Below are 72,089 nucleotides of genomic sequence, written 5' to 3' on the forward strand. Positions count from 1 at the left end.
TGTAGCAATGCTTCATTAAGTATCCTTAAATGGTTTGCAAAGGTGGTTCTCCTTTTTAAGCTTCGATACCAATGGTTCACAACCCCCTCCAAAAATCAAGACTTGTCATTATGAATTTTTCTACCCTACTTACATCCCTTTATGGGTGTACTACCAAGCCAAAAGATAACCAACATACTCTTTTGAATTAGTTCAAATATTCCTTCCTAGTTCAGCCATTCCCTTGACTGTATTTAGTGTCAATTTTGAGTTACATAGGTTGTCAAAATGATCCTTTTGGCTCGTAACTCTCTCTTGCATTCTTTGTTTATCCAACTTCTTGTAGTTCACACTCAAGTGTTCCTTTTGGCTCTTTAAGGTTTCCCAAGTTATTTTAGCTTTTGTTAGTCTTGCTTTAATTCTACAATTCTTTATCTTTGCCACAAGTTGGCTCAACTACTATGTCCCATGGTTTGTTGCAAAAGATGGCTCTCTTCACAAGAATTTGCTAACCTTGTTAACTCCTCCACTCTAGGTTCTGCACCAGACTTCAAGAGTTGGCAACTAAGGAAGGCATGCACTCACAAGTATTAAAGTTTAACCATGCGCCAAGAGATGTTCTTCTAGTTGTGGGGTTTCCTTGCTTCAAACTAGCACTATTTGATCAATGATGGACTTGTTCACAATGCCCAACAAGTTTCCCTATATAATTGTGCTAGGGTGCTAATCCCAAGAGACTAAGTAATTGTTTCTTATGGCATTGCTACATGTCAACTCTTGTGGTAGCACATGAAGTATTCTCTTGGTTGGAGCCCCACTAATCCCTATCCATAAGTAGTTGAGGTCTTCTCCTCTTCAAGTAGTTCAAGCACGTAGTACTTCCCCAATTCAATGCGATGCTTCACCATGACACAAATTTTTAGTATTATTTGATCATGATGCTCAGGTAAGACTTGGATTTCTTGAGGCACCTAGGGTGGAAACTCCTCGAGTCATATGGGGTATTGACATAGCTACATAAATAAAATTCATAGAATGAAAACTAGTCCATATAGCTTTGGGTGTCTGTGTGTGTGTGTGGTATTTGCATGGCAAGGTGATGCATTCGTCATAGTGCTCATCAAGATGTTCTTGCTCTTCCCAGGATAAGGGAAATAGCAAGTACTCTTCAAGCTACTCTTTAGGGAATGCGCCCATGTCTGCCAGGACATAGACACGTGCGAACACTTTGAGCTTAGCATCCAACTAGGTTAAGCATTCTGCGACACTTCTATGTTCAACGAGGGCTTGCTCGATTGCTATCTTATGCAAGGTTCTAGGAGTTTGCCTAGGCTTTAGCATAGCTGGGGGTTCAAGCTTAGATGAGCAAGATTGGTCAACACTAGGATTTCTTATGCTCTTGGGGTTTCCATGTTTCTCCTGAGGCTTTGTTATTGCGTCATGTTTCTCCTTGGATGTGACTGGTATAAATTTGTCACCCTGTTGTTGTGACAGCGTTGTATCACGACTGCTTTGATTTTTCAGAGAACACGGATGTGTCTGAGGTTTCATCGCTATTACGAGAGACATCAATGGGTTCATTGGTGGATGGACTCGATGCTTTATTCCTCAACTCTCCAACGCTCTTGGTCTCAATGTTCTTGGGGTTCACAACCACATGTAACTGCTATTTTTTTTGCTATTTTCTCCTCTTTTTCTTGGTCAGTGAAGGTGCATCTCTCAACGACTCAGGACCCTAGACTAGGTCAACCATTGATGTGCTTGGTTGGGCCTCAACATTCTCTTTCTCTAGTGTGTCCTTATGGGACATAGCCTCACTAGGTTGTGAGGGTACAACTGCCTCCCTTTTTGTAGACTCTAGCTCTTCCCTTCTGTTTAACACCTCTAGCCTATGCTTTAGGTGCTTTGGAAGTGCTGGAGTTGTCAATGAAGTTGGTTACGACACCTCCTCCACAGGTAAACTACTAAGGACACGTTCTGCAAGGGGCATTGTCACGGCCAAGGGTTGTGACTGTTATGATCCCTGATTGGAAGTAGTAGCAGCTAGTTCAATGGACTTGCTAATATTGGTGGAATGCGGTGTCAATTCCTTAGGTCAATTGGAAGTGTTCGCGTCTTTTGTTGCCCTTAGAGCATTCACTTGTGTAGATCGAGTATCAGTTGAGCTAGCCATGGTGGATTGCACAGGCATATCCTTAGGTTGAGAGCTAAGGGTGGTGTCATGGAACAAAAACTCTTAAGAGTTAAAAGAACTAAGAAACTAGCACTCTCAATGCAATAGAAACTTACTAGCATGTAAGAAAAAATGGATAGATGCTTAAACAAGTGTTACTAAGCATGGGAATTGTAGGGTCATCTCAAGATTTGAAATTAGATCTAGAACAAAGACAAGTCTTTGACCACATAGATATGCTCTAAGTTGGAACACATATAGCCTAGAGCATGTTTGTAGGAATGGGGAACATATCAAGAAAATAAGAGATCAAGAAAAGGTTCCCTTTGTATCCAAGAAACCATATGAATATAGAGCTATGGCAACCCCTATAGTTTTGTCAAAAATTCAAACAATTCTATGAAGCTAGCATCCTCATAGGTGACATAAAGCAAGCATAGGCATTTGGGTTATGCTTGCGAGAAGGGAAGTTCTAATTTTTTATGCCACCAAAAAATTATCATTCCTTGTACTTAAAGACCTCTTCAAAAATTGATTTGTAGAAGCCAGAGATATAGAGACAATCTTATCATTTCTCTCATGAACATAGAGCAATAACAAAAGGAAAGCATGAGAGGTTGCATCTCCAAGGTTAGAAGCATATTCAAAAGAACCCCAACTACAAAGAGACCTACTAGCAAAGATAATCACCAAAGATTTCATAAGGGAATTTGTGATGAAAGGATTTACAAAATGATAGCAAGAATTTTGGGTCCAAATCAATCCAACATTAATGGCATGCTAGACTAGGCCATCAAGATTTATGACATTCATAGAGAAAGGAGTAGGGATAAGAAAAAGTGTGGGATCCCAATGAGATTTTTAATTGAACCAAAGTTGGAGAGAGACCAATGCAATATAAGACCTCATGACTAGTATCTTGAGGCAACAACAAGAGCTCTTAAAAATATGGTGGAAGCCTTGAAGCAATCTTGGCTATACACAGAGAATATGCAATGCATACATTGTGCTAGAGATTGCCTATCTCAAAATAATAGCTCAATCAAGGTCTCCCTTATTCAAGACAACTATGACTACCATTATTTATCCCACTGGACTCATAATAACAATTCCTTCATGAGTTTGTTAGGTTTATGGACACAAAAACACACATATATACACATCACACAATACTTATATAGAACTTGATGTGTCCAAGTCCCTATCTTGTCTTCACACTAAGGAACACTATTCTTAGTGTGGTCATATCATATACTTATATTGGGGGGTGTGTGATAAACCTGCACTCTTTACGCACTCAACACGACACAGAAAGGTAACACAATATGAGCTCAAGGTATACTCTTGTATTATTCAATCCAAAAACCGGGACAACATAGACACATCCCAGGACTACACCCTCGTGACACCGCACATAAGAGGGTTCACCACTGGGCATAGGGAATCACACATAGAGTGGAAACAAGGCAGGGCTTTGAGTCACTACTACTCCCTATATAGGTGCAATCGATAGCCACGGCATGGTATAGCTACAAAGCCCTTACACTCACCCCGCCTACTGGATTGCTGACCTCAGCAATCTAAGGGTAGCGTTTGTTATTTGACTCATCGGGGTCTTAACGCAGCTTTTCCTATCAAGCTAGTCAGTGTCTACCGGTCTAAGGGACCGCGGAGTCTTAACACAATCTATGCTATCAGACTGGCCAGTGTCTGCCGCACTAGGACGTTGGGGGCTTTTTATTTGATGGAGTTATTTTTTTTATGATTGCTACCATGCGGGTCCACCCTCGACTCGATTACATTTGAGGAGTGGAGGCACGTGTGGGGTCTATGCTTGAGAACTGCAATATTTGTTGAAGTACTGGAAAGGCTCAAGGGTCATTGGAAGGAACCGGGGGGTTCTCCTCGAGCCAAAGGGTGAAGGCATCCTTTCCGCGTTCGCAGGCCTCCGCTTCTAAGATCCAAGTGGCCTCCTTGAGTGGACGCCCGTGCCTTGGTGAGGTATTCAAGGAAGCCTCTTTGTTCTCGGCGTCGGAGGAATGCTTCTACTTCGAAGGGACTGTTGGAATGGAGCATTGGTACACGCTATCCCCATTGGTTGTCGGGATAGAACCTGCGCAAAAGACGAGCATGAAATGCATTATGAACACAAACACTATCTGGCAGGTCCAACTTGTAGGTGACTTCGTTCAGCACTTGAGTGATTCGGTAGGGTCCATAGTAACGGTGATTGAACTTGGGGGTCATGTTTTTGGGAAGTGACATATTCTTAGAGCTCACTAGGACCATGTCTCCTTTGGCGAATAGTACGTCCTTTCTCTTTTTGTTTGCTTGTTCTGTCATGGTGATCTTGCTCTGCTCTAGGCTTTGCTTAGCTGCTGCATTGCAGTCTCTCCATTTCTTCAAGAATTCTTCTGCATCTTGATCTTCCGCTTTGGCTGCTCCAGATGCTAAGGCCAATGGTGTAATGACTTCTTTTCCTGTTGCATCTAGGGCCTCTTTGACGAGTTCTATGAAGTTGCTGCTGACCACACTGACAGCTTTTAGGTCAGCTTTCCGGCTCAATGCATCTGCTATCTTGTTAGTGGAGCCGGGCTTGTGTTTAATCTCCAGGTCGAATTCGGCTAGGCAGTCTAGCCAGCGGGCCTGCTTTGCCGATAACTTGGGCTGAGATTGGAAGTATTTGAGGGAGATATTGTTGGTGAAGACGACTGTATGCTTGTCTTGAACATAATGTTTCCATTTTCTAAGGCAATGTATGACTGCCAACATTTCCTTCTCATGCGTGCTCCACCTTGTTTCAGCACCAGTGAACTTCTTTGACTCATAAGCAATGGGGTGACCCTCCTATACCAGGACACCTCCTATGCCGTAGTCGGATGCATCTGTGGAAATTTCAAAGGGTTTGGTAAAGTTCGGCACCTTTAGGACGGGAGTTTGGCTCATGCACTTCTTCATTTGCTCAAAGGCTTCCTGTTGCGCATTCCCCCATGTGAAAGGGTGATCTTCCTTGGTGAAGTGGGAGAGGGAGGCAGTGATGAGGCTGTAATCTTTTATAAATCTTCGGCAAAACACTGTGAAGCCGAGGAACTTCCGCACTTCTCTTACATTCTTGAGTACAGGCCATCTTTGGACGGCTTCCACCTTCTTAGGATCCACTTTGATTCCATCTGCTCCTACAATAAAGCCTAAGAACTCCAACTCCTTCACTGCAAACTCACATTTTTCTGGCTTGGCATATAACTGATGCTGCCACAGTTTCTCAAAAACTCGGCGTAGGTGCTGCTTATGTTCTTCTAATGTTTTGTTGTAGACTAAGAGGTCATCTATGTAGATAATGACAAAAATGTCTATCTCCGGTCTAAAGACTCCATCCATGAGGCCACAAAATGTGCCTGGCCCATTGCTTAGGCCGAATCCTAGTACTAACCACTCAAAACTACCATATCGGGTGCGGAATGCTGTTTTGGGGATATCTTCTTCGGCTATGCGGATTTGGTGGTATCCTGATCTAAGATCAATACGGCTAAAGTACTTGGCCCCGTGTAACCTATCTAAGAGGTCTTCCACTAGGGGCATGGGGTATTTGTTTTTTATGGTGATTTTGTTAAGGGCCCTATAATCTACACAGAGTCTGAGCCCCCCATCCTTCTTCTTTACAAATAACACTGGGGCACCAAAGGGGGATTTGCTAGGGCGAATGAATCCTTAATCTTCTAGTTCATGCAGTTGCTTCTTCAGTTCCATCAGTTCAGTGTGATTCATGCGGTAGGGAGCTCGGGCTGGTGGGGCAGACCCTGGGATTAGCTCAATTTTGTGGTCTACATCTCGCCTGGGTGGTAGACCTTTGGGTAGCTCGACTGGCATCACATCTTTGAACTCTTCTAGTATTTCTGCTACCTCTGTTTTCTTGTTCTGTTGTCTGGGTTTCTTGCCACTTTCTTCTTCTTCAATCGGTCGGATCATACATAGATAGACCATATCTCCTTGTTTGACTGATTTTTCGACCTGCTTGGCACTGCAAGTCATGATACGTGGCCTGAAAACGGTCCCCTGGACTGGTGCACTTTGGGTTTGGCCCTTTGGTTGGGTTGTAGTCTGTTTCATTGTTTGGCATGATACTCCTGGCTTATTCTCCTTCATTTGCACTTTGATTGGGGTCCTGCCAGGCAGTTGCATTCTTTCACATGGTACTCTGACACCTTCTCCTTGCATATCTAGCATCATTTCATTTACACCTTTACCAAACATTGCAATGACATACTTGTCATAGAATTCCAATCCCAGTCTCACTTCAAAATCATCCATGGGGATTACTAAGAAGTTGAGTTTTGCCTTCCACTTGTCGGCTGCTACTTGGACTGCAAAGACTTGTTTCACCTCCTTGGCTTCTCCTTGTGCGAATGTCACTGTTAATCCTTCTGGGGCCTTCGACAGTTTTAATCCATGTTTTGCTGCGCACCCTGGTGTCATGAAGTTGTGTGTTGCTCCTGTGTCCACCATGATAGGTTGGTTGCCCTCGCCCACTCGGCCTTTGATGTATAGATGGTGGACTGCTGCTACTCTGGCTACCATGCATTAGGGTCGGGCGCTAACTGACCCTACCCTTGGGTGGTCCATGCTTTCTTCACTCCCATTAGGGATTTCCTGGATTCGCAGTGGTTGTAGTTCTTCTCCTCCATATGCACTAGTTGCATGCACCCTTGATCCACTTGACGAAGCTGTATCTTCTATTGGGCATCTGTTTTGGTAGTGTGGACCCCCGCATTTGAAGCATCTGATTCCGACGGATGGGCCTGGGGGTCTCCACCATGACGTGTTTGATCCTGCCGGCCCATATGATGTACTAGGGGTTGGCCTGTAGTGATTGTTTCCCCATCTTCCTGCTACTCCTCTTGGTACTAAGGCGGTTTGTGATACGGCCGTGGTGATAGTGGTGTTTTGGCTCCTTGTATCTGTGAATGCCCCTCTAGGAGCATTGGTCCTCTCGTTCCATGAGTTGTTGTTATTGAAGGTGTTGTTGAAGTTGTTGTTGAACCTGTTTTGATTCCCTTGTGCTGTTCTTCTACCTTCCAGGTCCACCAGTCGTTCGGCCATTCTCATGGCTTCTGCTAAGCTTGTTGGCTCCTGTCTCTCCACATCTCTTCTAGCCCATTCTTGCATCCCAAACAAAAATCCATGTAGCTTAGTATGTGTATCCATGTTTGGTAGCTGCAGCATGATCTGCCTATATTTGCTGACATATTCTTTCATCTTTTCCTATGTTTGCTTGAGGTTCCTCCATTCATCTCTCACTTTGAATTTCTCCAGCTTTGGAATAAAGTAGTCCTTCAGTTCTTCCTGGAGTTCTTCCCATGAACAGATTGTGTGGCCCTGCTCTTGTTCTAGCAGTACCAACTGGCAGCGTCCTCCTCCAAGTAAATGGCTGCCACCTCTGCCTTCCTGTCTTCGGTAATTCGTGAATACTTTAAGTACCTGTCCACCTCTACGATCCAATTCTTCAGAACCAAACTATCTCTCTCTCCCTTGTACTTGGCAGGTTGGGGCATCTTAAATTTTCCATAATCATCTTCTGAACTACTGCTATCTTCCTCTTCTTTGCGATGGTGCTTATTCTCCTTCTTCTTGTCTTTCTTTTTGCTTCCTAATTCTACTACTTTCTCCTTCTCCTTTCTTGTATCTTGCGCCCTCCTAGATGTCTGCTCTCTACCCGTTCTATCCATCTCCTCTTGCATTCGGTGTCTTTTCTCCTCTTCTTGTTGTTGAATCACCCATTCTCTATAGCCCTACTCTACTTCTAGTTTTTTCCTCCTTTCTTCCTCCTCTTCTTTCATCTGCATGTTCCTCCATATTGATTCTAGCATGCCTAAATACCATCTAATTGTCTTTCTAGTCCAGCCACCTTCTCCTCTTGGGCCACTCTCCATTCTTGCCCCCTACTTTTCTTCCTCTCCTCCAGTGTTGGGAGGGTGACGTTCTCCCTTTCGTCCTCCATGTGGTATGTGGTGGTGTCGATGCGGGGAAGCCGCGTTTCGCCTGTGGTGGTGTGGGTCGTGCCGCGGGGAAGCCACGTCACGTCTTCAGACGGTGGGATGTCGAGGTTGGGGTGACGCGTTGGGGGCGTCGCGACGTGGGGCGTCGCGATGTGGGGCGACACGACGCAGGGCGTCGCGCTGTGGGTCGTTACGACTTTGATCTCTTCGGGGCACTGGATCTTTCCTCCTGCTTCCGTGAGCACTCCTTCACTCCGAGCAAGAGTTGCTCTGATACCAAGTGTGATAAACCTGCACTCTTTACGCAGTCAACACGGCACATAAAGGTAACACGATATGAGCTCAAGGTATACTCTTGTATTATTCAATCCAAAAAGCGGGACAACATAGACACATCCTAGGATTACACCCTCGTGACGCCGCACATAAGAGGGTTCACCACTGGGCATAGGGAATCACACGTAGAGTGGAAACAAGGCAGGGCTTTGAGTCACTACTACTCCCTATATAGGTGCAATCGATAGCCACGGCATGGTATAGCTACAAAGCCCTTACGGGGGGGAGCAGAAAGAGGGAGGGAGGAATGGACAAACTTCATACATGTATCCACTCAACTCACCAAGTATTGAGTGCTATGACAACAATAGGAAGAGGAGGAGATCATAGATGCTTTGTTAGAACCTTTGAATGAGGGATATGTTAACATGCAAAGCAATCTTAGAGACTAGAAAACATGTAGAAAATGAGGTTTCAGACACTTACTTAAACATATAGACTTGAATATCGTTGTTACTAGGTGCATATCTACAATCATTGGGAATCTTTTGGAAAGTTAGAATGCTAGCAAAATTAACTTTCAGTAAGTATTTGATGGCAATAAAAGACAAAAATGGAGTGTTCTATATGTTAAAGTATGAGTTATTGAATGCAAATTTAACAAAATTATTAAGAAAACAATACCTTACAACAAAAAAATACACTCTGCATATGTGCAAAGTATAGCAATTATTTAAATTATAGGATCAAAAGCACAATATCTCCATATTCTTTGTGCACACATGCCCCATGTGTACACCATGCCACCACTTACTTGAGTGAGAATAAGATAGTCCAGAGAGAATAATTAGGAAAAGGTACATATGATATAGTCCTTAAAATGAAAAATTCAAGGAGTAGTAGGGTTTGATCCTAGCATTATTTTATGATAAACTATTATAGAGGAAAAATTTATACAAGACACATAGAGCAATGCATGCAAATTGTAATGAAAATTAGATACCAAGTATTGGTGGATGTCATTGCAACCACCATTAAAGAGCCTTTGTGGACTATTGCATTGTACTTTAATAGTGGAAGTCTTTTACACTTTATGTCTCAACTCCCTTCATCATGGGGATAGTTCATAAGATTTTTCCATCCTTCTAGTGGCAAAAGAAGGAATCATGAAGAAAGTCAATTAACATGTGATCAATTTTTTCATATTACAACAATTTGTAAATATGTCTTGTCTAGTATGCATACACTTGAGAATGTGCTAGTTACATAAAACAAAATGGATGCACACCAACTTGCATCCTAGTGATATTTTTTTGGATTTTATTGGTGATGTGTGTTGTTTGGGGATAGTAGACTGGGGTAGAGCTCTAGATTTTTCAAAGAAAATAAGGGCACTTACAAGCTATCCAAAAAGTGTCGTGATGATGATGATACATATGCAAGAAGATTTTATCAATGCAAAGAGAAACATGCATAAAGGAAATGGTTTATCTTAGAGTTGCAAGATATCACCTTAAAGGGTTATTAAACAGTGCAATAGATGTTTATGCACTTGGATGGATCTTAAGGGACATAGAGAGGCTAGTAAATGATATATTTGCTAGTGTAGAAGTAAAGAGAAAATTGAGCAAGGACCTCTTGATACATGCAACTAGATCCACTAGAAAGCAATGACTAAAAAATTGTAAAAAAGAGATAGAAGTAGAATAAGTCAACAAACGAATCCTAGACTTGGTTGGAGGACCCAAACCAAGGAAGATGCTAAGGAGGCAAACCATCAAATGTTGACCTCACTATCTCTAAACTTCTGATCAAGCAACTCTATTAGACATGATGGTTATAGAAAAGAGTAATGTTGCCCTAACTACCTCAATCTTCACATGATTAGGAGTAACCCCTCGATCAAGAGCCCAATCAAAAAACCCAACCACACAAAGCAAGTCAAGAAGTATAGGGTAAGGGATGATCCCTACACCTTCATTGAGTAGTTTGAGAAAGTTTGTGAGGCTAATAGTCTTCAAGATGCAAACAAGAGAGTGCAAGCCTTTAGGTTATGTCTCGATGAAAAAGGTAGAACTTGATTAACTAGCCTAGATGACGTTGAGAAGGACAACTTCAATGTGCTCAAAAACTTGTTCATATAAAGGTTCTCAAAAGTAGGGCACACAAATAACCTCATTATTAAACTCACAAACATGAGTCAAAAATACAAAAAGAAAATTCGTGATAATATCATGCATGCATGGCAAGAGGATCATGATAGCCAAAAAACTTATGCAAAAAGTTATGCCAATAGTCTTCATAAATGAGATCAAGGACAAATAATTATGTAAGGCTCTAGCAAGTAACTCTAGTCTACAAAGGGATGTTATTGGTGGCTGATGTGTTTGATGGAGCCATAAGGGTTTGAAAGAAAGGGAAGATAAAGCTATTCAACTAGTAGGCATTATCACAATCTAGAGCAAAAGAGTGACTATCCATAGTGAATGAACTATTCTTACACTAATGTAACAGAGAAGAAAAAATTTGCTAAAGAGAGTATGGCGTTGTGAGAGAAAGAAGATTGCAAGGTTGGGAAAATCTCTCTCTCTCTCTCTCTCTCTCTCTCTCTCTCTCTCTCTCTCTCTCTCTCTCTCTCTCTCTCTCTCTCTCTCTCTCTCTCTCTCTCTCTCTCTCTCTCTCTCTCTCTCTCTCTCTCTCTCTCTCTCTCTCTCTCTCTCTCTCTCTCTCTCTCTCTCTCTCTCTCTCTCTCTCTCTCTCTCTCTCTCTCTCTCTCTCTCTCTCTCTCTCTCTCTCTCTCTCTCTCTCTCCCCATTATGTAGAGAACCCATTTTGTTGTTGATAGGCCCATTCTGCTACATGCTAGCTTTGGTTGTTCATGTTTTCATGAAGTGGTTGGGTAGCTCTCTACTCAAGTTGCTAGTGGAAGGCAAGGAGATGCCAACCACCACCAACTGTTCACATGTGCTAATGATGCCCTTTCCCTTTCAAGGCCAATGGTACCACCTTATATATCTCTCTATTGAGATCACTACACATGATCATGGGATTTTCATCTCCTTCATAACTACTCCCTACTATCGTGACTACATGTTGACATCTTCCATTCTATCCAATCTCTACTTGTTTTCCATACCTAGCAACTCTTGTATCATGCCTATAAATCGAAGCCTTGGGAACATCATGCCCTTTATCAACAAAATCATTTCTCTTTATACTTCCAAGAACATCCATCAACATATCAACAATCTTTCTAGCCATGAATCTATATGAAAAGTCACCCCAAATGCAATTGTGTCATGATCTGGGTAATGGTATTGATTTAGAGGCTATTTAATGGTCATTGTGGAGGCCTACATGTACATAGAAATTATACTTATTTTCTATTTTCTTATGTGATCTTCATGGTCATGATGATTATTTGAGTAGCTTTGGTATTTATTGTGTTTCTAATAGATCCTAATGGATGAATAGCATTTGTAGCCTTGCATTTTGAAACCAGACAAGAGAGGAGAGGTGTGAAGAAACCAAGAGCGCACACACAAAACAATGGAGATTTGAGCACACAGAGAGATAAGGTTGAAATCTTCTTCTTCTTCTTCTTCCACACACGCAAGAACTAAGTCCACGACATGATAAAAGACTAGTATGAAAGTACCACAACATATATGCATGTGATCACTAAGTGTGAACCCGCTAAGGAAAGAAGAGGTGGCACGATGAATGTGCCATAACCAAAGGTGAACTATATGGGTGCAGTCCGGTTATAGAATCACTTGCCTATCCTCATGTCCTACACCTAAAATGCTAGTGAGTAGTATCCTACCACATCACTCAGGCACATAATGGATACCACCTCATGTAGAGTACGACATCTCAACACTCCCCTCGAGCTCAACATGAGCTTCTAAACTCCAAACATAGTCCTAAAGTGTTGAAGCTTCTTAGCTCCCAAGGACTTGATGAAAATGTTAGTAGCTTGATCCTTTGTGCTGACATAAACCAAGTTGATATCACCTGCCAAAACCCACTCCCAAAGGAAATGGTAAGTGACCTCTATGTCTTTGGTCCACACATGATACACTAGGTCCTTGGCTGATTGAATGTTACTATGGTTATCATAGTAGATAATAACAGTATTATTCACTTGCATCCCCAAATCACCGAGTAGCTTACGTAGCCAAGCTACCTCACATGCTGCAATTGCAACACCTCTGTACTCTGCCTCTATACTAGATGAGGCAACTGTCAATTGTTTCCTATTGCTCCAAATAAAAGTAGACTGCCCAAGGAAACAATGAAACCACTGGTAGACCTCTTGTTTGAAATATTGCTAGCCCAATCTGCATTTGTATAATCATGTAGGTATAAGGGTGCACCTGTACTATAGAATAAAGCATAATTCAATGTAGACTTGACCTAGTAGAATGTGCACTAGACTGTATCCAAATGTAGCTTTTGTGGAAGCTATATAAACTGAATCTTCAAACCATGTAGTTTAGGTCTGGCCTAGTGATCATCAAATAGACAGGCTATCCACAATCTTCCAATGCATAGTGATGTCCTCAATTAAGTAATCCTCATGTGCACTAAGCTTAGCATTAACATCCAAAGACATAATGATAAGCTTGCAATCATCCATGCCATACTTCTTTAATATATCAAATGCATACTATCTCTATGACAACCATATATCCTCTCGAGTCTTGATTATCTCTATGTTGAGAAAATAGGGCAACTCTACCAAATCCTTCACCTCAAATTTTGTCTTGAGGAGACCCTTCACATGGTCAATATGTGTCTCATTATCACCCACAAGGCTCATATCATCCATATATATAGTAATGACCACAATACCTGCATTACTCTCACATACATAGAGTGAGTAATCAGCATGTGCTCTACAAAATTGTAATATTTCTGCTGAAAAATATTATTGAACTTGACTCCCCGCACACCGCGTAAAACCTGTGCAAGGTTATCTCCCACATCGTAATTATTGGCAACTTAATCCATACCCCACACGCACAAAAATGAGGCCTCCGCATCGTAATTATTGGCAGCTTAATCCATACCCCGCATGCACAAAAATGAGGCCTCCGCATTGTGAAATCGAGGGCGGGGTTGAAGACCGTAAAATCTGTGGGGGAACAACCTTTTTGAAGGGGAAATTGGATAAATTTTAGGCAAATTTTTTTAAATTATCCCTTCCCCCAGCCGATGCATGGCTGGAGGAGAGGGAGTGTGGGGAGGAATGGCCTAAGGTAGAGTGGTGTAGTGAATGCATGAGGAGGGAATGGCATGAAGCCTCCACATGGTGGAGCTTCCCTTCCCCCCCCCCCCCCAAGGTTATATGAACCCCCCTATAGCACGATGAAAAGGAGAGAAGGGACGAATCAGTAGAGGCTACGGTGCTGCACGATCAGAGGAAGAGGACGAAACCTGACGCTGCCACCGTCATCCCGCCACCACACGTGACCCTCCCTGTGGCACGAGTTGGGGGAGAGGAGGATCAAAGGCACAAAAAAGAGCCAGAGCCTGCTATGTGAGGGAACGGATGATTGAAGGGAAAAACGAAGGGAGAGGAAGGAGAGTGACTGCCACTACAGTAGAGGAGATCACCGCCTCAGTGCGCCAGGCTACCGCCAACCTTCCGCCATCATATCGCCAGCAATCCCCCCCTTTCGTCATCGATTTCACACCAATCATTGGCCCTCCACATCTTCTAGATAGAACAGAAGCTTTTTAGAAGCTTCTTGAGAAGCTTCTAAGGGTGGCTTGCATAAGCCCCATTCCCACAAGCCTTTCCGGGTTGCTTTCAAAATCGTGTTTCAGTGAAGGAATTTCCTACGTACAAGGGAGAAGGCAGATCTTGAGGCTGTTCGGAGAACACGTAGAAGCGAGAGCAATTCACGGAGTTCAATTCATCAACGATGGCTCCCAAGAAGACGCAAGGCACACCCGCGGGAGGTTCTTCCCCAAACATACACGTGGACATCCCCACAAGCCCACAAGCCCAGGTTCTACGATTTTAATTCCACATAAATGAAATGCGTTAAGCACGATAACTTTCATGGAAAGGAAGCACTTATGCATGTTCTAATTCACCTAGCCTAGTTAAAAATGCATTTGGGGGAAAATTGCCTACTCGAACAATTTACCAAAATTAATGCATGTCATGCAATTGGTTTATTTGCATTTTCAATGTTATGAATGTAAATTACCTATCCATTTTACGAGTTTGGTAGCATGTTGCCTTGTCATGCATTTCAAAGTGACAAGCCTAAAATGCATATTGCCTAGCATTAAAAGGTTGAAATTGTTAAGTGCATCCTTGATTGGCCATCAAAGAACAAGAGTATTTTGCGTTTAGTTAATAACTTCCTTGTTATGTCTCACATGGAAAGAGTTGTTAACGTCTATTGCACGGCATGAAAATGAAACCCTGGACAATTGCATAGTATGGGAATGGAACCACGGACTTGTAAGTTGCATGAAAAAGATGCTTGGAAATGGATTAAGTCAACACTAGCCTTAGTCTTGCATGAACTTCATTTACGATGTTGTATCTAAGGGTCGCATGTTACATATTCGCCGTGCGTAAATTTCATTTCATTGAGTTGCATTTAGAAAAGATTGCATGGCTTATCAAAGCATGAAATCCCATTGCATTAAGCGAGAGGGTGTTGGCATAGTTCCTTGATGTGAATCTTGTAGGTTCTATGCAAGATAATCTCCAAATTGACATTCGTCATGACTTTAGCAAGGAAAGAAGTAGTTATTGCAAAACCGTTTAGCTGCCTAAAAGTAATGATTCGCATGTTGCAACTATTTACACCATTAGAACAAGTTTACCGTCTCTAGGAAGGGATTGTCCTTGTCGCAAGACAAGTAGATCAATTTATCTAAATCACCTAACCCGCAAAGGAATCATATAGGCATAACCGGTCGATATGATAAACACCTCAAGTACTAGCTAGGGCTTGGCACGTTAGAAATGCAGCCAAATATTGTACTTGGATGCCAAGTCGAAACCCTCAAACCCAAAGGTCCTACCCACATTCACGGAATGTTTGGGTCAATTGGACGCTCATGCAAACAACGATCTAGGGTTTCTAACCTAAGGATCATTCGACCTAATGCTAAAACTCGGATTGAGTTTGGAAACCCTAGGACCAAACGTTGTCGGCCTAGTACAATTAGGGTTGGGTTGGTAAAAAGACACCCCAAACCCTGCGTCTTGTCTAAACATAATTCCTTGACTAGGAAACACTGTTCAATGGGTGAAATGATCCCATGAGTTAGGTGCAAACTTGTGCAACAAGTTGCAATGTCGCACAGCTTTGTGGATTAATCACAAGATAGATTTGCCATTCCTTGGAATGAGGTTGGCATGTTCTAGCACAAGTCTAACTTGCAAGAGGATGAGTAGACATCCTATTGCATCACCTGTCTTGGGCTGAATTGCCAAGTTAAAGGAAGTTATGTTTTGCTTGGTAAGCAAAGGATCAATCAAGTTGGAGCGACATGGTCGCCAGGATTCACTGACTTAACTTAAGAAACCTAAGGTAATGGTTAATTTGGGTTGACAAGGTATGACCCTAACCCAAGGACAAAAGGGTAAAACAAATAAACCCTTGGGGATTTTTCCAAGTCGCAATTGATCCCAGATCGAATGCTGGATGAATTCAGAGATAAGGATTCACTCCCTAGAAGTTGGCCAATTAAACAACCACTGGATTGATTGTGTTTGTAACAGTTTAGGAGCACTGTTTGCATTGTTTGCTCAAGGAACTAAAGATGGAAAGATAATTAATGCTTCAGGTTCAAGGCTTGAAGGGAGAGGCAGCATCAATTACCCCCGACTGTTTGCCTGACCCTAACCGAGGGGGTTGTTAGCCGCGCCAGGAACGTGGACCGAACCCGCCGTGAGAGGTCTCTCCGTTGGACCCTACTTGGAGCAGGAGGACGCTTGGGTGCCAGGGGGGGCTCTTGCCGTAAATCCCTTGCCTTCCGGGCCCTACACAAGAGGCCAACACGACTCGGAATTGGATCTCAAGGCCCACATACTAGACTACGGGCAGAATCTTGGATTAGTAATCCCTGTGGATTGCTGGATAGCCTTTGGGTGGATTATGGATTGCCTTCGAGCGGATTATGGATTAGCCTACAGGCTGGATTATATGATGTTTTCCAAAGATAAATAGGATCAATTATTGTAAAGGAATTTGTTTGACATTGCTTTTCTATGTCAGTGCTAAGATTACATGAAGGAACCGGTGTCTAATTGGCTAATTAAGGAAGCTGTTTTAGGCGTGTCCAAATAAATGTGGTAGGTAATTAGACAACTAAAACAACCCTGAGGAAAGTGCGGTGGATGTGGCCAGGGGTCCGTCCTACGGATGGGTGATCCTGGTTGGCCAGGAACTTTTCTCAAGCGAAGTGGATAGCAAGGAACTTTTCTTGAAGGGAATGAATAGCAGGCAACGCTGACCTAGAGTTCAGGTTACTAGAATCCCGATTTATGCTGTTTTAGGGGAACAGAATGGGACTATGCCTTATGGGTAGAGAGGTCGAGCTTTGCATCCCTCTCGTTTTCCATTCTCCTTGAACCAAGTACAGCATGAATCCGCTTCAACCCTGGCATTTCTGCGTAAAGTAGTTCGCTTGGGGTTGGACGCTAGCTGCCGTTCTAGGAGTTTGACCACTAGGAAAACCCTGATTCAGGTCGGTCCTAAGTGGGAACCACCGGAATACTTCTGCTACATGGAAGACTCGGAAAGACCTAGATCGCAAACCCCGTAACATTCCATGGGAGTGCCAGGCGGAGCTTTCTAGACCCTCTTTCCGATGGGCTGCTAAGACATGTCCTGCAAGGAGACAGGCGGACATGTTTGGGTTCGACGCTAGCTGCCGTTCTAGGAGTTTGACAACTAGGGAAACCCTGATTCAGGTCGGTCCTAAGTGGGAACGGCCTGAATACTTTCACTACGTGGAAGACTCGGAAAGACCTAGATCGCAAACCCCGTAACATTCCATGGGAGTGTCGGGTGAAGCTTTCTAGACCCTCTTTTCGATGGGCTGCTAAGACATGTCCTACAAGGAGACAGGTGGACATGTTACAGTTGGTATCAGAGCGAACCAACAAAGGATCTGTCTTTACAAGGAAACTTAATAAGGTGAAGTAAAGAAAATGTTGCTGTAAAGAACATTTCCTTACTTATCGATGCTGTCTTGCAGAGTCATGAAGCATGGAACAGATTCATGGTGTTCCAGGTCATGTTTATGACCGCGATGAATGCTTCAGATTATCGATGAAGGATCGATATGATGAATATCCTAGACCGCATTTACAATCCATCGCCCCTGTATATGGAACAGAGATGCACGGGTGGCTGATTCAGGAATCTATTACATAGCTGCCCACTGATTTGTGTACCTTCGAACCAACCTAAAGAGAATCAAGTGGTTGGAGGACCTGAAGATCATGAAGCTGTTCATCTTTGTTGAGGCTCACGTAAACGCAACTTTACATGTCGGAGGTCGGAAGGTCAAGCTGAACATGTATGTATACGAGGAAGTGGCCCACATAATCCCCGTCGACAGGATCAAGGTGTTGGGACGCTACGAGAAGAATGGGTACCAAAGGAAAGGATACCCTAATCTTTCGATGACTTATCGATTCCTGAAGATCCATGACCCAAATCCATACTATTACCCAGTTTCCGTAGCTGAATGTAACACAACCTTATTCTCCCCGAATTAATGTATTAGCTTACTCTACCATCCCAAGAAATATTGTACTCTGAAATGACTATGCCCATATGAATGAAGTAAGACTTCTTCTTATCAATGATTGTCTTGACTGTGAATATTGATAAAGAAGTAAAGTGATTTGGTCATGTGGCTAAAAGCTGAATTGGGCATGAAATGTAATGTAAGAAACGTTTAGCAAGTTGTTAACATTAAGAATCTCAATGCCTAGGCACAACCCCAGATACAAATTCCTAGTCCGACCCCTACACCAAGTACGGCCGTGATTCAGGAGAAGAAGTTTCTTCTCAAGCAGATCAAGCCGCCAGAATTTGACGGGAAAGGAAGGACTATCCAAGCTGATACTGAGATTTGGATTGAGTCCATGGAAGATTACTTTGAAGCGGCCGGTATTGCACCCACCAACCAGGCAATGCTCACCAAGCTGAAGCTCAACGGCGAAGCCAGACTTTGGTGGAAGCAATGATACAGAGACCAAGGGATCTCGAAAGGGTCCGTTACCTGAAAAGCTGAAAAAAGCTGTGCAAGGAAGAGACTTACCACCTATGTACTGCACGCAAAAGATGAATGAGTTCTATGAGCTGAAACAATTTGGTCTCTGACCCTTGATGCATACTACTCAAGGTTCGTCTCTCTTCTGAAGTATGCGCCACAAATGGATATGACACAATAGGTGTCGAAGTTTTGTGCTGGATTAAACCCACCTGTAAATACCTGCCTTGAATCAATGCGCCCAACAGACCTTCGGGACGTACTCATTCGAGCTGCGCCCATAATTCAGGAGGTGCAAACTAGACCAAGAAATAACAAGACTTGGTCTTATAATTATCAGAACAAATGAGTATATAGGTCCCAAGCAAAGAGAGTTCAAGGTCAAAACCGGGGACAAAGGAAGAAAGCAAGGACCAACAATGTCAATAATTTTGTTCCTACCCAAGGTAATGGCCGCAACCTCCGTTGCTTCCACTACAATGAGCCCGGTCATTTCAAAAGGCAATGTCCCAAACTTGGCGAAGAACAAGATCAAGGACCATTCCAAGGAACCACCCGTGGCCAAGGAGCCGCCACCTAGGGCAGAGGAAGAACCGCCTGTATTGCCAACAGGAAAATGTGCGAAGAAGAAGACCCAACCATGGAAGCAGACTTTGAGAGGGCCACAGTCCATGTAATGCCGCCCTTCACAAGAAAGGCCCGAATCGCCAGTTTTCGATGATTCAGACACCATCGGATTATCAAGGTAAAGGCTTCAAAACCTTGATTGATTGCGGCAGTATGCATTCCTTCATCTCACCAGCTTGTGCAAGAAGATTAGGAATAGCCACAATAGAAGCACCTACCTGGCTTGTGGAATTAGCAAATGGCCGTGAGGTCACTTGTACTAGGAAAACTGCTAAGGTGGAATTCTTTCTGGGAGGAAAGTTGACTTTGGTCAAATTCAGAGTCATGAACCTAGGTATCCATGAGTGTTTGCTCGGAATGGATTGGTTTAAACCTAATGATGCCCACATTCATTGTGGAAAGGGCCAAGTTTCCTTTCGAAACTCTGAAGGGAAATTGGTCACAACTCAAGGAGAGGCTAGAAAGCCGAAAATTCAATTGGCCAAAGCATCTCGGATTATAAAGGGAGTTAGAAAGGGACTCCCTGTCTACTTGATTAAGCATAATAAGCTAGATCAGAATCAGGAGTCTAGTGAAGAACCTTCATGGCTAAAGGAGTACGCAGACGTATTTCCTGAAGAGCTGACAGAACTTCCGCCTCAAAGGGAAGTTGATCATGAGATCAAGCTAGTGCCAAGAGCTGCACCAATTGCAAAGAGGCCGTATAGGATGTCCATCCCAGAAGCAATTGAGCTGAAAGAGAAACTCAAGCAACTGTTAGATCAGGGCTACATCCGTCCTAGCAGTTCACTATGGGGAGCTCTAGTGCTGTTCCAGAAGAAGAAAGATGGAACGCTTCGGCTGTGTATTGATTACAGAGGGTTGAACCAATCAACCATTAAGAACAAGTACCCTATTCCAAGAATAGATGAACTTCTTGACCGTCTTCAAGGTGCGAAGATCTTCTCCAAGATTGATCTCAGGTCTGGATACTATCAGATAAGGATCAAGGAGAAAGATATTCCAAAGACAGCATTCAACACAAGATATGGACACTTTGAGTTCCTAGTCATGTCATTCGGGTTGATAAATGCACCTGCCACCTTCAACAGGCTAATGCAGGATATCTTTAGGCCATATCTTGATGACTTCGTACTCGTTTTCTTCGACGATACCTTAGTCTACTCCAAACAGGAAGAAGATCATGAACCCCAGCTTCGGATTGTCCTTGAGACAATGAGGGCACACAATCTTTATGCCAAGATGAAGAAGTGTGCATTCTTCAAACGTCAGATTGAATATCTGGGATTCATCGTGTCAGCGGAAGGAATCTCAGTGGATCCGGCCAAAGTCAGAGATGTTCTGGAATGGCCAATACCAACAACTGTCAAAGAAATACGCAATTTTCTTGGATTGAGAGGATGGTACATGATCTGTATCAAAAAATATGCTTTGATTGCAGCACCTCTGACGGATCTACTGAAGAAGCAAACATCGATTGTATGGTCAACTGCCGAACAATCTAGCTTTGATAAATTAAAGCAAAGTTTGGTATCAGCACCTATCCTGAAACTTCCGGACCTTGGTAAGGAGTTCGAAGTAGTAACGGATGCTAGCACGCTTGCCTTAGTATGTGTGCTTATACAAGGAGGACATCCTGTAGCATACTCTTCAAGGAAGTTGAAGAGCCATGAGAAGAATTATGCTACCGCTCTCAAGCTTTGGAGACACTACTTGCTGGGTAACAAGTTTACCCTAGTGAGGGATCATAAAAGTCTCAAGTGGATCTTTACTCAGAACGAGCTAAACATGAGGCAACATCGATGGATTGAAGTGCTGGAGGAGTATGACTTTGAAATCAAATACTGGCCTGGAAAGGAGAATGTAGTTGCCGATGCACTCAGTCGCAAGGCATTCCTTAATTCTCTAATCTTGCAAGATCCACCATGAGCTAGATCTCTAGCCACAAAGGTATCCATGCCAACCAACCCAATACTTGAGCTAGCTAGAGAAGAAGCATGCCATGATCCAACCTATCAAAAGATGCTAAGGGAGATCCCTATCAAGGATCAAGACCCGAAGCTATAGGCTAAGTATCAGGAATTCTCTATCAATAGTGGACTTGTCTACTATAGAACGAGATTATGTATACCTGCAGGCCAGTCACTCAAGCAAAAGATACTTTGGAAAGCTCATGATTCCCCTTTCTCACGACATCTTGGCTATGCCAAGTCCCTCAATGCAGTCAGGAAGAGCTACTATTGGGAGAGGCTTAAAGTTGGCGTTCTCAAATATGTCACTGAGTGTTTGTCTTATCAACGTATTAAGGCCGAACATGTCAAAATGCCAGGAAAGTTGCAACCACTTGACATTCCCCAAATGAAATGGAAATTCATCAGTATGGACTTTGTTGTTGGCCTACCCCAAGTTCAGGGAGGATACAACTCCATTATGGTTGTGGCTGATATGCTCACCAAGGTTGCACATCTTATTCCTGTTAAGACAAACTATAAAGCCTCTGACATTGCAAGATTATTTATCAAGGAGATATTCAAACTACATGGGTTGCCCAGAAGAATCATAAGTGATCGTGATTCTCTCTTCACATCACACTTCTGGAGAGCTATCTTCGAAGCCATTGGGACTCAACTCTGTTTTAGTACAGCTTACCATCCCCAAACCGATGGTCAAACAAAGCGAGTCAACCAAGTCATTCAGGATATCCTAAGGGCACACTACTGCCGTGAACCAAAAAGGTGGATTCAATACTTGCCACTGGTTGAGTTTGCCTACAATGCTTCTTACCAATAAAGCATTCAGATGACCCCTTTTCAAGCATTGTATGGGCACAACTGTCGAAGTCCTTTAAACTTCTCGGATCCAACCTTGAGGGTTGAAGCTTCAAGGCAAATGCTGGAAGATATGGATAACCAAATGAAGTCAATAAGACAGAACATCCAAGCCGCCAAGGATAGACAGAAGGCATACGCGGATTTGAAACATCAAGATAGAACCTTCGCTGAAGGAGACATGGTCTTCATTCACGTAAAGAAGAGTTCCCTATCCTTAGGTGAATGCAAAAAGATAAGTCTGAGGTATTGTGGACCCTACAAGATCCTCAAGTGCCTAGGACCCAATGCTTATAGACTGCAACTCCCTGAGAACATAAAGGTTCATAATGTATTTCATATCAGCCTACTGAAGAAGTATGTACCTAATCCTAGCCATATACTTGATGATCAACAAGTTGTAATGCCTAGCCAAGGAGTCCTTGAGCTACGGCCTGACAGGATCGAGAACCTTGAGAGAATGTCTCGTCCAGTGGAAAGATTATCCCGAGGAGGATGCCACTTGGATGGATGAAAGTACTCTCAACCAACAATACCCCCAGTTCTTCTCAAGATGAGGACATCTCGATTCTCCCAAGGGGGAGAGAATGTAATATTTTCGCTCAAAAATATTATTGAACTTGACTCCCTGCACGCCGCATAAAACCTATGCAAGGTTATCTCCCACATCGTAATTATTGGTAGCTTAATCCGTACCCCGCACGCGCAAAAATGAGGCCTCCGCATTGTGAAATCGAGGCCGGGGTTGAAGACCGTAAAAGCTGCGGGGGAACACCCTTTTTGAAGGGGAAATTTGATAAATTTTAGGTAAATTTTTTTTAATTATCCCTTCCCCCAGCCGATGCATGGCTGGAGGAGAGGGAGTGTGAGGGGGAATGGCCTAAGGTAGAGTGGTGTAGGGAATGCATGAGGAGGGAATGGCATGAAGCCTCCACGTGGTGGAGCTTCCCTTCCCCCCCCCCCCAAGGCTATATGAACCCCCCCCTGTGGCACAATGAAAAGGAGAGAAGGGACGAATCAGTAGAGGCTGTGGTGCTACACGATCAAAGGAAGAGGACGAAATTTGTCGCTGCTTTCCACCTTCATCCCCCCACCACACGTGACCGTCCCTGTGGCACGAATTGGGGGAGAGGAGGATCAAAGGCACAAAAAGGAGCCAGAGCCTGATGGGTGTGAGGGAACGGATGATAGAAGGGAAAAACGAAGGGAGAGAAAGGAGAGTGACTGCCGCTGCAGCTGAGGAGATCGCCACCACAGTCCGCCAGGCCACCGCCAACCTTCCGCCATCATATCGCTAGCAATCCCCCCTTTCGTCGTCGATTTCACACCAATCATTGGCCCTCCATGTCTTCTGGATAGAACAGAAGCTTTTTCGAAGCTTCTTGAGAAGCTTCTAAGGGTGGCTTCCATAAGCCCCATTCCCACAAGCCTTTTAGGGTTGCTTTCAAAACCGCATTTCGGTGAAGGAATTTCCTGCTTACGAGGGAGAAGGCAGATCTTGAGGCTGTTCGGAGAACGTGTAGAAGCGAGAGCAATTCACGGAGTTCAATTCATCAACGATGGCTCCCAAGAAGATCCAAGGCGCACCCGCGGGAGGTTCTTCCCCAAACACACACGTGGGCATCCCCACGAGCCCACAAGCCCAGGTTCTACGATTTTAATTCCACGTAAATGAAATGCGTTAAGCACGATAACTTTCATGGAAAGGAAGCATTATGCATGTTCTAATTCATCTAACCTAGTTAAAAATGCATTTGGGGGGAAATTGCCTACTCGAACAATTTACCAAAATTAATGCATGTCATGCAATTGGTTTATTTGCATTTCCAATGTTATGAATGTAAATTACCTATCCATTTTACGAGTTTAGTAGCATGTTGCCTTGTCATGCATTTCAAAGTGACAAGCCTAAAACGCATATTGCCTAGCATTAAAAGGTTGAAATTGTTAAGTGCATCCTTGATTGGCCGTGAAAGAACAAGAGTATTTTACGTTTAGTTAATAACTTCCTTGTTATGTCTCGCATGGAAAGAGTTGTTAACGCCCGTTGCACGGCATGAAAATGAAACCCTAGACAATTGCATAGTATGGGAATGGAACCACGGACTTGTAAGTTGCATGAAAAAGATGCTTGGAAATGGATTAAGTCAACACTAGCCTTAGTCTTGCATGAACTTCATTTACGATGTTGTATCTAAGGGTCGCATGTTACATATTCGTCGTGCATAAATTTCATTTCATTGAGTTGCATTTAGAAAAGATTGCATGGCTTATCAAAGCATGAAATCCCATTGCATTAAGCGAGAGGTTGTTGGCATAGTTCCTTGATGTGAATCTTGTAGGTTCTATGCAAGATAATCTCCAAATTGACATTCGTCATGACTTTAGCAAGAAAAGAAGTAGTTATTGCAAAACCTTTTAGCTGCCTAAAAGTAATGAATTGCATGTTGCAACTATTTACACCATTAGAACAAGTTTACCGTCTCTAGGAAGGGATTGTCCTTATCGCAAGACAAGTAGATCAATTTATCTAAATCACCTAACCCGCAAAGGAATCGTATAGGCATAACCAGTCGATACGATAAACACCTCAAGTACTAGCTAGGGCTTGGCACGTTAGAAATGCAGCCAAGTATCGTACTTGGATGCCAAGTCGAAACCCTCAAACCCAAAGGTCCTACCCACATTCACGAAATGTTTGGGTCAATTGGACGCTCATGCAAACAACGATCTAGGGTTTCTACCCTAAAGATCGTTCGACCTAATGCTAAAAATCGGATTGAGTTTGGAAACCCTAGGACCGAACGTTGTCGGCCTAGTACAATTAGGGTTGGGTTGGTAAGAAGACACCCCAAACCCTGCGTCTTGTCTAAACATAATTCCTTGACCAGGAAACGCCGTTCAATGGGTGAAATGATCCCATGAGATAGGTGCGAACTTGTGCAACAAGTTGCAACGTTGCACAGCTTTGTGGTTTAATCATAAGATAGATTTGCCATTCCTTGGAATGAGGTTGACATGTTCTAGCGCAAGTCTAACTTGCAAGAGGATGAGTAGACATCCTATTACATCACCTGTCTTGAAATGAATTGCCAAGTTAAGGGAAGTTATGTTTTGCTTGGTAAGCAAAGGATCAATCAAGTTGGAGCGACATGGTCGCCAGGATTCACTGACTTAACTTAAGAAACCTAAGATAATGGTTAATTTGGGTTGACAGGGTATGACCCTAACCCAAGGACAAAAGGGTAAAACAAATAAACCCTTGGGGATCTTGCCAAGTCGCAATGGATCCCGGATCGAATGTTGGATGCATTCGGAGATAAGGATTCACTCCCTAGCAGTTGGCCAATTAAACGACCACTGGATTGATTGTGTTTGTAACAGTTTAGGAGCACTGTTTGCATTGTTTGCTCAAGGAACTAAATATGGAAAGATAATTAATGCTTCAGGTTGAAGGCCTGAAGGGAGAGGCAGCATCAGTTACCCCTGACTGTCTGCCTGACCCTAACCAAGGGGGTTGTTAGCCGTACCGGGAACGTGGACCAAACCCGCAATGAAAGGTCTCTCCATTGGACCCTACTTGGAGCAAGAGGACGCTTGGGTGCCAGGGGGGCTCTGGCCGTAAATCCCTTACCTTCCGGGCCCTGCACAAGAGGCCAACGCGACTCCGGATTGGATCTCAAGGCCCGCATACTAGTCTACGGGTAGAATCTTGGATTAGTAATCCCTGTGGATTGCTGGATAGCCTTCAGGCGGATTATGGATTGCCTTCGGGCGGATTATGGATTAGCCTACGGGCTAGATTATATGATGTTTTCCAAAGATAAATAAGATCAATTATTGTAAAGGAACTTGTTTGACACTGCTTTTCTATGTTAGTGCTAAGATTACATGAAGGAACCGGTGTCTAATTGGCTAATTAAGGAAGCTATTTTAGGCGTGTCCAACTAAATGTGGTAGGTAATTAGACAACTAAAACAATCCTGAGGAAAGTGCGGTGGATGTGGCCATGGGTCCATCCTACGGATGGGTGGTCCCGGTTGGCCGGGAACTTTTCTCAAGTTAAGTGGATAGCAAGGAACTTTCCTCGAAGGGAATGAACAGCAGGCAACGCTAACCTAGAGTTCAGGTTACTAGAATCCCAATTTATGCGTTTTTAGGGAAACGGAATGGGACTATGCCTTATGGGCAGAGAGGTCAAGCTTTGCATCCCTCTCGTTTCCCATTCTCCTTGAACCAAGTGTAGCATGAATCCGCTTCGGCCTTGGCGTTTCTGCGTAAAGTAGTTTGCCTGGGGTTCGACGCTAGCTGCCGTTCTAGGAGTTTGACCACTAGGAAAACCCTGATTCAAGTCGGTCCTAAGTGGGAACGGCCGGAATACTTCCGCTACGTGGCAGACTCGGAAAGACCTAGATCGCAAACCCCGTAACATTCCATGGGAGTGCCGGGCGAAGCTTTCTAGACCCTCTTTCTGATGGGTTGCTAAGACGTTGCTACAAGGAGACAGGTTGACACGTTACAAAAATCTAATGTTGATAAGGTTTTCTGCAATCCTATCCTACCATGCCATGGGTACTTGCTTCAACCCATATAAATCCTTACAAAGAGTGCATACATAATCTAGAAAAACTATTCTTTTTCTCACCAAGTTTCATTGCAATTAGAGACTACAACCCCATCAGCCTTAGGAGCCTCTTATGGTTGTAATCCAAGGAAAATCAAGCAAGGTGGATGAGCTTCTTACCCATTGCTTACATGTTTGCTTTCATGCTTCAACGTCTTCACCTTAGCCTTCAATTGAGCTCTGTGCATACCATGAAAATAGACAAGAGGAGAGAGGTGAAGAAACCAAGAGCACACATACAAAACAATGGAGACTTGAGCACACAGAGAGATAGGGCTAAAACCTTCTTCTTATTCTTTTTTCTTCTTCTTCCACACACAAGAACTAAGTCTAAAACATGATAAAATACTAATATAAAAGTACCACAAAGATTTTACACATGGTCACTAAGTGTGAACCTGCTAAGGAAAGAAGAGTTGGTAGAATGAATGTGCCATAACCAAGGGTGGTGGACTATGTGGGTGTGGTCCAGTTGTAGAATCACTGGTATATCCTCATGTTAGTCACCTAAAATGTCAACAAGTAATATCATGCCATATCACCAAGGCACACAATAGATGTCAACTCATGTAAAGCTTGATATCCCAACATATTTAAGACAACATCAAGTCATAAAAGAGGGGATTGTGCGGCCCTTTAAGGAGCCAACAACAATGTCATTGTGAGAAATCATGTCGATTCACTCTCTCCATTGATGGCATGTATGGGCATGCCCATGCACTAAGCTGATAATTATAACATGGATTATGACCATAGCTATCATTATTTTGAAGATGCCCATGCCAATAGATCATTAAAACCTATACATAAAGAAGAGAATTAGAAGATTTCGGTCTTGCTTCTCTAGTTGATGCCTGCCATCCCAAATTGAAAGTACTCAAGAAACTATCATGGTAGGACATGTAGAATAGGTTTGTCCATATACCGAGGTCCTTATATAAGGCTATGCCTATGGACGTAACAATTTATAACAAAAAATTATTGTATATAAACATATATTTGTATAAGGTTGGCATGTGTATCTTACTTCATCTACATCTAGTGACAATCACTTAGTGTGCATGGATGGGTGTGTATGTACAATATATAGGATATAATGTTCATGTTGTGATTTATAAATGAAAAAGTGTAAGCTAAGGCTATTATACTTTGTAGTACATTAGTTGGAAACAATTAAAGGGGTTGAATCTCTTTTTTTCTCTAACATAGAGTTTGAGCCATTAAGATACCACTATCCATTCTCAACAAAAACACACAAGTATATACCATGTATGGATCCAAGTTTTTTGTATATGCACACATACTTATTGTGCAATTTTGCATACATGTGCAAATGTGTATGTGTGACAAGTAGATTTATGTGCAAAACTTGATCTTAATAATGTTGTATGTGCATACACACATATACCTACTCATTAGCACACACACGTACATGTATATACACAACAAGGTGAGATCTTCATGGATTGGTGGATCCTCAAACCAATGTCAAACACAACTTCATGCATGAAATATGCATGACAAGATTCTAAGATTGAAACTTCATGCATGAGCCATTGATGCACCTTTGTACTACATAGAAAGAGGGAGTACATACAAGATCTAGATGATGGCGTGGCACTCAACGACCACTCTTGGACTATCATCTTTGTTAGAGAGAGAAAGAGAGGGGGAAGAAGAATGGGGCTTATGGTATAGTAGTTAGGATTTCATTGGTGGTCAATCATTTATTAGAGATTCTTATTGATTTGAGAACTCCATTCAATAAACTATCTTGAGGATAACATTCCATGAGACATATCTTATAAGAGATTAAAAAGGTATGTGTAGGTTTGGAATGATAAGAGAGTCTCTTCTAAAGCTCTTAAGCAAGTATATACCTATGATGTCCTCACAAAAAAAAGAGTGCACCAAGAACTCAAACTATGCTTTAGATGCCAAAAAATTTGATAAGTATGTTTATACTTTTCATATAGTATAGATGAATGCATACATACACACACACATGCATATATGCACATGCACGTGCACATATGGACACACATAAATATAAATAATAAAATTCTAAGATATATAACTTAATTTTCTCTATATTTATTCAAATTACAATTTAAACCTAAACTATACAATCCAAGTTTCACTAACAAAAAGTTAACTTTTAACTTCAAATTTTCAAGTTACTCTAAGTTAATGCTTAAGAATGAAACATAGAACATTGCACTACTTATTATCAGATAATGATAGGGTTATTCGGATGCATGCATGATAGCAAAACCTAACAATAACATTAAGGACCTTGATAGTTTGAAGTATGTAGAGGAAGAGGAAAGGAACTCTTTTAGCCTCTATGGCAATGCTATTCTGTAATTTTTCACTCATAGTAAATTTTAGACATTGTTACAACTTGAGCTTCAAAGGCTTAGGTCATTTGAAGCATGGCCAAGAGCACTCTTGCCACACAAAGAGTGGCTTAGGTCACAGTGCAACCTTAAATAGCCAAATAGATAAAAGGAAGTTGTGTGCATTGTTTTTAGCCACCATCTCTAAAGTTGTAAACATGTCACTATTGGAAAACACTTCCACATATCTACATCAAGTCCAATTTTAGCATATCATAGAATCATCACATCCCTTCCAACTACATTCCTATTATTCAATATATATTGCAACCAATGCATCCCCTAAAAATGTCCCATTCCATATCTTGGTGTTCGGTATATCCTACAATCAATGCATTCCACACTTGGTGTTCAACATATCCACACTTGTACCATAATATCCCTAATCTACTAAATGACCTAATCCTACACTGAAAGAATATCATAATTCATGTAGTTTAAATTAAAATCGTTGATGTGTGGGAAAAGTGGCTTAAAATAGCCTTAAAAATCATAACAAGGATTTTAGTAAAAACTTTAAAAAGCTTTTTACATAATTTACTTCTTCTTATCACTGTCATCAATGGCAAATAGGCAATTTCAATTAACTTGAGTGCCACCATCATTACATTGATCAAAATGAGGAAGAGCCGAAGGACAAATAGTCCATCATGGATCAAGAAGAAAATTGTTAGTCATTAGCAAAAAAAATTTAGGGAGGGGATAGGCTATATAATAGCTTTCCCCTATAACTCCAACAGGTTGGTCAATCAACCACATTTGATAGAATGCAACATTGAGAGAGAGAGAGAGAGAGAGAGAGAGAGAGAGAGTAAGTTTGGGAGATAGAAAGAGAGAGAGGAAGGGATCAAGAGAGATAGAAGGAAAGATTCTCACTCCTACCTATGGATTCAAAGGGATAAATCCACCACCCTTGTCGATCTTCCTTTCTTCCCGCTTTCCTCCACTTGATATACTATCTCCATGTTCCAATTCTACCATCTACTCTTCATTACTACAACTATTGTATTCATTCTACTCTCTATCCTTTCCCACCCAAATACATCAAGTTTTTCATCTTCCAATATGTAGAAGTATCATACTACTCCCTTTCCTATCATTCCATCAAGTTCTCTAAGAATTATTCCCCCCCCCCCCCCCAAACCAATATATTCTCTAACCGTACCCAAACTCTTCATGACCATTTTTCCTAGCCAATTTCTACACCCTTGCCTTGTCTTGTTTGCCTTAATCAACCTCAAATTCAAGGATGCATAAGTTTTACAAAAACAATGATGGCCCAAGGTGGAGCAAGGCAAGGGACACACTAGGAGAGTTTGCCTGCTCATGATGGCCCCAAAGTGAAGGAGCGTAGGAGTTGAACAAGAAGCAGCTCATGCAAACAAAGTCCCCATTACACAACTCAAGTCGAGGTGTCTATCTTATACATGGAAAGTACATCTTAAACGTAATAATAGTACAAGAATTGGTTGAAAATTTAAGATAATGTGTAGCACAACTACTTCAGTTTCAAGCATCCTTATGATGTATCAATACTTTAGTAGACAAACAATAAGTTACTTTCCAAGAAGGGAATTTCTTAAAGGAGCATCCCCTCCTTTGATGGGACTAGTACTTGCATAGTGTGCTATCTTGTGATAGTTAAAGTGATTTCCTTTAATTGTGATGATAAAAAAATTAGAGTAGAGAAAGGAACCTATAGTCAAAGTTGCACTAGATGAGTGATACATTAAATACTAAATTTTTCTCTCTAAGTTATGCTCAATGAAATGTTAGGATAATTTAAATACCTGGCCCTTCTATTACGCTCAAAGTATCAATAGTTCAAATACTTTATCTTTCTTAACTAAGAAAATAAATAGGTGAAGTTCTCATTCTTCAAAAACCATTCTCGATGAAAATTAAAGTTTTATCAAAATAACAATAGTCAACGACTACCCCACCTACATCGACCACACAAGCATTGAAAAATACTAAGTATCCAATATTAGATCCAAACCACCTCCATGATTGCACCCATCATACATAGCAATCTCCATCCTAATGTTCGTTGGGTTAAAGCATCGTTACTAGCATTAAATGACTCGATAATATTTTCACCCTATTTTGCTCACAACTGTGTGAAGGCTTAGACCTAGGCCTTGTAGATTATGACAAAGTTATAGTAGTTAGATCCCTTCCAAGTTTATGGGAGGAGTTTGAGCTCATCTCATCAAGCATCTTAGCATTATAGAAGATTTGATAGTTATGCAAGTAACAAGAGAAAAAGCTCTCAAAGAATGATTGACTACCTTATTCAAACCTAGTTATTTAAACACTGTGCAAAAAGACCTAGATGATTTAGATCATATGTAGCCAAATCCAAGTCCCCATTCTTGCAAAATGTGAACCACACATAAGTATAACCCTACTCACATTGTGCCAACATCATTTCAAGCACTTGCTTTAACTTAGAATAGACTACTAGAAGACCACATTATGCTACACCTATACTTGGACCAGATTCTAAGAAATAGCTTCATGTTGCCAGTTGGTTGGGTCAAGTGACCTCTTAACAAATGTCTTGACCTACATAACACATGTTGGCATAAGCCCATATGATATGGATCATTATGCAACCATTAAATAAATTCTCACTTCTTCAACTAGTTGATACAAGGATTGCCAATTGCAAACGAACAAAACTCCATTCTTTTGTAAATAAATAAATTCCATTATCATTACTTATTCATTAATTAAACCAAAAGAATAAAGTACCACTTTAACATACTATTAGACCACATTCTCGGTCACCCCTACAATACTTGCCATATGATACATTTACTACATGGAGGAATGCATCGTAAAAGTCCAAGACTTGCATTAAGGTATGATGGTAGAAAATTTGACGTCATCGGTTTTTTCTATCTTTGAGCTGGAATCAACAGCAAATGACTCTCAAAACTTCATCAACTAAATGTAGGATAAATCACATCACAGATCGATGAATCAATGGTTCAAGACATCAAGTGGAATTGCTTCTTCTAAAGGACCACAAGCTATAACACCATCTAGTTCAAGACCAAGCGAAGGAATAAAAGGCATCCAAGACCACTAGCTACAAAAATCCATCTTCTTCAAGCAAGTATGCCTTGAACATCCACATTAACCAACTATTATCTTCCTCAAGAGGTTGCAATGCACTCTTGTAGAAAGATGAGCCTTCAAATACAACAGTGGCTCTTTTGTGATAGCAGGGCTTCAAGTACCCTAACTCAATCTTCATTGCCCACACATAAGTGTATCGGTTGTATCAACCAAGGTTACTCTCTTCAAATAGCCTCCTAAGCTCCTACGCTTCCAAATCATTGTGGGAGACTAAGCCTAATAGTATGGCATTGTAAGTACTTTTGTAAAAAAGAAAAGAAATATGCACCCACAACCACTACACATCTGGGGGACCTCAAGTTATATACATGTAATCTTAGTCGGTCGACTCCATCTCTAACCCCCTAGCCCCCATTCATACCTCCCACACATTTACTCATGGACCATCAAGGGCAAGACACACCGAGGAAGTCTAAACTCGCCTATGGTGGACCTATCTCCCTAAGTCATGCATCGAGGGAGTCTAAACTCACATGTGGTTGGACCTATCTCCCTAAGTCATGCATGTCATCCCCTTCTTTCCCTTACGCTTCACCAATGCCAAATACAACCACCATGAATGCAAGGTTAAAGAGGGATATCAACAAAGTCACCAATGCTTTATGTCCCACTAGTTATTGCTTCGTTGATAACCCAATTCTTTAAAATCTGTCGAGATGGACTCTAGTTTGTCCATTACATCTCACTATTCCCTTAATGGTCCTCTCCAAATTTCATTTTCCTTCCGAGATGATAATGCTTTACATATTCATCCACCAAGATGCATCATGTTTAGAAATGCATTGTTTCATCAAGTTGTTGCAAGAAGAAACCATGAAGCCATCTTCTAACTATATAATAGTCTATGTAAGCATATGCACTCACATAGTAATTTCACCATAACCTACACAAATTGGGTCCTCAAGTGTGAAACAACACTCTAGGCTTGCTTGGAGTTTGACCCATCTCCCAAGCTAGCAAAATGTCATGTACACATAAAAGCAAACTAGCACTCCCTTAGAAAAAAAAATGCATATAAGGTTTTCCTTTTCAAGTACAAAAGTTTGTGGATAAGACCGACATAACATTTTTTTAGGAGACAGGAGTGTAATCAAGTACGAGTCCTAATGGCCGTGGAGGTTTAAAAGGCATCTCTACTTTTTTTGAACCAAGTGTGATGTTAGCCCACTCACCTTTGATTGGTTGCAAAGTGACCCTTTTTAGGTGGATACTAGACTAATATTAGGAGCAACCTTTTTAGGTAGGTATTAGATTGCTATTAGGAGTGACCCTTTTTAGTTGGATGTTAGATTGCTGCTAGGAGTGATCACATTCGACACTTCCTCTATGAAGTAGAACCAAAATTCTCATTGCATATGAGCAATGCAACAGTCGCTCCTTTCCATTGTCCCTATGCGATCGTCCATAGCATTCCCCATCTACAATGCAAGCTAAAGCATGCTACCTTCAACATCGAGCACCAAGGAACTAGCACTTGCCTAGGAAGGGGTTAACATCAATCCTTTTTCCACAAGGTCAACTATAAGAGCAAAAAACAAAAAAGTGAAAGTGATGAGCAATGGGTCTACAAGGGCTAAAGTTAAAATTTTAGAAAAAATGAAATACAACTACTGAAAGTACATTGACCATATCAAAAAGCTAAAGTCAAAAGTAAAGAGTGAGAGTGCTTCTCAAAATGCCAAAAGCCAAATATGGCACAAAGGCATCAAGCAACCAAAACACATTAAGGAATTAAATTCAATATTTCGAAAACCCAAATATTTCTTGCAAAATCATTCTTGAGTGCCACACTCATTCCCATGCAAATTCTAATTTAAAATTGTACACACCTAAATGTGTTGCATATGTGAGTCAATGTAAAAGATGCACCGATGAGCCAAACACCCGAGGCTACAAGTAACAAAGCACCCCAGGATAGTGTTGAGAGAGAGGCCATCCAAATGTAAAATAGCTCAACCATATTTCATGTGGAAAATTTTGAAATCATATCATTCCAATGGTTGAAGATGACCATTGCCACTTTCCAATGAGAGAGAATAGGGCAATCATTGTCTCATCTCTTGGTTATCTCATTTTTGTTTCTTACATCATTCTGTTGCTTTATGCAAGTGTCCAGAGGGGAAGAGAGGAGGGAAGAGAGGTGTTGACAAAGAGAGAATGGAGAGGAAGGAAGCTACAAAGAGAAGCAACTAACAAGCACGAAACTCATAGATGCCTTCAAGATTACAAGGTGGTGAGTATGTTTTGCCCATTTATTTTATTACCGGTAGATTTGATAGCCAAGCTCGATAGGAGAGTAGCCTCTCCAACTAAACGAGGTTAGAGAGATGCCATGGCTAGAAAGCTCATGGTGTGAGAGATGGCAAGCATTTGAGGGATTGAGAGTAGATGAAATAATATGCACCAATCCATCTGCATCCAGTAAAGTAGTTGGTCCGAACTACACACAAAAACAGTAAACTAGCCTCCTCTCACAGGTCTCTGCTCATTCTAACCTTGTCAGTGCACAGCCCTCCTGTTCACACCCAAAAGCTGAAAACATAACCTTGGTGTCACGCCAAAATCTCTTCAGCTCTATCAATGATCAATCAGCTCCTTAATGCTGCATTGATACCATGTCAGACTGCGGTATTGCAGAAGCATATGACCAGACTGAACATAACTGCAGAACACATGTGCAGACACACACACACACAGAGGAGAGAATGCTGAAGACTGCTGAAAAAACAGTCACACACACACACACACACACACAGAGGAGAATGCTGAAGACTGCTGAAAACTGAATGCTGAATGCTGAATGCAAAGGGCAGAATATATACAAAGCTGTGTGTGTACAGACAGCCAGAAGACGTCTCAACCTGCATGAAAAATGATGTGCTGGAGACCGGGCAGATGCAGCCTATAGATAGGCTAGAGAGAGAGAGAGAAATAATGTAGTTGCCTGCATTAATGCAGCTGACAGATGCTGTCAGCTTGTCTCTGCCGCATGACAGGCCTAACCACCTGTCTGCCAGCATGCCTGCTGCCCACACACCTGCTGCCCATCTGCTGCCCTCTGGTGCCCACACTGCCCACTGGGACCGGCGTGACCTTGATTGCTGCCTGCCCAAGCCTAGTGCATGTCCTGGAGATGCCAAACTGCTAGCAAATGTTCCCACAACTACTGCAAAGGTATTCCCAAACACAGAACATGCACTTCACACAGAGTAGGCACCTTAGGCATCTAAAGAAGTCTTAAGCAAGTCCTATTGAGAGGCTTGGCAGGTAGCAGTGCCCATGAAGGAGCTTAAGCAAATTCTTTCACATTACGTGAAGCAAATGTTGACGGGCAGTCTGGTTATTTATCGTGGCAACAGACATCAAAGAGTAACTTCCTTTGGTTGATGAGGATGTTTACTTGGTGTATACAAAGGCCAATTTGATGAGCACTCCACCTTGACAACTCCTAACATGATACTCTAATTTAGCATAGACAATCTGTGCCTTTCATAGCTTCTTAAATTGGTAAAGATGTGCCACAAATGTGGCTCATTGACCTAAGGACCAACACTCTTGGCTTCCTAGTTGCAAAATCAATCTAACCAAAATTTCAATCTGTAACAGACTAGGACAGCAGTCACCCATTCCATAAATGGCACCAATGGCTCCTGTTCTTCTCTCTAGGGCTAACAGCTGACATGACAAGACAAATAGCTTGTCATTCATGGTTACTGAATGGAAATGCCTGCATGTGTCAAAAACTCCAGATACAAATTATGATTTGTTGTGTGAAACAGAAAATCAGTATCAACCTTTCATGCCTGTATAATTCCCCCAAAATTCACATAACAATTATTATCTCCAGCATTTAGTATTGTAAATTCAAGATCCTTGCCAAAGCCCTCAAGATAGTAAGGACTCAGAAGACAATTAACTTGTCATCTGTGGTTGCCAAGTCAATGAGTAAATATTAAGACCCAGATTTGGAAAAGGACTGTTTCTAGTCACAAGAAATTCAATAGTCTGTAAATTCACACAGAACTTCATAAAATGCCTTTCCTGGTTATGTACAGCACTTTGCTGGATTTCATATCTCGCTGGATCATGCAAAAATCCTTGCAAACGTATTGCAAAATGGAAATGCCCGTGATGAGTACATAAAACATCATATTTGAAAAGGGTGTACCGAGTCAGAAGAAATTCCACACTCCGAAAATTCACGTTATCTATAGCATTTCATGCGTGCTGCAACACACAATTCTCGCAAAACCACAGGAAGGCCACATGGAAATGCCTGCAATAGGTACGTAGTAAAGCCCCCAGATATTCAAAAAGGGTGTGTGGAGTCACAAGAAATTCAACACTTAATAAGGTCGCACAAACTTCATGAAGCTCTTTTCGTCATTATCTACAGAGTTTTGCTGGTCTTCTATATACAGAATCCTTACAAAGGCACAGCAGGAGAGTGAAGAAAACTAGCCCCTCCCTTTTTGTTTTTTGTACTTTGTGCAAGATCTTAGCAAGTTAGTAAAACTCTAAGCACACCTGCGTTTTCTTTCAGAATCCATTCGCATTCCTTCGATTGGATCGCCTTTCTCAAGGTTTGCTTCAAGATGTATATGAAACCCTAATTTCCTCTAGCTACTCTGCTGAAGCCCTTCTTTACCTTCCTCTTCGTTTATGTTGACGAGAGGGTTCTCACCTCTCTTGATGCTGAGGAGAGGATTCTCACCTTTGATATACCACCCGAGGCCGAAGAAGGTAAGGCCAGCGAGGATGACCGCACCCCAGGCTTGCGAGTACCATCTGCTGTAGAGACGCGTGGCGTAGGCCCATTGCTCCTGCAGGGTGGCCGGGTCAGGGTTCTCTGCGTCTGGGGGGTTGATGGGAGGGGGAGGAGTCATGGGAGGCGGAGGTGTCTCTGACGACTCGGAAGGGGCTGCAGCAAAGCATCTAGAGCTTTGCCAAGAAGCAGCAGTTGGCCTCTGATTCCTCCTCCGCCATGAATTCCATAGCTCGCTGATGCTGCTGCTGCTGCTGCTGCTCCTCCTGCTAAGAGCACCTTTCATGGCCATCGCCCTCTCTCTCTTCTTGTTTGCACAAATGTACATAAGCCAAGGAACATGTCTATATCTATCTTGTATACTCAAAAATTAAAATCGTCTTACATTTACGAATACTTTCTAAATTTCTATATATGTCATATAATCTAAATTGAAAAATACGTTTTGAAATTCTATGTATGTTTAATGGTCTAAATTAGGGTGGTTTCACACTTGGGCAAACAACAAAAAATGTGAAGGGCCATGAGCTCATGCGTCGAGCACTAGTGCCTCAAGAGAACTGTCTGTAGATGAAAAAGTTGACCAACATGACCTTAGTGCCCAAACCCAAAACAAAGCAATATTCATGTCTGGCAAGAAATTCATGGAACTTACACAACTACCTTTCCATTATGCCAATGCTCATTTAGGCTGGGTTCAGCTGGAGGCAGCAGCACTCATTTCTAATCTAGCTTTGGTTATTCATTACAAGTATTCGTTATTTTTTGGATTCACTCCCATTTTGCACCCAAATGTGAATCCATCCCTTAATTCATCTCATATATTGACCTTATATACTCAAAAAAGTTATATTCACAAATCTATTTTAAATTTCTATATATACCTTATATGGTTTGAATTAATTAATGTATAGATCTACACTATTATTTAGGATGTAGCCTCAAGGGAGGCTCCGAACCTCCCCTAACCTCCTGAACGTTCTTCAAGCCAACCTTTACAAAAGTTTGAATTTCGTGTGATGATAATAAGATCTCTCTCTCTCTCTCTCTCTCTCTCTCTCTCTCTCTCTCTCTCTCTCTCTCTCTCTCTCTCTCTCTCTCTCTCTCTCTCTCTCTCTCTCTCTCTCTCTCTCTCTCTCTCTCTCTCTCTCTCTCTCTCTCTCTCTCTCTCTCTCTCATGTTATACAACAAGTGAGATGCTTGAAAACATTGTGTGTTAGTTGATGTGCATAATAGCATAAGACTGTGAATGCACCTGTGGGCCCTATGAATAAGACTCCCATGTATGTATAAGAATCCACATACTCCAACTCCTCATGTTCATATGTGGGTTTAGGTGATGATCTTCCAATCCACAATGGTATAGTATTAAATACCATTACCTTGGTAAAGAAGGTTCATTGGAAGCCCACTACCTAATGCGGAGTGCAATGCATCATCCAAGTGTCTTTATAGCCCCTTTGGAGAGTTAGCTATGAATACAATGTCATCTACATACAAAAGGAGAAATATCCAAATGTCAACTAGTGGAGCTCCTTTGTCTCCTTCATGTGAGATATAATCAGTAATCCCATCAATGTACAAGCCAAATAATGTCTTAGAGAGGGGGGCATCCCTGCTTCACCCCAATGGTGGACTGAATAGGTGCTGAAAGGCCCTCATGTGTCTATAATTTGCCCACAACCATCTCATACTGTGGCAAAATATCCACCTAAGTTCTTTTTGTACTCCCATGGCATGCAATCTGTGTATCAACATGTCTCTTGGCATTGTGTCAAAGGCTTTGCGAAAGTCCATAAAGTAGCAATAAGTCCGTCAGCCATTGACCCTTTCCTCCTTAATGATCGCTTTGAGTATGAGGATGTAATCATGTTGCAAAGCGGATCACATGACAAGTCTAACGTCCTCTCTCATGAGACAAAAGACATGATTTGTCACCCTATATCATGGAATGTTGATTACATAACTATTTACATTCACATCATATGGCTAACTTCAAAGGAAAAATAAATATTAATTAAACTATAAAGTGTTACGGATTAAGAGGTTTTCTATAGCTTGCTATAGTTACTGCCGAAAACTTTGTGTGCCCAATCATGTCGCGTCTAGAACATGTCAAAACTTCCAAAATGGCTCTAAAAGCTCTGAATTCCGACTCCATATAAGGGAGAAACAACAAAACTATGTTTTTATCCTATTCTCCTATTTTGCACCACACGGTCATGTTGCTTTCGCAAAAAAAAACTAGGAAAGCCTGAACCATATGAAGAAAATAGCAAATCATTTCTTAAAAAGCACTCATTTTAATAAAAGCATATTTCAATTCTAACACTTTAACCTTATCTACATTAAATTAAATCGAATCAATTAATAATATTAAAGATTGATAATTTAGTTAAACTTATCACTAAAGAAGCTTAAACTTGTAATTCACAAATAAACTAATAATAATATCATGTAAATATGCATTATTATATATTACTATTACTATATAGATTCACCTAAAGATTATTTATACTCAATAATATTTAAAAATAATAATTTACCTAATTTTTCCTAATTAATCATCTACTCATTGTAATACTAAACATATTAGTTCTCTACTATCATTCTACCAAGCATGATGTGACTAGCGTCACGTTTAGCGCTTACATATAACAAGTCACAATTATGTAGTAAATAGATAGTGAGAATATACAAATAAATAAATCTAAAATCATATTATTTTTATAATATTTTTTAAATATCTATCGCACAATCCCATGGCATAAGTTGATCCCTATCACATGTTTAACCTTATAACCTTTAAAAACTCACAAAATGACAAGTAAAGTCTATTTTCCATAGTATACTCTCATGATGAGAAGCAACTATCCTCAATTGTGTATACTCCTACTGAAAGAAACATGAATTAGCATCAATGCTCAAACAAAAAGTACTATAAATTTAAGATGCTCATGATAAAAGCATTAACAACTCAAGTACTCTATCACCCACACACTACACATTCTAGTGTCCCATACCACTAGAATATGGAATATATATTACATTTTGATCAATCGGAATATCATTGGTAACCAAAACAATAAATTTCAACTTCAACATATTAATTATGCCTCATACGGCAAATCTATGTGGATGATTAGCCACATGCCACTCTTGCCTCATGCAATGAATCTACATCACAAATCATTCATACTACCTCATGCAGTGAAAAGAAGTATATCGATGCTATCTCTGATGCCAGGAGGCATATTCCACGGTGGATTCCGTGCCACGGTGGATTCCGTGCCACGGTGGATTCCGTGAGGTTTTGTGGTAGATTCCGTAAAATTTTATTACCGGGGCTCATACACAAAGTGGATTCTTTGTGCGAGAAGTCGATGGGGACGCCTATCCTTTTCGGGCGTTTTGTTAATTTTATGTGTATATGGGTGATTCCATAGCGGGTGATTCCGCAAAATACATATTTAAATTAATTAACGTTTAGGAGTTTAGAGTGCGCACTCGTGATAAATTAAGGTTAGGATTGATTTCTAACCAATTTATTTATATAGCTGAAGACTGCTAAGTATTCACTTTTGTCAGTTTAATTGTATTATTTAATTTCTAACAATTGTGAATGCTTCAGTTGATGTGTAGAGCAAGCAGCGGTGGCAGTGGAAAGCATTGGAGGATAGCGTGTATTCAAATTATCGTCAATTTTTTATGGGTGCGTATCTTAGGCATGGCGCCTATCTTTTGTCGCGCTTATTTATCAAAGCGCTTGATATTTATTTATTATTTTTGTATGCGCATGGGCGCACGATTTAAATACTTGTATTGAACATTGTATTTGGGTACCGCCTGACTTCTTGGGCGCCCATTAGCTTTAATTCTTTATTGGCACAAAAGCAAACTCAAAAGCTAAAGCGTGCTATTTTGTAATTTGGGCTATTATTTGAGCTTGAAGATGAATAATATATGAAATACATGCTTTGTGGAGCACTCACACAAGGCATGGGGGGAGATTGCACCCAATCGGTCTCTTGTTCATGTCGTGCAAGTTTTCTTCATTGATTTGTGTGCAAAAAGTAGAGTTCTTTTGTTCTTGGGGACCTTTTGACGCTCACTACGCGCGCATACGGCGACCGATCTGTGCACTAGTGGTATCAGAGAGAAGCTGAGATCGAGAGCTTCCAATCGCTTACCATCTTGCACGAAGGCGGAGCTCCTGGAATGATCAAGCTCTACAGTCAGTTTCGTCGTGAACGGTCGATACTAGCGTGTTCCTGGCGGTCAAGAGCCCCCATCTGCACCCTCTGATCGCGAAGGACCAGCCTCTGTAGGCGGAGGACCACGTGGATATATCCTTCATCAAAGTCGTGATATACAGATAAGAAAATTTTTCCTCCATAGCCAAAAGCTTACAAAGTTTAAACACAAAGCTTATTAAGCCTTATAATAAGCTTAATTAAAAGCTTTCTACCACAAAATTCTACACCTGCGGGGCGGCAGTATGTACTGCCCGTCGTCGACGCTGGCGAGGACATATTCATGTCCTAAAAATCCACGCTTGATCAAAAAACATTAAGCTTTTAAGTCCTCTAAGTTACCAAACTCACTTAATCCTGCAAGTCCACAAAGGTCACTTAAGTCATCTCCAATAACTTTCATAGCGGCAGTTCATACGCAGAAGCACATAATCAGTCTATTGCTCTCTGGTAGACCCTGTTCACACTTGCAGACTTGTTGAACTAGTTTCAGCAAGAACATAAGTTCATACGCAAGTCATACCCAGTTTCTACGCAACACTATTCTTTTGGAAGACGGTTGTGACAACGAATACCGCAATCGTAAAAGAGAAAGACTACAAAAGCCAAACAAAATTTACAAGCCTTGTATAACCGCCTTTGAACTACGCTCATCCCGTTAATAAGATTTCGAGAATGTGAGGTCTTTTGCATTTTGCAGGATGACTGAACAAAACATGGATGATTTTATGGCTGAAGGTGATCTACCTAAACCAACGATGGAGCAAAAGTTGGATTTGATTAAGATGCAGCTCGAAGAAGAACGAAGAGCTTGACAAGCTTTGCAAGTTCAATTGGCCAATCTGCAACGATCTACCACCGACCAAGATGGAACGCAACCCGAAGATCTTATACGACGTACCATCGATGCGACACTTGAAGCCCAATCCATCCGCAAAGAAACAAAGATAAGCAAAAGAAACTTCAAATTTCATACTTTCAATGGAATACGCAATGGAAAGACTGTACTTGCATTTATCAATCAATTTGATTATTACTTCCATGAAAAAACATATGCTGAGAAAGACAAAATTAAATGTGTCACTAACCATTTAGTTGACCGAGCATCTTTATGGTGGACTGTGGTCCGCAAGAGCGTTGATTGACCTACTACATGGGAGACTTTCCAAAATAAATTTTTGCAAAATTTCCTTCCTCCTCAATTCCATGAAAAAGCCATTAAGCAATGGGATCTTCTACAGCAAAGAGATCGTGAACCTATTTCTCAATACACTGAACGTTTCTGGAATACTCTACTGCAACTCCGAATGCTCGAAGATGTACCTGAAGCAACTCATAAACGCAAGTTTATGTCTGGCCTACTTGGACATTACTATGCTGAAGTCAATATGTTCAAGCCAACAACCCTTGAAGATGCAATTTCCTTGGCTCATGACATTGAAGACAAGATTCGAGGAAGAGACAAGCGACCACAACAATTTTCAACTAATGGTAACTATGGTTCCAAACAATTCAATTCAAATTTTCGAAGATTCAATCAAAGTCGTTTTCTTCCATCTTCATTCCATAAATCTTGGACACGACCACCTGCCTTGCCCCATCAAACACCAATCCAAACCCTAAGCCATCCTCACAGTCAAATCCCAACATTCCTAAACTTTTTGCCATTACTAATAATGTATCTAAAGCCAAACCTATAGTTTGTTACAAATGCCATCAACCTGGACATCTAGCAGCCAATTGTCAATCGAAAAAGCCACCTGTCCATATCAATTATCTTGGAGCAATCGAAGAATAAGAATGTGAGGAAATGCCTGATTTTACAGAAGATGATGACGACATTGGTACTACTTCGGATACTTTGCCAGGTATGCCAACTCCCCATTCTTTGTTAACAATGAAATGTTTTGTGCATGGTAAAGAAAAGACTATTTTACATGATGATGGGAGCACACATGACTTTATTTCTGCAAAGTTAGTCAAAGAATTGAATTTACAAACTGTTTCTACAAATTATCGTATCAAAGCTGCATTCCTAAGCACAAGATATAATGGAACACAAGAGGTGCATAATTTAGAAATTAAAATTGGTGAATATACTGAACGAAGAAATTTCCTAGTTGTACCTTTGCAGTCTAGTGACATTATCTTAGGAATGCCTTGGCGTCATCAATACAATCCTGATATAGATTATTCTATGCATTCAATTAAAATTTATTTTCAAGGAAAACAAATCACATTGCATGGTATGCACGCCTCCAATAATTTTCCATTGCTTACTCATACTCAGGCTAAACGTGCATTATGTAAAAGTAGTAAATCTTATTTAATATGGGTGAATGAACTTCAAGCTAAAGAAAAACAAATGCATCCTAGGCATACACAATTTCTTGCCCAATTTCAAGATTGTTTTGCTGCTGATTTACCACCTGGACTACCACCTTCACGTTCTGAAGATCACAAAATAGATTTAATTCCTGGAATACAACCACCATGTAAAGCACCATATAGACATAACCAAATTGAATAGAAAGAAATTCAAAATCAAATAGAAGAATTGCTTAACAGAGGATTAATTAGACCTAGTAGTTCTCCATTTGGCGCACCTGTTTTATTAATGAAGAAGAAAAATAATACTTATCGCATGTGCATTGATTATCATGCCCTAAATAAAATTACTGTTAAGAATAGATATCCAATTCCTAGGGTAGATGATCTTACGGATAAACTACAAGGATCTGCCATATTCAGTAAGATAGATATTAAATCTGGCTATCATCAAGTAAGATTGGATAAATCTGATATATTCAAAACTGCATTTAGAACACAATTTGGACACTATGAATTTTTAGTTATGCCTTTTGGTTTAACTAATGCACTAGCCACATTTAGTCATATGATGAATCACATATTTCTGAAACATCAGCATTGTGTCATAGTTTTCTTTGATGACATATTAGTATTCAGTAAAAATGAGAATGAGCATTATGAACATTTGTCTTTAGTTTTTAAGTTGTTAAAAGACAATCAATTATATGCTAATCTAGAAAAGAGTGAATTCTTCCAAACAGAAATTGAATATCTATGGCATATTGTTTCATCAGAAGGTATTAAAGTTGACCCTAAAAAGATAGAAGCAATTTTAAATTGGCCCATACCCAAAAATGTGCATGAGTTACGTTCTTTTCTAGGTCTTGCTAGCTTTTACAGAAAGTTTGTGAGGAATTTCTCATTACTTGCATTATCTTTGACAAAACTTTTAAAGAAGGGTATTGTTTATAACTAGTCTGATAATCAACAAAAATCCTTTGATTTATTGAAACATGCTTTAACTAATGCTCCTGTATTACAACTACCTGACTTCAATAGACATTCTTTTTAGTAGTTACTGACGCTAGTGGATCTGGAATAGGAGCCGTCCTTATGCAAGATAATCATCCCATAGCCTACTCTAGCTGTAAACTCAAACCATTTGAACTTAAATAATCTACCTATGATAAAGAATTGCTAGCCATAGTACAAGCCTTATGTCAATGGAAACATTATTTAATGGGATTTGAATTTATGATCAAAACTGACCAACAAAGCATTAGACATCTCCTTAGTCAACCACAAATATCTAACCGACACATTAAATGGGCCGCTTTCATTCAAAGTTTTCATCCCCTTATACAATATCAACCAAGAAAAGAGAATGTTGTAGCTTATGCTTTGAGTAGAAGACCGACAATTCATAATATTTCTGCCATATCATTTGATTCTCTTATCCCTATGAAAGATACTTATCATCAGGATCTTACTTTTCAAGCTGATTGGAATAAATTAGTTGTAAATAATTGGATTCCTATTGATTCACTATCTTACAATAATGGATTCATGTTTTATGAAAAAAGATTGTGTGTGACAGTTCCATTTCGATCATTTGTTTTGAATGAAATTCATTGTCCTCCATATCAAGCTCATAGAGGAATTATATCTACTTTGCGTACATTGACTGAAGATTTTTATTGGCCACATATGGACACTGATGTATCTAACTTTGTATCTGAATGTTTAGTTTGTCAACGAGTTAAAAGACACCATGGTAAACAATATGGTTTACTAATGCCATTATCTATTCCATCATGACCATGGGAACAGATTTCAATGGACTTTATCACTAGTTTACCTAACACTAAAGCTAATCATGATATGATTTGGACTGTTGTTGATGCTAGGAGGCATATTTCACGGTGGATTCCGTGCCATGCTAGATTCCGTGAGGTTTTACGGTGGATTCTGTAAACTTTGATGACCGGGGCTCATACACAAAGTGGATTCTTTGTGCAAGAAGTTGATGGGGATGCCTATCCTTTTCGGGCGTTTCATTAATTTAGTGTGTACATGGGTGATTCCATAGCGGGTGATTCCGCAAAATGCATATTAAATTAATAAACGTTTATGAGTTTAGAGTGCGCACTCGTAATAAATTAAGGTTAGGATTGATTTCTAACCAGTTGATTTATTTATGTAGCTGAAGACTGCTAGGTATTCACTTTTGTCGGTTTAATTGTATTATTTTACTAACGATTGTGAATGCTTCAGTTGATGTGTAGAGATAGCAACAGTGGCGGAGGAAAGCATTGGAGGATAGCGAGTATTTGATTTATCACTTATATTTTGATGGGCGCATACCTTAGGCATGGCGCCTATATTTTGTCGTGCCTATTTATTGAGGTGTTGGATATTTATTTATTATTTTGTATGCGCATGGGCGCACGATTATGTTATTTGTACTTGGACATTGTATTGGGTACGCCTGACTCTTTGGGCACCGCCCACTAGCTTTATTTCTATTTTGTGCTAAAGCAAACTCAAAAGCTAAAAGCTTGCTATTTTGTAATTTGGGCTATTATTTGAGCTTGAAGATGATTAATACATAAAATACATGCTTTGTGGAGCGCTCACACAAGGCATGGGGGGAGATTGCACCCAATTGGTCTCTTGTTCATGTCGTGCATGCTTTTTACCTTGAGTTTTGTGCAAAAAGTAGAGTTCTTTTGTTCTTGGGGACCTTTCGGCATTCACTACACAAGCATACAACATCCGATCTGCGCACCAGTTGTCGACAGGTTTAGCAAATAAGCATATTTTATTTCATGCAAGAAAACTTTAACTGCATCTCAAGCTGCTCAATTATTTTTGAAAACTGTTTTCACTAACCATGGTTTACCAAAAGTCATTATTTTTTATCACGATTCTAGATTCTGTAATAATTTTGGATTACTTTGTTTGCTAACTTAGGAACAAAGATTGATTTTTCATTTGCATTTCATCCTGAAACAAACGGTCAAACAGAAGCTACTAACAGTACTATTTTAGATCTTTTACGTGCTTACATCATTTCAAAACCACACACATGGGATACACATCTACATTTACTTCAATTTGGATATAATAATACACCACATACAGCTACAAAGAAAGTACCATTTGAAGTTATTTATGGATATAGATTGCCTACACCTGTTGCATCATTATCAAACAAAATTCAAACTGCTGATGATATTGCTAACATGCATGCCACTATTTTTCATGAAGTTAAAGATATGATTGTCAAAGCCCAACAATCATATACAAAACAAGCAAATAAGAAAAGACAGGCTATGAATTTTAAAGTTGATGATTATGTCTGGTTACGAATAGAAAAACGTAGATTACAAAGTGTAGATAAACACCCAGTTGTGAAATTAGCATCTAGATTTTATGGACCATTCAAGATCATTCACAAAATCAATGACAATGCATTTAAACTAGAACTACCACAACATTGGAAAATCCACAACACCTTCCATATCAGTTTATTACGACCTTTTAGAGGCCAATTACCTGTACACCCTGTCTATGAAAACCCTCCTTTGTTAGATGATGAAACTGAAATCCTTGAGCCTGAAACTATTATAGATACTGACTTTATGACCACTAGAACTGGTCATAGATATTCTAGATATTTGGTCAAGTTTAAAAACCATCCTGTTGAAGAGGCCCAATGGATGCACGCTAGAGACTTAAATGCTTTTCCCACTCTGTTAGCTCCACATTGAGCTAATAGCAATTGAGGACAATTGCTATCCCATCCCGGGGGTATGATGCCAGGAGGCATATTCCACGGTGGATTTCGTGCCACGGTGGATTCCGTGAGGTTTTGCGGTGGATTCCGTAAAATCTTATTACCGGGCCTCATACACAAAGTGGATTCTTTGTGCGAGAAGTCGATGGGGATGCCTATCCTTTTCGGGTGTTTTGTTAATTTTATGTGTACATGGGTGATTCCATAGCGGGCGATTCCGCAAAATACATATTTAAATTAATAAATGTTTATGAGTTTAGAGTGCGCACTTGTGATAAATTAAGGTTAGGATTGATTTCTAACCAATTTATTTATGTAGCTGAAGACTGCTAGGTATTCACTTTTGTCGGTTTAATTGTATTATTTTTCTAACAATTGTGAATGCTTTAGTTGATGTGTAGAGCAAGCAGCGGTGGCAGTGGAAAGCATTGGAGGATAACATGTATTCAAATTATCGTCAATTTTTGATGGGCACGTATCTTAGGCATGGCGCCTATATTTTGTCGTGCTTATTTATCAAAGCGCTTGATATTTATTTATTATTTTTGTATGCGCATGGGCGCACGATTTAAATACTTGTATTGGACATTGTATTTGGGTACCGCCTGACTTCTTGGGTGCCCATTAGCTTTAATTCTTTATTGGCACAAAAGCAAACTCAAAAGCTAAAGCATGCTATTTTGTAATTTGGACTATTATTTGAGCTTGAAGATGAATAATATATGAAATACATGCTTTGTGGAGCGCTCATACAAGGCATGGGGGGAGATTGCACCCAATTGATCTCTTGTTCATGTCGTGCAAGATTTTTTCATTGATTTGTGTGCAAAAAGTAGAGTTCTTTTGTTCTTGGGGACCTTCTGACGCTCACTACGTGCACATACGGCGACCGATCTCTACACCAATCTCATGTGGCAAATATGCATTGTGAGCCAGTGATGTTGTCTCATGCAGTGAATCTACATTACTAGTTACTAATACTACCTCATGCAATGAGTTTGTACCAGGGTTACCAATTGATAGGAAAAATACTTGAAGATATTATGAATCGTCTTATCTATATTCTAATTGAAGTTAAAATTTAAAATAAGGTTAGCTTATATAAATAGGTTGTAACACAGTTTTAGACAAAATTGCAAAATTAGACTAAGATGTTGACTTTGGCCTAGCTTGGATGCTAGATTGAAGACCATATTTGTATTTGCATTGCAACGTATGCATAGAAATAGGGACATGAAAATTTTCTTCCCTGCAAGTTATAGTTCTTTCTATAAGCTACAACCTTTTTTTCTAGTACATCTAAATCTAAATAAATTAAAAGTTATTTTGAGAAAAAATAGGTCACTATATAGGTTTGAGTAGAAAATTTTGGCTAAGTCTAGGTCAATCTAAAGGTCTACTTTAGAGGCAAATAACTTTCTCAATGTTTAGATTCAATTTAAGATTATAACTAGAGAGTTTGTACATAATATTAATTTATGTAATTTATCTTTCCTGTAGCTTACTATAGTTGATGCAAAAAAATCTGTGTGCCCAATCATAACATCTTAACACCATCATCGCGTCCAAAACATGTCAAAATTCCCAAATTGATTATGAAATCTCTGAATTCCAATAAATGATGAGGGAGAAACAACAAAACTAAGTTTTACCATGTTCTCCTATTTTGCAGGCAATCTTGCTACCCTTACAAAGAAAACAAGAAAAGCTTGAACTTTATAAAGAAAATACCAAAGCATTCCATAAAAAGAGCTCAATTTAATTTAAAAATATCTTAAAATATAATATTTAATATTATTTATACTAAATGTATTATATTAAATAAATTAATAATATTAAATTATAATAATTTAGTAAAAATATCAGTAAAGAAGCTTGAACTTGTAATTCACAAATAAACTAATGATAATATCATGTAAATATATATTATTATACATTACTCTTATTATATAGATTCACCTAAAGTTTATTTATCCTCAATAATCTTCAAAAATATTGATTTGCCTACTTTCTTCTAATAATTTACTCATTCTAACACTACACATATTAGTTCCCTACTATCATTCTACCAAGCACAATGCGACTAATGTCACATGCAATGCTTAGGTGTAACAAGTCACGATTATGTGATAAATAGATAATGAGAATCTACAAATAATAGATCTAAAATCATATTATTTTGTAATATTTTCTATAATGTATATTGTACGATCCCATGGTATAAGTTAAGTTGATCCCTATCACATTTTTAGCCTTATAATCTAAGAAAAATCACAAAATGACAAGTAAATTCTATTTTCCATAACAAATCCAATGTTGAGAAGCCTCTCCTAAAGTCAATGTGTCCATGTGCTCTAAGACCCCACATCCCTATCCACCTACTCAACTCATACTCAAGGATGGAAGCATATAATTGAAACAATGTATGCCCAACCATGATAGGTTGATAGTTATTAGGTAAAGTAGGGTACCTGGACTAAGGATAGGTACAATAGTATTTGTGCTCTAGCTCTCTATGAGGCCTTTGCACATGGCTCTATTAAACATTTAAGCCAGGAATCCTGCCACTAAATCTCCAACATGAATCAGGTGCTCAACTACTAATCCATCATGATCATATGCCTTTCCTCTATTAAGTCTTTCCATGGCCTATCAAAAACTACTCTCTATAAAGAAAGCAATGGTCTCTAGATAAGGCTCTAGTGGATTAGGAAGATGGGATTGACTCTATATAGTATAAAGACTCCTTCCATGTAGCGATGGATGTAATATGTGTGGTTGACAGTGCTCTCTGAAAAGCCTCCAAGTCTCTCTAGTGTTCTGGCTCAAGAATAGCTCTGATATATGTCTTGCTCCAAAGTTGGGGGCCAAGAATGCTCTCTTCTTCCATTGTGTTAGGCATCTAAATAGTATTTTTGTCTACCTATGGATAGTGAACCCCAATGCTATCTCTCTTTGTAGCTGTGCTTTGGGCTTGTGACACTGGCCATCATACTAACTATTTTGAGGTGTCACCCCAATGGAGGATCTTTGTGTGGACCATGAGTGTGGGAATACTACATTGTAGCTATGTGTAGCACCTCACTGAATTGTTGAATTAGCTCCTATAATGGAACATCAAAGTCTGCATCATATCACAATCAGAGGATCTCCACCTCATAGACATAAGAAGTAGTTGTGACCAACATAATCACATGTTAATCATACTTGCTCCCTTCTTACACATATTCCATAATCACAATTGACATTGCATTTATATCATCTTTCTTGGTCTCAAATTCATGAGCATTGGCCTTTCTACTATCGTGTAACTCTAGGGCGATTACCTATCAATTTCTAAATTTGTATCCTTAATAGTTAAACTCTTTATTGGAGCTACAAGAAGAATGGAGATCACACACACACACACACACACACACACACACACACACACACACACACACACACACACACACACACACACACACACACACACACACACACACACACACACACACACACACACACACACACACACACACACACACACACACACACACACACACACACACACACACACACACACACACACACACACACACACACACACAAAAGATTGTATGTTTGAGGTGCCTCCACTAACTCTCTTGTGAGTAGCACCTTATTGTCTTATCACTCAAAGAATAAAGAATGAGTGTGCACATATATAGTTGGGGTTAGTGAGTACGATGGGTAGCTGGTCACATTCACTAAGGTAGATTTGGACTCACATTTGGGCCTTTTAATTTTAGAGAGAGAAAGCCGCTTAATGAATAAAGAGAGAGTCACAATCATGATAAGAATAAGAATTTTTATTTTTTAAATATCTTATCTCATTCTTAAAAAGCATAAAACATTTTTAGGTATTTTTGGGGACAAATTCCTTAGGCACAAAAGCAAAGAGATTCCTAAATAATTTAAGAGGCTAGATAGTGACTTTTTTTGTCATTCTCATACACCTTTTCATTCTTTCTATTGTGTTTTTGGAATATTACATTAAAATGCTCTCCCTCCATTCTATTATCCCTATCCTTTTCTTGAAACTCTCAAGTATTAAATGAAGTGTCTCTCATTCCAAAATTTTACATGTAATTAGCTCTTCTCACTCCTCCTTTTCATTTAGTATCTTCATTTACTTTGTTTTCTATTTCAATGGAAAGTATATGTTTTAGATATAGATGACCAAATGTGGATTCCATGAGGGGGGGGACTTAGGTTGGCACAACACAAGGAGGGGCCCCCAAGGTTTTTGGAGGATCCCCTCTCACATTCTGTCAGGCGGCCCAAGGTCCTATCACATTGTGCTAGCTAGAGCCAACTCAATGCAAAGGTGCGGGGGGGGGGGGGGGGGGGGGGCGCGGCAGGGCAGCATAGGTTCATCTTTGTGTTTGAAAATGTCTTCTCACATTTTGAGCCACTCTAGACGCACAAATCAATTAATAGTGCAAAAGCAAGATTTTGGGTGTAGAATTTAGCAAAATTGATCATGTTATTGCATCATAGTAGCCCAAAACTTCAATTTGGGATTTAAAAACACTCAAAATGGACACGAGGAGGCTAAGATATGAAGGAATAGAAGTATCTTCTGAGAGGATTGGCACAACGTGAGGAGACCTCAACCAAAATTAGTGGGGGTTCCCCTTACCTTGTGGTGGTCCTCCTGAGTTAACTTTTTGGGTAGAGAATTTAGTAAAATCGATGGTGTCATTACATTTGGAATGGTCCAAAACTCTCATCTAGGGCCCAAAAATGCTCAAAATGGACATGGGGAGACCAAGATATAAAGAAATAGAAGTGTCACCAGAGAGGATCCACATAACGCAAGGGGACTCCCAACCAAAATTGGTGGGGTGTCCCCCTTGCATTATGCTAGTCCTCCCAAGCTTACATTTTGGGTGGAGAATTTGGTAAAATTGATGGTACCATTTGTTTAGAACAGCCCAAAACCCTCATCTAGGATTAAAAAAACACTTAAATTGGACAAGTAGAGACCAAGATATGAAGAAATAAAAAAGTCACTCAGAGAGGACCCCCACAATGTGAGGGGAGCCCCTTCAATTTTAAGATATGAAGAAATAAAAAGTTTCTTGAGGAGAATCTGCACAACATGAGGGGAGCCCCTCTAGTTTTAAGATATGAAGAAATTAAAAAATCACACGAGGAGAACTCGCACAACTGGCCTCCTAGTGTTCGTTTTGAGCATTTTTTGACCCTAAATAAGGGTTTTGGGCCGTTTGGGATGCAAAGGCATCATTGAGTTTGCCAAATTCTCCACCCAAAATGTCAATTGAGGAGGACTTGTACAACACAAGGAGGGGCCTCTTGCATTGTGTGGATCCTTAACATGTTACTTTTTTATCTCTTCATATCTTGGGCTTCTTGGTGTCTATTTTGAGAGTGGTTTTCAATCATAAATGAGGTTTTTGGGCTGTTTTAGACACAATAACACCATTGGTTTTGCAAATTATCCACCCAAAATGTTAACTCAGGAGGATCGACACATTGTGAGGGGGAGCCTACCATTTTTCATTGGGGACTTGCTCGCATTGTGTGGGTCCTCTTAGGTGACACTCTTAGGTAACACTTCAATTCCTTCATATCTTGGCCTCCCCATGTCCATTTTGAATGTTTTTGAATCCTAGAGGAGGGTTTTGTCTGCTCCAAATGCAAGGTAACCATTGATTTTACCAAATTCTCCACTCAAAATGTTAGCCTAGGAGAATTGACACAGTGTGAGGGGAGCCACCATTTTTGGTGGAGGCCCGTCTGTGTTGTGCCAGTCCTCTTGGGTATCTTTTCCATTTCCTTATATCTTAATCTCCTATTATCCATTTTGAGCATTTTTAAATCCAAACGTAGATACATCCTAAATGGCCCAAAAGCCATGTAAGGTGTTAAAACTTGCTCCTCAAAATGAACATTAGCAAACCATTCTATAAAGAAGTTGGATGGTAGTGTCCCACACAATGTGATAAGGACTTTCCAAATACAATGGTAGACTCTCTCTTGCATTGTGTTGGTAATAGGCCCACACAAAACGAGGAGGGAGGGATTTAAAAGTATTGAGGGCCCTTCTTGCGTTGTGTGGGTCCATGCTTGCATTATAGACCCGTACAATGTGAGGAGATGCAACTTCAAATCTCAAGCCTTCCCCCTTGCATTGTGCGGTCCTTGGGTCCCCTCTCATGTTATGTGAGTCCACACTCACATTGGATCCACGCAATGTGAGGAGGGGTGACTCGAAAATATTAAGGCCTTCCCCTCACCTTGTGCAACCTTAGCAATTCCCCTCCCTTCCCCCCCTTCTTGAGGGCCCCTTCTTACATTATACTAGCCCAAGGCCCCCCTTGCATTGTGTTGTTCCTCTTTAGTACCTTTCTTATTTCTTCATACCTTTGCATGTTTCTTTGTATCATGGGTATGTTCCTTATTTCTTTTACCAAGTGTTATTAAACGAGGGGGGATGATTGACATATGATTGTCCATGTGTATTTGTAGATGGATCTTATGGAGATAGAGGAAATTATCTCAATAGTCTGGGAGGCTATTCCATTTCTTCTATCAAGTGGTCTAGTATCATGATCATCGATAGGTGTCTTGGTATAGATTGATAATATGTTCTAATATCAAGGATATCACTTCTTATTCTAATATAAGAGCCTTAACATAGAAACATCATAGTGTATTCTAATATGAGATCAACCTTTCCATTGAGATAGAGTTTGAAATGATCTTAGTGTAAATTGAATATTTATCATATGAAGAGAGAGTGGAAAGATCACAAGATCCTTTGAATCCTTCATCCGTCAAGGTTAAGAAACAAAGTATTCCAACATAGAGTGATCTATACTTGAGAAGAATTAGAATTTTTTGGTATGATAAATTATATTATGATTTTGGTATCCATGGTGTGATTAATTGTAAATGTTTTAGTATCCATGAAGCTTATGAAAACTTAGAAAGTTTACAATTTAATTAATTGTATCAAGACATTTTGCAACTTATGATACATAATGATATCTTTATTGGATATGAAATTGACAACTAGAAGGAAGGTTTAGGTACAAATATTCCATTCCCACAATATATTAAGGATATTTAATTACTATATTAGATTTGTACCATGTTTGTTGCCCAATACATTGTGTTCAACTTTTTGTTTCTTTAACTCTAAACTCTAAGCATAAGAAATTTTGATGTTTTTGAGAAATTTATTAATGATTAGGAGCTTGGTAGATACAATAGTATAATAACAATCGTGTGGAATAGGTCATACATACTACTCATGTGATGATTATCCATCCTCCTAGAACACTACCTTGTAGGTCTCAACTATTTTAGTGAGCTACCTATGCATCATATCCTCATTTAAAATGCCATCATGGTGCTTATTGTTTCTTTAGACTCAACATTCCATAAGCAATAATATATTTCTCTTGAATCCCCATATCCAATACAGATACATTTTTGCGACTTAGAATCAAGCTTACTCTACTTATCCCTAGGTACATACTTAAATGCCTCACATCTGAAGAGACATAAGTAATTACAAATAGGCCTCTTTTCAGACCATGACTCTTTTGAAGTTCTACCATCTAATGGCTTTCTAAGACACTTGTTGATCAAATGAGTTATTGTATTTGTAGTTTCATCCCAGAACCGATAAGTGAGACCAACATTAAAGAGCATGCAACACACTCTTTTTCTAAATAGTCTTGCTCATTTTCTCAATAAGATTGCTTTGACTAGGATTCTTTGTAACTGTCAACTCTCTATGTATATGGCAACTATCACAAAAGTTCTTGAACTTATGAGAGGTGTATTCACCACCATTTTCAACCCTCAAGCACTTTAGCTTTCTACACAACTGATTCTCAACATATGTTGAGAACTTTTAAAAAGCATCAAGTGCATCACTCTTCTTATGAAGAGGATGGGGCCAAAATTTCTTGCTAACATCATTTGATAAATGTAACAAAGTATAGCACTCCACCAATAGAAGCATTAGGGATAGGCCAATATAAATCACTATGTACCAATCCTAATGGTTTTGATATTTTGGTAACAACCCTCTTATGAGACAATTTGTTTTCCAAAACTAAAATGCTCACAGAAACCAAAACATGGAAGATAATTCAAATGGCACAAAGTTTTCATTCTAGTAACTGATATGTGCCCCAAACAGTGATGCCATAAAGAAACTAATGGCTATTCAATAACAACTACAACATGAGTTTTAACCCCAGAAGCATGCAAAGAATACAAAGTACTAGATCTAGATCCTTTCATCTCCAAAGGTCACACTATAACCATGTCATCAAGCTATTTTGCACTAAGCGAACTCTTAGTCAAGTCTGGAATATGCTATACATTCCACAAGACAAAGGAAGATCTATTAGGTAGTGAGAAATGTATATCTCCAATATCAACAATGTTGCATGTGTAGTTATTATCAAGATCATCAATAGTAATCACTCTCCATGCATAATGACAATAATTCTCCAAGATCCAAAAGCCAATTCTTTGACATGCCATTATCCATGGCAACCAAGAATGCATCACCAAAAGAGGATATATACAAGACATCTCCATCATCACAACTACATACATTAATCTCCTCTAGCTTTGCCTTATCCTTCTCTTCCTTTTTGCCACTATCTTGATTTTTCCTTGTGCCATTTTGTTTGTGCTTCCACTTGAAGAAATCCTTCTTTATATTTCCCTTATTATTACAAAAGAAGCATTCCACATCCTTCTTATTGCAAGACTTATTCCTTGACTTGTCTCTTTCATAAGAATTCCCCTTAGCATTTGATCTTCCTCTCACAATGAGTGCATAAGAGCTCTTTGCTCTACACTATCCTTTTTATTCACCTCCTCAGTGAGAAAACTACTCTCAACTTTAACACTCATAAGACCACTTGTAGGTGTAGAATTACGAATGGTTGTTATGAAGTGTCCCAACTCTCAAGCAACGTGACCAATGAAAACATAGCCTTTAATCAAATCATGGAAGGTGATCTTCTAAAATGTTAACTAGTTGAAAATTGCATTGAACTCATTGAGATGGTTGGACATAGAATCACCCTCCTCCATTTGAAGATCAATAAGTTTTGTTCAAAAAACATTGTAAAGCCCCCTCCTCCATATGGACATTAATGAGTTTTTTTCAACTAATAAATGTGCAAAGCTATACTTTTTTTTCTCATACAAGTCATCAAGCTTTTTCCAAATACAAAATGCACCACCTTTCATGTCTTTTATATCAAAATACACAAAGTTTGAGAGTATTAGCATGATAGCAGTGTCACATGAGTAGTGATCAAAGAAAATCTTCTCATATAACCCGAAGACACAAGAGAAAAGGAGTGCTAGAAAATTGAATGACTTTGTTAAAGTGTAGAACTCAACAAAATAAATGTAGCAAACATGAGAAAAATGACAATACCAAAGCTTCTTGCAACTATAGAAAACACGCTCTTCCACAAAAACAAACACTAAAGGTATTGGGTTCAATGAAGAAATTCCCTATAGAGAAACAATCTTGTACCTCTTTCAACATGAACCAAATTCTGCAACCACTGGATTCATCATGTGGCAAAACCTCCACATTATTATAAGCTTAAGGCTTCTAGTCTCCAATTTGTTCTTATGTGTGGCCCTCCTCTGTTCTCACATAAGAGGTAGATTTCTTACACATAAGAAGGGCCACTAGTTCTTGATTATTTCCCATTTCATAGTTTTTCTATCTTCATGCACGACATGATTTTGCAAAAGCTTAAAGATTTTGCTTTTTATTAAACCTTGAGTATTTTCCTCTTTCTTTAACATTTTTATGTTTTCTCAAACAAGGTGTTGCCTCCAATTCTTCATGATGGCTATTATTGTATGTTCTCCTGGAATTGCAAAAGACTACCTAGCTATCTGCTCAAACTCATAAATACCCTACAATCCTAATCATCAAATTTTTGCCCCCATAATATTGATGATGTCATCCATGATGATTGCAAACCCTCCTAATTCATTTGACAGTATGTGCCAAATCAAGAATTAGACCTTTAGCACATCGATCTCCCTACCATATATGCATAAAGGCCTAGCCTTCTCTTTTTTGCTACTGGCTGCCACCCCTTTTTCTAATTTCATAGGCCCTTGGCCCTCCAAAAATGGCACCTTATCCCTGGTTTGATTCTGCTTCTCTTTGCACTTTTTGAAGTAGAATTCCCCCTGATCCACTGGCCTCCTTTGTAGTTGTTATCCATGTCTAAGTGCTCCATGTGTTGTACTTTCCCAAACATCCATGTACATTAACATGGGTGTAGGGTTATGTGGCTCTAATTGTCTATTGTTCTGAACTGTAAAGATGGAAATACCGACTCTGTTTTATCAATTGTGCATAAGGAGAACTCCCTACTGAGCCACCATGCACACTCATTGACTCCAAGAAAATTGACTAATCAATTAGTTCATCTCCTTGTAGAAGAACTTTCCATAAGTATCAGGGACCTAAAACGAGCCCAACGCTGGCTCTAAGACTCTAGTTGGGCTCCTATGCTTACCAAACCACCCTCACAGTCTGCGGCCAGGAGCATCTAGAGGCTACACACCAATCTAAATAAATCATGAGTTTGTATCAATTTGTAGACCAATGATTTTTTCCATCCCAACTCCAACAGAGAGAGTATTCCACACATATAGGTGATCACCACCCCATTGCACACACATACAAAGCGTCCCCTAGCAAGCTGATCATTGTGACTCCTACAGTCATCCTACACCCCAGGGATTGGCCCCAAAGATACACCGTCTAAACATAAAACACAATCGTAAGATTATCCACTCTTTTGATAAAGCATTCTAGGAGATATTTTTGTTTCCTCACATAAGAGTCCCCAAAGAAAATCATACTATTCTACAGCTCCAGGATCCTCACACTCTTATCATTGGTCACTAGTTTTGCAATATAATACCATATAGTGCTCAAACAAATTCACCACAAATCAACCAACATGTCGTGTGAAAAATATTCTTTCAATGATTTCCTTTGTAACACATTGTTGCATTGCTCATAAACAACACTGAAGTAATCTGTGTTATTGTGCCTTTAAAATTAAATGAAGTGAGTCTCATATGTCACCATATGCATGAATATCAGAATTTAATTGACACTTAACTTTTCACCATCCCTTTCCCCTTATCATTTAGATTTTGCAATTGTGCACTGGTTTAAAAGAGTGTTTCATGTTATTTTTTAATATAAAAAAGTGATAAATACACACTTTCACATAAAGATGGAGGTAGGCTAAGGTAAATCCTCATGACCTACCTTCACCATACAATTGCACACACATACCTAATTTATTGTAAATTTTTACGCATGAAAACTATATTTTTTCATCAAAAATCTCATTTTTAAAATTTTATCATTTATTTTAATATTAATTAATATTTTTTATTTTCAAATTAATGAAGCTTATGTAGATTGTTATTTAGCATTAAATTCTATATAACTCCATAAGAACACCATTTGAACCATAAAAATCCATGAAATTATCATTTTCCTATTAAATTCCATATTGCGAGTTTTACAATGTTGATTTTCATTACGTATCAATTGGAAATTATTGATTATTCTATAATTTTGGACATATTCAAGCATATTCAAACATTTCCAATCATTTTCCATGAAAAGAACGAAATATTCATCATAAAATTCAATAAAACATGCTTATGATATAATCTACATATGCATGCATTGTATTTCGAAAACGGGAAGCCACTAGCACCTCCTTTGCAGTTCCTTGATCCATCCCTCACATTTTGTTACAAACCAGCACCCATTCCCCCTCATCCCCTCAACCCACATGAAACACATTTATGATAAGAGAGAAATACTGGAATCTTATCTTTTCATTCAATGCATTAAATCTCGCACAGTCTGGGGAGCGATGGGGAGCGAAGAATTGCAACATCTCAACCCAGGATGTGCGAGGATGATTTGAATAGCTGTAACAATCCATTTTTTGATGGATTGAGAGGTCACCAAAAAAATCCCCCTCCCCTTTGTCATGTTTCTTCATTGCATGCTTCTTTCAATCAAGCTTAAGCTCTTAACTTACAAAAAAACTTGTTCACTCTTTTGTATTCACACTGCCCACAAGTGGTTTTGGGCTGGATGGAGAAGCAAATGATTTCAAATTGGTGATTCAACAACTAGCATCAAAATGTATTGCATTGGCCTCCATCACTTGCTTTCCAACTTCCAGATCTAGTAGTAATTGCTTCATAACTCCAGACCTTGTGGCCATTAAATGGGGGTTCAAATGGACTTCGATTGACGAACGAACACTTGCATTGGATTCTCGCATCAAAATGCATCTAGGATAGCTCTAGCTTCTTGATCCGTGATTGATCCATTTTTTGCCAGAAACACCTCTTTTATGGATCTCGCGCCACTTTTACGCTTTCAAATTGGCTCTAAAATTAAGCTCTCATTAGTGACCATGGGATAGGCTGACTCAGCCCATCGAATCCATGAACTGATATGCACAAACATAAATCATAAAGAGCATCAAGCTGATTTAAATAAAAATCCACAAAGAGCACAAACGCATCCCTCGCTCTACCCCCTTGATAAAGTCAAGGCGTGAAGTTCACGAGGGATAGGCCAAGCATAGTCTAATAAAGATCTGGAGCTAGTCACTAACCAATTGCTCCAATATAGATCGGCTAAAAAAAACTATCAAAAAGATCATCCTAAGTGGTGGTCTAATCTACTTACCTAACCTAGGACAATTGGATTAGGATTTCCTACTAGGTGAGGACTCTTATAGCCTGGTCTATTGAAAATCACATCGTTTTTATTTTGTGACATTTTCCCTTTAATATTTCATGCTCAAGTATTTAGAAAGAGGGAGCTCAACATATTGTGATCCAAGGAGAATAGAGCATTGGCCTCAAACCCTGTCTCGGTACCCAAGAACCTACCAAGGTCTTGCGAGGTGACACTAAATACTTTTTCTTTCACTCATTTTTATTTTCACTCCAACCATCCTTGTTTATTTTTTGGATAAATGCCAAACCTAGGAAGACAAGGCATGGGAATCATCCCTAGGAACCTATCATGCTTGTGCAAGGCAATGAACATCTACTTGTGGATTTTTCTTCCTTTATTCTCTTATTTTAGGAGGTTAGAATCCCTTTTTACACACCTCTGTATCTTATATATTTCAAATATATTCATTGTTTTTTCTCTTTTACTTGGTAGGCTTTCCTAGCTCCCTCACAACTACTAGGGATTCCTAAAAACATCTATCTAGCAGGCTAGTAGGACAATGTCACTAGGACTACCCTTTGAAATAGCTCTTAGAGTGCCCAACAATGTCTTTATAGGAGGTAGACAATTGCTCAAACCTCCCTAAAAACACCTAACCTAACCTTGGGACTTCATGCCTTAAATGCCAGTCTCCAATAAAAGACAAATATCCCACATACATATACACATACAACATAAAGGGAAAGAACGGGTCAAGGAAGGGTATCACTTGCACTTGGCCATAAGAAGCTTCAGTGTAGTAAGAGGCTCCCTCTAGGTGCTCCATTGAATTTGTTTAATGCAATACTATACAAAAACCATTAATCGCACTTGCACCAAACAAACAAATGGCCCTCTTGGCCTAACAAAATATAGCATTTGGATCTATCAAATACACGATCTACTTGGCATATACATTGCATCTTATCAGACTAACCAAGATAGACCAAGGATGACATAGGATGTGAGGGCTACCCTCATGGCCCTTCTGATCATTGAAATTTAATCTTGGGCTTCTATATATCCATAACTCCAAGCCTTCTTACCGATATAATATCAATATGGGCTATCCCTTCTTGGGTGCTATTAGGTAAATGAATGACCTCATTGGGCTCATATGTCCCACCTTGATTGTCATTCAAATAGATCAGTCATTTGAGCTTCCCAAGGACCCCTCCTATAGAGAGAATCACGTATTTATGCTCACTCAAACCTTCCCTATTTAGATTATTGCAAATGTTAGTGTTACAACCCAAATTGGGTAGAGTTTCAATTCTAGGCCCATCATATAGATGCATCCTAGAGTGCTGCATATTGTTAGATGTATCATTATGGCATTTGGACTCATCCACTTGAGAATTGACCATAGTATGTCCACCTAGAATTCTTGGCCTTTTAGCTGCTATACCAGCCACACTTTTAGAGATTTTGGGCCTCAAAACCCACTTACATTCCTCTTTATATTCTTGCACTGCCACAATTTGCCACATTGGTCTAATAGACTAAATGTAGACTTATTTCTATGACCAAATAGTCTCATACACTTATGACTTTTATTTAGCACATGTAGACCTTTGGCATTTTGAATCTTCTTCATATAGGATGCCTTTACTTACCTCTGTCCACACTACAACTTCTCACTCATAGGCACCATGCTCATAATAAGAAGAACAACATCTATTTGAAAGCACGATTCACTTATAGATGGCAAGGTCTCTCAAGAACCTTTTCAAAAGAAAAATGGGAACCACTCATAGGACGCTTATCCACACTTGTAGTTCCAATGATCCTATCAATTTTGCCTTCACAACCACCTCTCACAGAAGTGCTATAAGACCTACTAGGACTTGCATGGCTTTGGACTCTTTCCACCAAGAGGCATACTATCACTACACCTAGAATTCACATTTCCCGCTTGGAGATTTTGACTACTAAGTTCCCCCACAAAGGTTGTCTTGGTATCACCAAATGAATTATCTCCTTGCAAAAAAGGTTGGATGCTTGGATGCACTTGCAATGAGCAGGGAAAGCTTCAAAAGTTTTTCCAACATCTCTGAATATATTGCTCATAGTCAAATGCTTGTACCTTAGCCTCACTTAATGACTTAAAGTCTTACATCCTCACTTGGATTTGCGTATTAATCACTAAGCCACTCATAAAGAGCTCACACAACACATCATTCAACAACATAGTGGCTCTTCTTGGCCAAAGCCTAAGAATATTATCAAAGGTTCTAGCATATTCTTTAATCGAGGTATATGACTCTCGTCAAAATTTGCATAAGTTGCCCTAAGACTTGAGTCATGGAAACGTTCTTCTCATACTCATCTAGGAATTTATCACATAACTCCTTTTGAAGGTTCTAACTGACCCTCTTGGGATGCTCCAATACCATTACTTGCTCCCCCTTTAGAGTACTTGAAAACACGAGCATCCGATGTATATAATCAAAACTACTCACAAGGAAAGTTAGGCCATACTCTTTAAATGCAGCATCAATTTCTCATTTGGTAGCCCATAAAACATTGGGAGATCCCTATCAGGAGGAGGGCATTTAGTCCTCTTCTTCAGGATCAACACAGGATCCTCCAGATCTTCATACTCACCTTAACCTGATCCCAATGTCTTAGGGTCTGTAATCTCTTTCATTCCCACTTATACTGGTGTAAGAAGGTCAGTATTTCCATCGACATCCCTTTCTGCCAACTCATAGAGTGATCTAGGGAGTCCTATGCCATGCAACATGGAATCTACCCCATCCCCTACTGGTGGTGCTTTAGCAAGTATATTCTCATTTACCACCGTTTTTCCAAAATCAAAGATAGGTCCCAATAGAACCTTCCTCTCTAACAATAGTTTCCCACATACATAGATATCACCCAATGCTTGATGGATCTTAGAAATTGTACTTCACTTCTCAACCATATTAGGCACTAGCATTGGATGTATCTACCAATCATAGTCATACATTACTCTAATGATTGGCATCATAGTCTTCTTCCTCTAAAAAGTTATCACTATCAAAATGATCATAGATGACTGGGCCATCCTAGCGTCACTTTTGCTTCCTAATCTTTCCTCTCTAACTCCCATGGATTATCACTCATGAAAGCCACTCGATGGGTACTTCCCCATAGTGGCCCAAACTAGAGCATGGTGTCACTTTTGGGGCAAAGGATAAAATAGCCGGACTAATCAAAGATCCCACCAAACCATTTAGGATGGACAAAGTATCTTTCGAGTTATGGGGATTCATTGGATTAATCGTCATGTTGATGGATCGAGGTTTTAATTAGCCTAATTTAACATCCACCGCCTTCAATATGGTGCTCAATTAGAAACTAGAAGTAATAGGTCCCTTATAGCCAAGGTTCAGAAACTGCCCCTTATAAGTAGCTCCCAAAAAGCGACGTGGGAGGGATATGAAGGACATAATGGCTCGTGATGTGACACGACACAATGGGTGCATGCTATGACATGATGGTGTCGACTTGACATATCTTGCAAGTTGGCTTCTGCTACGTGTTCAAGATACGACACGGTTCTGCATGCTTGCGAACTATGTCACTTGTGTAGGTTTCTGTGCACAGACCCATGGGACTGGGAGAGCATCATCACACTTGTAAATGCACCACCTGTCAGGGTCTAAAAGGGGCCTAAAATTGGCTTTATGGCTCTAGCCAGCTCCTATGCTCACCAAACCACCATCATAGCCATGTAGTAGCCAAGAGTGTCTAGAGCCTACACACTAATCTAAATAAATCATGTGTTTGTATTGATTTGTAGCCCAATGATTTTTCCCATCCCAACTCTAGCAAAGGAAGTATTCCATGCATGCAAGTAATCACCATCTCGTTGCACAAACATACAGAGCACCCGCAACAACTTATTGTTGCTATGGCTCCTACGGCTCTCCTACACCCTAAGGATTGGCCCCAGGATACACAGTCTAAACATAACACAATCGTAACATTGTCCACTCTTTTGATAAAGCACTCCAGGAGACACTACAAGATATAGGCCTTATACCCACGTTAAAAGCGACGAAAATGTAAATAACAAAATTTGTCCCCATCGTCGCAAAAAGCATAGTTATTGGCGATGCCATAGAACAGTCGGTATCAGCGTCGGTATCAGCATCGCAAATGTGATCCTGATACCAACGCTGATAACGACGCTCTGCGACTCTAATAACGATGCAAAATAACAATGCGTGCAGGTAAATTTGCGACGCTAATAGCAACGGTAACAAGAAAAAAAAAATGTGGCAGGGCAGCAAGCTGTCGTGCCACATATAGCATTGTGTACTTTATTTGGGCCATAAAAAATAGTTTCTGCACTGTGTACAATGCTCGTGTAAACAAAAACAAAGTGTACTTAAATCATAACACTGATACATGAAATAAATACATGATCGCATAGTGACAGCGACTGGTACAATCATGACAAGATATCACTACTACATAGAAAATGTCTACATAAATTAGGTGACCAAAAAAGAAGGGTGTGTGAGCTCCGGGGATCCAAGGGCGAGCTACATATCCTCGCCATCCGAAAGCTCGTCTCGCCGCAAAGGAGCATCAAACGAACTCTGCAAAAAAAGAAACAACTACACATCAGCCCACCATACAATAATGCATTCTAATTAAACATGGTAACTACGGACAAGAAAGATGAGTGACTTACAGGGCCGCCATGTCTATACAATCGGTCAATCAAAGTAGTGAGATCGTGCCTCTCTGCATATCGAGTCTCAAGGTTGGTCAGATTGCGATTTGTAATGGATTGCTACAAAGAAAACAAAATACTAACTGTTAGAAACATGATTGTCAGTACAAAGGATATTGCAAAAAAATAATCAAGCAAAACAAAAGAAAAACTTACAAAGTCCTCCAGATATGTCATGTGGTCGCCATTCCCAAGATGATGGACCAATCCGGCCTCTAGTCGTGCCCTCGCCGCCTCGCGCTGCTGGATCCAACGTCCTGGAGAATCTGTAGCCTCCTCCCTCAGTCGGCGTCAGTCGTCCGCGCCTAGCCACTCGGGCTTTGCAGACCCACTCTTGAGTGCCTTGCGTGCGTCCGATCGTCTGTGTGACATATATGCACTCCTGCAGTCCATCATCCAGTCCGTAGCAAATCTATCTGCTATGGTTGGAACAGGAAACTCCTCATGCAAGGATGCTACTATGTAATCCTTGCTCCCCTCTGGTATGTTTTTTCAATGATCTAAGATGTTGTGCCGAAAAACTTGTTAGCACAACTCTCTCATGTGAGCCGTCACCCTTCTCCCCTCATCATTCATGATGATGGCTCTTGACCTATCATCAACAAGATAGGCATATCCCTCTGGGGTATGCCTAAGATGGATCCTCTCCCACACCTGCGTCCACGCTCCTCGGCATATCCAGGAGACCCCTGTACATCCGGTGTATCGACCGGGGTAGTATCTATCGGTGTAGCACCCATAGGGGTGCCACCCTGCAGACAGCTGAAAAAAAGTCGGAGTAACTAGAGTAGATGTCCCCACAGGTGTGATAAATCCTGGAGGTGACGCAACTCTAGCAGAACGACGAGACAGAGACACCATGTCTGTGCCTCCACAGCAACCACCTAAGCTACGCTCCCTGGAACCGCCACGAGAGCAAGGAGTCACACCTATATCCCGTGCCAACTGGGGGCTCACTGCCTTCATATCTCTACAGCATCCCCTTGACCCTGAAGCACTCCCTCCCTCTGGCCCAAGTCTAGAGCATTGACCTCGTTTGCTCGAAGCTAAAGCATCTGATCGCACCAAAGTAGATCTAATAGAGCGGCCTGACGATGTCCGAGATAGCTCCTGTCCGCCATGTCTCTGAATCTCGCCATCTGATCTGGAGACATGCGCGTGAAGATGTCCTGCAACTCCTCATCACTCATCCCTCGACTCATCCTGAAAAGGTCACCTGCAGACATACAAAAAATGATGTTAGCATAATCAATTTAAATCATACAAAGCACGATAATATAAATCCTAAAAAAATGATCTCGCTTAAAATGCATATCTTATGTACCCTTATAAGCGATTAGTCAACGAATTAGTAAGTGAATGCTCCAAGTATGAAGTATCCTATGATCCCATGTCAATCTCCTGACACAACTCCGCATACACTAGAAGGTCGAGAGACATGTCACCACAAAAGGATGAGTCCATCTCGTTCTCAAAGAATTCTTGGACTCCTGTATTTCCATCATTGTTAGCTAATGCTGGCTCCTCTACATGCTCCAAGCTTTCGGTGGTCTCCACCCCTTGCAATATCGACCCCTGTATTTGCATATTGTCCTCATCTATGCTCGGAACATCGCTTTGATCATATACTCTCATACTTTGGGGAGCTAAAGGTATAACATACCACCATCGAGGGTGTCGGGGGTTTGGATAGAAGATTATCTGTTCACAAACATGTACAAGAGAGATTAAACTATTGTGACATGTACCATGTCGTAATACAATTAACAAACAAATGAGTTCATGTACCTGTTTACAATGGGCTGGCAACACAAAGGTGTCGCGCAAATCTGTCTATTTTTTTTTGAAATGTATTTTGAGAAATCCAGATGGACCTCATCGCGAACTGTTGCTCCAGCCCCTTGAAGTACCACTTTGAGAACCACTGCATATCGAATAGTATCATGGAGAAGCTACGGTAATGCACTGTAACAATACTTTGCAAGTTCCCAAAATACTCCATCTCATCTATAATCGTGTTTGGATCCGTTGCTCGTCATTGGCTCTCCTGCAATTGAATGCTACTAAGGTTATCACAATAGATAATAACCTTATTATCCACTTGCATCCCCAATTCACCAAGTAACTTGCATAACCAAGCTACCTCACATGTTGCAATTACAACACCTTTATACTCTACCTTTGTAGCCAATGCAACTATCAATTGTTTCTTGCTATTCCAAGTAATAGTAGTTTTTCCAAAGGAAAACATAAGACCACTGGTAGATCTCTTGTCTAAAATACTACTAGCCCAATCTACATCTATGTAACCATGCAAATCCAATGGTACACTTGCATTGTAGAATAAGGCAGAGTCCAATGAGAACTTGACATAGCGCAATGTGTGCCACACTGCATCCAAACGAGACTTCCATGGAAGTTGCGTAAATTGACTCTCCAAAAAAACTGTGTAGTTTAGGTCTGACCTAGTGATTATCAAATAGATAAGACTACCCACAATCTTTTGATACATAGTGACATTCTCAATCAAGTCACCCTCATGTGCACTAAGCTTAGTGTTAACATCCAAATGTATAAGAAATAGGCTTGCAATCAACCATACCATACTTCTTCAACATATCCAATGCATACAGTCTCTATGATAACCATATCCCCTTTGGAGTCCTGATTATCTTTGTGTTAACAAAGTAGTGCAGTTCTCCTAAATCCTTCATCTCAAACTTAGTCTTGAGAAGACCCTTTACATTGTCAATCTCTATCTTAGTATCGCCCACAATGATCAAATCATCCACGTATGTAGTAATGACCACGATACCTGCATCTCTCTCACATACATAGAGTGAGTGATCAGCCTATGCTTTGCAAAATCCTATAATGACAAGACATTCTATAATCTTGTCATGACATGTCCTAGGTGCTTGCTTCAAACCATACAAGGCCTTATGAAGCTTGCATGCATAATCTAGATGATTCTCATTCACATAACCAAGTGATTGCTTCACATAAACTTCCTCTTGCAACTCTCCATGCAAGAAGGTATTCTTAACATCCATTTGATACATGATCCAACCTTTTGATGTAGCCATTCCTATGACAATCCTTATAGTGGCCATTTTAACCATTGGAGCAAAATTCTCCTCATAATGAATACCATGAGTCTACACATACACTCTAGTAACCAGTTGTGCCTTATAGTGCTCAATAGATGCTTGACCTTGTAAACCCATTTGCAACCAATAACTTTCTTGCCTTCAGGTAAGGGCACTAACTCCCATATGTTTTTATCCATAAGTGTAGCCATTTCTCCATCCATAGCACCATCCCAATACTCATTACCCACTGCATCCTCAAAACAAGTGGCTTCCACATTCTACACAACCTTAGCCCATGTAGGCATAGTGATGAGCTACATAGCTATTATATGTCAATCCTTGCATTGGCTTTCTCACTTTACTTGACTTTCATGGACTTAGATCACTACTAGGTGCTTTAGCATCCTCTTCTGCCTTCCACATACACCAGGTGTTTTAATAGATGGAAACCCACACTCCAACTTACATCAAGAGTAAATCTGCCAACACGTTTCCCTTTTGCAATGGATCTACAATCATTTTTAAGATCTTTCATATAACAACCACTAGATGTGAAGAATTGAACTTGCAACCCCCTGTTCTACCATGTAGCCAACAAAAACCAAGTTTTTTTAAATATTTGGTACATGTAGCACATTAGATCAAGTAGAGTTTTGCCATCCTACATACTCAAAGGAAAATTTTCAACATGAGTGATGGGGTGAGTTATAACGTCCCCTATCTCTACATAGCTCTCAGAGACCCTAGACTGCATATCTCTCTAAGCCACTCTCCATGAGACATCATGTGATTAGAGGCACCTAAATCTACATACTATACATCATTCTTTGAGTAGTCATAATATTCATAAAGTGTTGCATAACAAACATTTGTTCACTTCTGTCATCATTGTTTCGACTATTGGATGCATAATTACCTTGCTCCTTTTTTCCATTTCTAATTTTAGCTTCTTTTTGAAGCAATTTTTAGAAAGGTGTCATTTTTAACCATAATGCTAGCACTCTCTACTATCACCAGAATTATGTTGCCTATTAGAATCTACAACTTGCCCCCTTTGACTCCCCCTTACTCAGGACTATCCTCCTCTATTTTGTTATGCATTATAACCTTGACCCACGACTAGCATCTTGGCCTCTGCCACAACCTCTGCCTTTGCTAGCAGGATAAAACACTTGTTCTTCAGACTTGTTTTTTCTTTGAGAAGAAGAGGAATCCAAGAGCCAAGGTTCTTCTCCTTGAGTATCAGCATAGAAATCAAGTCTGCAAATCAGGGATATCATCCCTTGTATTCATAGATGACTTGAAGCTCTTGTATTCATCTTCAAGTCCATCTACGCATGCACATACAACATCATCATCATAATCAAGTACTACACTTGTAGATCCAAGAAATTCCACAATACTCTTGATCTTCAAGGCATAATCATTAATGGATAGGTTGTCTCGTTTTACTTGGTTCAACTTTGACTTGAGTTGCATCTTTCTAGGCTTTGTATTTACTTTGAATAGCCTTGCCAAATTCTTCCATGAGATAGAGGGGATTTTAGATTCTTACAAATAGCCCATCATGCTATCTATGACACTGATAGACAACCAATATATGACATTACTCTTTGTCTCCTCCCGATGTTTCTTAGCCTTTATCGGTTCTACAGTAGCATTTCGTGCATGAACTTCGTGTGCTACTACCGTGTTTCCTTCACAATGTAATTCCAAACACCTTTGGCCTTCAAGAAAATTTTAATCCTAAACTTTCATGCAAGAAAATTATTCTTATCAAGCTCGCTAACAATCTGGTTAAAGTTATCAGATATTTTGACAAAACAGAACACCTTGCAAAAATTGCAATATGCAAGCAAGCTGATACCAAGCACACCACAAATAAACAAAAACCTTTTTCACTAATGGCATTATAATATTTGTAATTTTCAATCTACAATCTATATATGCAAATGCCTTTTGTGTTTGCAATCTAGCAAAAACCTAAAACCTTACACATTTAAAATGTGTAACCTATGCATTTGTAAACGATAGACATAGCTGAAGCTATAGTATACCCAAAAACTATTGTTGGGAACACTTATAGGTCCAAAATAGAGGCCTCGAAAGGGCTAGTTTGCAATATATGCACAGTTCTTCTTGCTCACCAAGTTTCACTACAATTAGAGACTATAGCCCTTCCAACTCAGGAGCATCTTTGCAGCTACTATAACTTAAGGCAAATCGAGCAAAAGGTGGAAGAGCTTCTTACATATTGCTTTCTTGCTTGCTTGCTTTCATGCTTCAATGCCTTCATCTTAGGCTTCACAATAGAGCTCCATACAGTCGTGGGATAGCTCTAATATCATGAAAATAGACAAGAGGGAAGACATGTTAAGCAACCAAGAGCACATACACACAAAGGAAATGGAGACTTGAGAGCACAAAGAGATAGGGCTAAAATATTATTATTTTTCTTTCTTCTTCTTCCATATGAAAGAACTAAGTCTACAACATGATAAAAGACTAATATGAAAGTACCACAACGTATGTACACATGGTCACTAATTGTAAACCTACTAGGAAAGAAGAGGTGGCACAATAAATGTGCATAACCAAGGATGAACTACATGGATGTAGTCCAACTATAGAATCATTGGCATATCCTCTTATCGGCCACCTAAGATCCCAATGAATAATATCGCACCACATCACCAAGGCACATAGTAGATGTAACTCATGTAGAGCTTGACATCTCAACAAGTATTGATATTGGCAATCAAAATAGGGTTTTGATGCATTCTTATGCTATCATAAATAGGAAATTAAAGGGTCCTCAATCTATAGCTTGTTCAAGTTCAATCTCTTAGAGCATTTACATGCCTACTATTGAGAATTTAGGCAATCACACCCAAAGTAGCCTCTTTGTATGGAGAAGTTGGGTCAAGGGAAATGCAAGAAATCTAGGAAGAAGGGACTGAATCCCATAAGCACAATGGTGAAAAGTGCTACCTACCCAAGAGACTATAAAGCATTGTATTGCCTATCATTTGAATGCAATGTCATTGTACTTTTTGTCATTTCAGTCACAGTGTCATTGTCTATACACACAAGATTGTGTTCATGAGTCCAAGCTTCCATCTTGGAACCTAATTCACTTGTGTGACAGTCATTGTCTCTAAGTCAAGGTTATCGTGAGTCTTCTCTTTCTCTTTCATCTGCTATAGCCATGCTCTAGATCCATGCTTCTCAACATGGTGTCAGAGCTATAACGAGCATGGCTCAACTCTAAAATCTCTTCTCTCAGCTCCTCTTCATCTCTATCCAACAGCTCAATCCAAGTGGTTGACTTCATTTCCAACTTCATCTACACTCCCTACCTTCATGGCAGCCATAGCCTATAGGACGCTGCCTACTTGGAGTTCTCATATCTCTCTCTATAGGGCAAATATCATTGAGAGCTTCCTTCTAGAGAAATGTTTCCCTGCTATTAAAGCTTCTCTGTATCACTTCAAACATCAACATTGCCTTGCTTTGAGCCCAGCATTGGATAAATTTCAAGTCACTACTGTAAATTGTGCCGTTTTCAGTGTGTACATCTATAATTCTCCTATGCATCGCAATTCTCACTGAGATCATAGGGCTTTGGAAGCTCCATACCTAAGCTCTCTCCCACTCAAAGGGTTTCCAAAATGGTCATTTCTTTGAGCTGCAATCAATGAAAAACTAGGCCCCTGTCTTGAAACCCTAAATAGGAAGATCCATACCTAAGCTCTTTCCCACTCAAAGGGTTTCCAAAATGGTCATTTCTTTGAGCTGCAATCAATGAGAAACTAGGCCCCTATCTTGAAACCCTAAATAGGAAGCCATAGCCATTTGGTTTGAAGCTCATCAAACACTTAAATTTCACCTATTAGAGTTCTTGTCACTCTTATCTGAGTTCGTACTTAGTTTCTAGCAAAAATTTGGGAATCAAACCAACAAGGAGGAGAAGATTTATGAATATTAAAAGACTCAA

At 40.0% G+C, this 72,089-nt stretch overlaps 1 protein-coding gene across 1 annotated transcript; it reads right to left on the reverse strand.

Annotated features, from left to right (window-relative positions):
- Positions 1 to 36,618: 36,618 nt before the first annotated feature.
- On the reverse strand, positions 36,619 to 37,412 carry LOC148011235 (uncharacterized). The gene has a single exon (XM_087670301.1). It carries the CDS (start codon positions 37,403 to 37,405, stop codon positions 36,932 to 36,934), a length of 474 nt encoding a protein of 157 aa, XP_087526427.1. The 5' UTR covers positions 37,406 to 37,412; the 3' UTR covers positions 36,619 to 36,931.
- Positions 37,413 to 72,089: the final 34,677 nt, after the last annotated feature.

Source organism: Lygodium microphyllum, chromosome 28 (genome assembly GCF_053477565.2).
Source record: "Lygodium microphyllum isolate KBCC chromosome 28, Lygodium_microphyllum_v1.1.10, whole genome shotgun sequence".
Lineage (NCBI taxonomy): Eukaryota > Viridiplantae > Streptophyta > Polypodiopsida > Schizaeales > Lygodiaceae > Lygodium > Lygodium microphyllum.

Coding starts and splice junctions, on each gene's coding strand:
- LOC148011235 (XM_087670301.1), bottom strand. CDS start 37,405: ATGTACATTTGTGCAAACAAGAAGAGAGAGAGGGCGATGGCCATGAAA.